At 37.8% G+C, this 72,089-nt stretch overlaps 2 protein-coding genes and 1 pseudogene across 2 annotated transcripts; all 3 read left to right on the plus strand.

The window, feature by feature from the left end:
- The first annotated feature begins 391 nt into the window (after positions 1 to 391).
- Positions 392 to 31,191, plus strand: LOC133086965 (centrosomal protein of 78 kDa-like). Its single transcript, XM_061183729.1, has 7 exons — positions 392 to 850; positions 7,425 to 7,602; positions 14,655 to 14,768; positions 17,734 to 17,869; positions 19,059 to 19,103; positions 20,528 to 20,658; positions 31,104 to 31,191. The coding sequence occupies exons 1-6, from the start codon at positions 392 to 394 to the stop codon at positions 20,592 to 20,594; spliced, it is 999 nt and encodes a 332-aa protein (XP_061039712.1). The 3' UTR covers positions 20,595 to 20,658; positions 31,104 to 31,191.
- On the plus strand, positions 31,044 to 33,789 carry LOC133087858 (centrosomal protein of 78 kDa-like). The gene is made up of 3 exons (XM_061185536.1): positions 31,044 to 31,218; positions 32,042 to 32,213; positions 33,128 to 33,789. Exons 1-3 carry the CDS (start codon positions 31,130 to 31,132, stop codon positions 33,689 to 33,691), a joined length of 825 nt encoding a protein of 274 aa, XP_061041519.1. The 5' UTR covers positions 31,044 to 31,129; the 3' UTR covers positions 33,692 to 33,789.
- A 27,409-nt stretch (positions 33,790 to 61,198) lies between these two features.
- LOC133086966 (C4b-binding protein alpha chain-like) lies at positions 61,199 to 63,775 on the plus strand (annotated as a pseudogene).
- The last annotated feature ends 8,314 nt before the right edge of the window (positions 63,776 to 72,089 follow it).

The following is a 72,089-nucleotide window of genomic DNA, read 5'->3' on the forward strand; positions in this document are numbered from 1 at the left end:
GAGTGATAACATACCGTATTTGTCTTTCTCTGTCTGACTTATTTCACTAAGCATAATAGTGTTGCAGCAAAAATAGAAATGAAGTTTTTTCCTCTCCTGAAAATAAGAAAAGTAAAGGGGACAGTGAACAGGCTAGAGAAGACACATAAGCTGGCCTGAAAGGGTTAATCGATCCTAGTTTTATTTTAACTGTTACTAATCTGTAGTGTCTGTAACTAGATTTATCTTTCACAAAGCTAAATTACATTCTGTTCCTATCACTCTCTAGCTGTCTATGTAAATGACATCCTGCATCTGGTGCTTAAGCTCCCTGCCCTCGCTTGTAGCAAATCACCCTGTGTAGCTGTTTGCATTTCAGGAAGCAGATGGCAGGCAGATAACGCCGAGGCAAATGACCTCAATTACCGGTCCGCCGGACCCAATTACCGGACTGCCTGACGCCAGCGATGCCGGTTTTGAAATAATGCAAGAAGAAGAAGAATGCAGGACTTTTACCACTTTGCTCCTTATTATGACTCCCTGGACTGCGGTGGCCGCCCGAGGGGCGGGGACGCCAGCTGGGGCCTCCAGGTGTGTGTGGGCATCTTGTCTGCAGCCAGCGTCCCCGAGGCCGCGCTCGGCCCATAATCACTCAGTGAAGCTGCGCCGCGACAGCGCGGCCGACTTTTTCTGGCACTGTGAGGACCTGTGCGCATTGCAGGATCCCGTGCCTCTGCCCGCCGTGCGCGCCTCCCTGCGGGAGGGCCTGCTGGACTTCAACGCCGACCGCCTCCGCGGGGTGGACTGGGCGCCGCCCCTGAGCACCCTCTGCCCCCGATCTGTATCCAGAGCTTCTTCCAGCCACGGCTTGGTGAGACGGGTTTGTAGTTCTCGCTTCCAGGGGCTCTCGTGTGGGCGCTGCGAAGCGGGGTTTTAGATGGTACAAGGTGGAGGATGGGCGCTAGAACCGGTGCCCAGTGCCCGGGTGTGCGTGCACTAGACGGGGCGTGCGGCCTAGGACTCCTGCCAGCTCGGTGACCCCGGCCGAGTGCCTTAAGGCTTCTAGGTCTCAGTGTTCTCATCTGTAGCATGGGCTGAACGGGACTCACTCTCTGTGGCGGTTACAAGGTCGCATTCTGTTAATGCTTGTAGACTCTACAATGTAGAACACTTAGCGCAGTTTGGAGCATCGTTAATTGTTCGACAGATGTTACCTGGTCTGTTGAACGACTTTGCCTGGTACACGCCAAAGCGTTTAGGAAATGGATATATCCCAGCTTTATTTCCTTTCCATTAAAACAGGGCTCAGGAAAAAAAAAATCTTTTTTCCAATAGTCGTATCATATAGTGGAAAGAGCACTGGTGTGAAGGCAGCTTAGGGTTTGAATTCCAGGGCTTATGCTCTCTGTGGCCTGGGCAGGTTACTTTTGAAGTACAATCCCCACACTTGTAAAATGACATGAAAAACCACTCTTTCTGTGGGTTCTTAGAATTAATTAAGCAGGTTATGTGTGTGAAGTATCCTGGCACTTGAATGAGTTGTCAGAACCAAGGGCTGCTGGAGACGATGCTTCTGCCCTAGGTAATCTCCCCTTCTACTGGGCGGCAGGTAAACACAAGCACAGTAGTCAGTGCTCTGGAAGAAGTGAGATCTGGTGCTACAGAGCACAGAATCTTATTTTTTTAATTTAATTTTTATTTTATGTTGGAGGATAGTTGATTTACGATATTGTGTTAGTTTCAGGTGTACAGCAAAGTGATTCAAAGTGATTCCGTTATACATATATCCATTCTTTTTCAGATTCTTTTCCCATACAGGTTGTTACAGGTTATGGAGTAGAGTTCCTTGTGCTATGCAGTAGGTCCTTGTTGATTATCTATTTTATATAGAGTCGTGTGTATATGTTAATCCCAAACTCCTAATGTATCCCTCCCCACCACCTTTCCCCTTTGCAGAGCACAGAATCTTGGAAGGGAAAGTTCAGGGTACGCTTCTTGGAGGAGGTGCCATCCTTTCTAAGGATATGTAGAAGCTCCTGGGGTGGCCGGAGGGAGCAGTGTGTGTCAGAGTTTGAGAAATATAAGAAAATATGGCAAAACTAAGGTACAGGAATGGAACTCCGGGTTTGGGAAGGAAATGAGAGTTGATACTGGAAACCTACTGGGGTCCAATAGAAAGGGGCCTTGTTTGTCCTGTCAGAAGTTTAGATGTTTATCCTGAAGGCTGTGGGAAACCCTAAAGAACAGTGAGATGGACTTCTGGTTTAGAGACTCACTCGGACCTCCATGTGGAAAGCACTTGATTGGGTGCAGGGTGAATTGTAATCTAAGGGTCCCACTCAAGTTATAAAATGTTGGACTGGATTTTGCAGATCCGAGAGAGAATGGGTGGGGCCTGGTGACCAGTTAGAAAAGGGAGGGCAGCAAGTGTGGGTGACAGTTTACAGCTGCATGTTTTTGTGAGATACAGAGCACAGTACGAAGGGATTGGCAGGGGGAGAGGATCTTACTTCATCTTCAGTACTTTAGAGGGGCCCAAGGTACAGATCTGGGCTTTTTGGGAGGACAGGTGTTTGAAGGCATGGGAGAGACTTAGGTTACCCACAAGAAGATCCAAAGAATCATAGGTCTGAGGGCTTTTTAAATGGGTACATTGAGGATGTTTATAAGCTGAAAGAAAGTAGCCAGCAGAGAAAGGGTGTGAAGATCTAGGAGAGGAAATGATTGTTCATTTGTTTTCAAAAAGCTGAATACTTATTGTGTGCCTGGCCCTCTTCTAGGATCTGGGGTTCACACCATGTGTCATCTCTTCTGCAAGGACAGTTCAACTCATCCCCTCGTGAAGAGAAGTCAGATTATTCTTTGCATCCCATTCAGGTGTAGGAACTGTTCTGTCCCTCTGAAGGGACTTTACTTAACCAGAGTAATAAGTTAGAAATCAAAAGAAATTATAGCTGGAAGGGACCTTAAAGGCCACTGTACTTAATTTTGCCTAATATTTTATATTGATTGTAAGAAAAATTTATTGCAGAGCCCATTCTCTTCAGAGTTCCTTCACTGAACTTTCTTTATGTCTTTCATCCAGTGGGTCTAGCTTGTAGATTTTGGCCTCCTCCTAAACTTGCTTCTTCATCCACGTTACATTTTGCCTGGACTATGGCAGAAGCTCCTGGGTGGTTTCGTGGCCCCTGGACTCAGTTCCTCTAAGTTCATCTGCCTACTTGGGTTGAGTGATCTTCTATCATGAAAAGATACGCCTAAAATAATGCTGCTAATGGCTTGCCCACACAGAGTTAGTGCATACTAGCCCCCCAGCGTGTGTTCCGTGTAGTCTGAACTGTGCTCGGCCAAGCCTCCTGGGGCTCTTTGGCCCTGAGGAAGGGGAGCTTTTTGTGATCACTCCCTTTATCTAATTGGTCCTTCAGCAGCGGGGCACCTTTTTCTAATCAGCGGAGGCACCCTTACTCAGCCAGTGGTAGCCCCAGGGCTCATCACCTTTGGGATACAAGCCATGCTGTCTCCCAGGCTTGATTCGACCAACATCTCTATTTTCTGTCCCTTCTCACACTTGGACCCCTGGCGTTTAGTTATCCCCACCTGCAGTATTTACAGTGCGCAGCAGGTGTCAGGCTTGAGTGTCTTTGCACCTCCTCCAACTCTGCATAGCCTCATCTTTCTCGATTGTACTTCAGGGTTATTATGAAGCCGTCACTTAGATATAACTTTTTGCCTCCATAGGAACCTCTGTGCATAAAGGTTATGGTTCTTTATCTCATGTGATTGAAATTTTGAGTTTATACATGTCCCTCCTTAATGAGGCTTTAAGGGCAGTGGTCGTTTCTAATCCTTAGCACAGAGCAGATGCTTTTTTTGCTTTTTAGATGCTTTTTAACGGTGATAAAATGTATGGTTTAAATCACTCATTTTACAATAATTTTGCTTCAGGTTCTGACAGAAATAAAGTTTCCAGAAGTTGTGTTCCTGCAATAAGAAATAAAGATGTGACCTTCCAGTTGTGTAAAGCTCTTAAATGCTGTGTAAGTGCGTCGGGTGTGCTAAGGAACCTGGAGCTAAATGGGCTAGTTCTGAGAGAGAGAGACTAAACTACGTTAACAAAAGTAAGCCTTCATTGTGTCCTGCCAACATTTGATAGTTGCTTTTGGGGCAAACTAAACGGTTAAAATTTTAAACTGTTCCTCCCCATTAAAGGGATTGAATAAATCGGCCACTTTGGTGCACCTGTGTCTTGCGAATTGTCCAATTGGAGATGGAGGTTTAGAAAGGAGTTTCAGTCTTTTTTAAGCCTCTTCCCATCAGACTGGTCTCGTGATTTCCTACATACCATGTTACTTGCTGTCTACCTTTTCTTGGTGTTGTTCATGCCTGGATTGTCTCCTGTACCTGCTCAAACCTTGGTCCATTCTCATTTGTACCATGGAAGTTTGTCATGCCGGATAATGTCAGAATTAACTTAAGTTTGTGTTAAGCTGCAAAGCACACATTTTGTATATTTTCTGTTTTTTGTGTTTGTTTATATTTTTATGGTTTCTCTTCAAGAAATATTATGAGAAGGGAAATAGCAAGATGTAAAGAGCAAAAAAGTCATCATTCTCTTTAAATTGTTAGAACATCTATCTGCAATCATAATTATAATGCACTGTGGTATGTGTTAAAATAGGAAATATATGTAATGTCCCGTAGGAGCAGCAAAGTCAGTGGTGTTAGTGGGGGTGTGTCATGGAAGTAATCACAAAGCAGGTGACTGTTGGTTGGGGTCCTGAAACATTAGTGTGTGTTCCCTGTGTCCAGTAGTGGCCTGGAGGGGTCAGGAAGCCTGCCTTTCAATTTGAGGGAAGAGAGGGTTTGAGGTCCTCTCTGTCATATTGCTCTAATATACTGCATAGCACCTCATAACATACTGGGTTTATAGTTGACATTTAAATCGCTGATTGATCATCAAGGTTGGGATGTATCATTGGAAATGAAAATAGGAAGAGTCTTACGCTTTTTAGGTTTTTCTTTTTTTCCTATGTCTCAGAAGGTACGTAGTACTTTACTGAGCGGTTGGGAATGAAGTTTCCAGTATTCAGTGTATTCAGTTTTAGTATCTAAATAGAATTAAACTGTTTCTGTAAAGTGGAATAACACTTTGTTACTGACAAGTTTTAGAATGCATCTGTTCATCAATTACCTGTTTGGGAAGATTGTAGTTAATGATTTTAAGAATGTGGCTATAAACCTCCAATTGACCTAAGAAAAGCAAATAAGTTAAGACTGACAAATGTACAGGCTCTTCATCTTATTGTGTGTGTGGTTTTTTTCTTCCTTTCAGTTATTTGTCCAGGTATAAGGAACTCTATCACTCTTAAGACAGTAGATTTCACAGGCTATAATCTGAAATGGCAGGGAGCAGATCACATGGTCAAGATCTTAAAGGTGATTTTATGTTTAAACTTCCATGAAAACATATGTGATTGAAGCATATTAACATATTGATACAGATGGCAGTTAATTTTTGTCTTTTAATACATGTGAGTGCAGCTTTCGTTTTGTTGAAAGAATATGACCAGTTTTCAGTTTGGGATTCTACCATTTAGTAAAGATAGTCCACTTAATTTTAGAAATAAGAGATTTAATATATAATACATAATAATACTTTTATGTATTTTTAGTTACTGAAAACTTTGATTGTGATACTGTGAAGAAAGTATGCCATTATAGTCTTCAAGACTTAAATGAATCAAGTGTTTATTAGCTGCTGTAGTTTATAAAGTCAAAAAATCACTACATCAGCGATTTGTAAATACAGTTTTTAAAATAATGCCTTAACAACTTTACAGTGGTTATAATGACTGTATTTAGGCCTAAAGTTATTTAATAATTTGACATGAAGCCTTTTTAATAGTTTGATGGTGCAGATCAGGGATAGGTAAACTATGGCTGGTGGGCCAGATCCAGCCCGTCGCCTGGTTTTGTAAAGAAAGTTTTTTGGAACATAGTTGCACCCATTGTTTACATGGTAGTTGTGGCTACTTTCACCCTACACCAGTGGGGCAGAGTAGTTACACCAGAAACTGTAAAGCCCAGAAAGCTGGAAATGTTTAAATTTAGATTTGAAAAACTGAAAAATTCTTTGAGCCTATACAGGGCAAGTCCATTAACCCCTGGGGTAGAAAACAGTCAAGAACTTGGGTGCCGAAGCCAAATGGCCTAGGTTCAAATTCCCTTTCTCCCTTTTCATAGCATTTGACCATGGGCAAATCACTTAACATCTATGCCTCATTATGAGGTTTAAATGAACTCATTTGTATAAATAGTGCCTGGCACATACTAAGCACTGTATAAGTGATTGGTATTATTTGTGCTTGGAGCTTTTATAAGTTATTGTTAATAGAAAAATGACACTAATGATTTTCCTTTTAGAGTATCAAAGGCACTTTGAGTCTTTTATTTTTTCAAGAATGTAATAAGACTTTTTCCATTTAAAGTCAGTGTTCCCTGTTACCCAAATTTATTTTATGAATATAAAGAATTGAATGTCTTTAAGACAAGACTTGTGGTTAAATGTCAAACCATTATTTTCCCAAGGCACATCAAACTGGCTCTGCATAGTCCAGGCCTCTAAAGTTTGTGTGCATACCCTAGGTAACATGTGAGATACATTTTGTAAATATAGTTTTTAAAATAATGCTTGGGACTTCCCTGGCGGTCCAGCAGTTAAGACTCTGCGCTCCCAATGCAGGGGGCCTGGGTTCGATCCCTGCTCAAGGAACTAGATCCCACGTGCCTGCCGTAACTAAGAGCCCACATGCCACAACTAAAAGATCCGGCATGCTGCAACTAAAGACCCGGCACAGCCAAACAAACAAATAAACAAACAAATATTTTTTAAAAATAAATAAAATAATGCCTTAGGAGTTAGGAAAAGAAAATATTAGAACCTATTTAGCTTTGTATCATTTAAAATATATCTGTGTAGTTTATAACGTACATACATTATATGTATAGAACTTCGTGTATATAATTTGTTAAAAAATAAGATGCATATTAAAAAGTTTTCTTATGGGTTGCCCAGTCAGGTGTTTGGAGACCGTTGGAGGACAGAATGATGAAATTTAGAGCCTCAGCAATGATAGAATTTAGAACCAGTTCCCTGACTTAGAAGATAAGGAAAATAATTCATAGACTGTAATTGAGTTGTCCAACTTTACATAACTGTTCAAAAGCAGGTCATCCAGTGGCTGGAATCTAATCACTGACCGACTAGAATTTGGGTCACTGGACTCATAAACCAGAACTGACTGTTTAATTTCTCAGGTTGATTCTCCTGGCATATATGCTTGATATGTGTGTGTGTAAATCTCTGACATAATAAGCCATACTCAGTAGGCACACCCTGTTTCCTTATTCAAGCATCGTAATTTCATCCCATTAAATCTTTGAAGTATCAGACTACCAGAAGGCATGAAGAAACCTGGGCTGAGAGTCTTCATTCCAGGAGACCTGATCTTGACTGTATGGCTGGTTTGAGGTGCATCACTCTGAATTGCAGCACGCTCTTTGGTGACCTGGGTGCAAGTGCTTTGGCAGAATCTCTTAGCGAAGATTTATGGCTTTATACAGGTAAATTCTAAAATTGAAAATATTGAATTTTTAATATGATATATGCTTAGCTTTTGGCATGATACTATTGTGATAGAATTTCTTTTAAAGCCTCATTTTACTGTTGGCTTTTATTTTGCTTTTAAACTTTCTCTAAGAGTTGTGTATATTCTTTACAGAAAATACAGAGTAACAAGAGAACAATTACCTATAATCTTAATACCCAGACATAATCACTGTTAATTTTGGTGCATACACTTTCAGTCTTTTATTTTTCTATAAATATATTTGTACACTTAGGGATTACAAAAATAGAATTGTAGTATACTTGCTATTTCATATTCCTGCTTTTTCACTTAATGATGTATCATGTAGTATTCCATCGTATTGATGTCCCATAGTTTAATCAATTCTTTGCCATTAGATTTACAGTTTGCTTTTCCCTGTCAGAAACAATGTGAATACGTTGTATATACATCTCTGTGTCCATTGGGATTACTTCTGTAGAATAAGGTCCTAGAAGTGGAATGACTAAATGTGACAGATTTTTAAGACTTTTTTTTTTAATACTGCAGGTTCTTATTAGTCATCAATTTTATACACATCAGTGTATACATGTCAATCCCAATCCCCCAATTCAGCACACCACCATCCCCACGCCACCGTGGTTTTCCCCCCTTGGTGTCCATATGTTTGTTCGCTACATCTGTGTCTCAACTTCTGTCCTGCAAACCGGTTCATCTGTACCATTTTTCTAGGTTCCACATACATGCATTAATATACGATATTTGTTTTTCTCTTTCTGACTTACTTCACTCTGTATGACAGTCTGTAGATCCATCCACATCTCAACAAGTGACTCAATTTCATTCCTTTTTATGGCTGAATAATATTCCATTGAACATATGTGCCACAACTTCTTTATCCATTCGTCTCTCGATGGGCATTTAGGTTGCTTCCATGCCCTGGCTATTGTAAATAGCGCTGCAATGAACATTGGGGTGCATGTGTCTTTTTGAATTATGGTTTTCTCTGGGTATATGCCCAGTAGTGGGATTGCTGGATCATATGGTAATTCTATATTTAGTTTTTTAAGGAACCTCCATACTGTTCTCCATAGTGGCTGTATCAATTTACATTCCCACCAACAGTGTAAGAGGGTTCCCTTTCGTCCACACCCTCTCCAGCATTTGTTGTTTGTAGATTTTCTGATGATGCCCATTCTAACTGGTGTGAGGTGATACCTCATTGTAGATTTGATTTGCATTTCTCTAATAATTAGTGATGTTGAGCAGCTTTTCATGTGCTTCTTGGCCATCTGTATGTCTTCTTTGGAGAAATGTCTATTTAGGTCTTCTGCCCATTTTTGGATTGGGTTGTTTGTTTCTTTAATATTGAGCTGCATGAGCTGTTTATCTATTTTGGAGATTAATCCTTTGTCCGTTGATTCGTTTGCAAATATTTTCTCCCATTCTGAGGATTGTCTTTTCATCTTGTTTATGGTTTCCTTTGCTGTGCAAAAGCTTTGAAGTTTCATTAGGTCCCATTTGTTTATTTTTGTTTTTATTTCCATTACTCTAGGAGGTGGATCAAAAAAGATCTTGCTGTGATTTATGTCAAAGAGTGTTCTTCCTATGTTTTCCTCTAAGAGTTTTATAGTGTCTGGTCTTACATTTAGGTCTCGAATCCATTTTGAGTTTATTTTTGTGTATGGTGTTAAGGAGTGTTCTAATTTCATTCTTTTACATGTAGCTGTCCAGTTTTCCCAACACCACTTATTGAAGAGACTGTCTTTTCTCCATTGTCTATCTTGGCCTCCTTTGTCATAGATTAGTTGACCATAGGTGTGTGGGTTTATCTCTGGGCTTTGTATCTTGTTTCATTGATCTATGTTTCTGTTTTTGTGCCAGTACCATATTGTCTTGATTACTGTAGCTTTGTAGTATAGGCTGAAGTCAGGGAGTCTGATTCCTCCAGCTCTGTTTTATTCCCTCAAGACTGCTTTGGCTCTTCGGGGTCTTTTGTGTCTCCATACAAATTTTAAGATGATTTGTTTTAGTTCCGTAAAAAATGCCATTGGTAATTTGATAGGGATTGCATTGAATCTGTAGATTGCTTTGGGTAGTATAGTCATTTTCATGATATTGATTCTTCCAATCCAAGAACATGGTGTATCTCTCCATCTGTTGGTATCATCTTTAATTTGTTTCATCAGTGTCTTATAGTTTTCTGCATACAGGTCTTTTGTCTCCTTAGGTAGGTTTATTCCTAGGTATTTTATTCTTTTGGTTGCAGTGGTAAATGGGAGTGTTTCCGTAATTGCTCTTTCAGATTTTTCATCATTAGTGTATAGGAATGCAAGAGATTTCTGTGCATTAATTTTGTATCCTGCAACTTTACCAAATTCATTGATTAGCTCTAGTAGTTTTCTGGTGGCATCTTTAGGATTCTCTATGTATAGTATCATGTCATCTGCACACAGTGACAGTTTTACTTCTTCTTTTCCAATTTGTATTCCTTTTATTTCTTTTTCTTCTCTGATTGCTGTGGCTAGGACTTCCAAAACTATGTTGAATAATAGTGGTGAGAGTGGACATCCTTGTCTCGTTCCTGATCTTAGAGGAAATGCTTACAGTTTTTCACCATTGAGAATGATGTTTGCTGTGGGTTTGTCGTATATGGCCTTTATTATGTTGAGGTAGGTTCCCTCTATACCCACTTTCTGGAGAGTTTTTATCATAAATGGGTGTTGAATTTTGTCAAAAGCTTTTTCTGCATCTATTGAGATGATCATATGGTTTTTATTCTTCAATTTGTTAATATGGTGTATCACATTGATTGATTTGCGTATATTGAAGAATCCTTGCATCCCTGGGATAAATCCCACTTGATCATGGTGTATGATCCTTTTAATGTGTTGTTGGATTCTGTTTGCTAGTATTTTGTTGAGGATTTTTGCATCTATATTCATCAGTGATATTGGTCTGTAATTTTCTTTTTTTGTAGTATCTTTGTCTGGTTTTGGTATCAGGGTGATGGTGGCCTCATAGAATGAGTTTGGGAGTGTTCCTTCCTCTGCAATTTTTTGGAAGAGTTTGAGAAAGATGGGTGTTAGCCCTTCTCTAAATGTTTGATAGAATTCACCTGTGAAGCCATCTGGTCCTGCACTTTTGTTTGTTGGAAGATTTTTAATCACAGTTTCAATTTCATTCCTTGTGATTGGTCTGTTCATATTTACTGTTTCTTCCTGGTTCAGTCTTGGAAGGTTATACTTTTCTAAGAATTTTCCATTTCTTCCAGGTTGTCCATTTTATTGGCATAAAGTTGCTTGTAGTAGTCTCTTAGGATGCTCTGTATTTCTGTAGCGTCTGTTGTAACCTCTCCTTTTTCATTTCTAATTCTATTGATTTGAGTCTTCTCCCTTTTTCTCTTGTTGAGTCTGGCTAATGGTTTATCAATTTTGTTTATCTTCTCAAAGAACCAGCTTTTAGTTTTATTGATCTTTGCTATTGTTTTCTTTGTTTCTATTTCACTTATTTCTGCTCTGATCTTTATGATTTCTTTCCTTCTGCTAACTTTGGGTTTTGTTTGTTCTTCTTTCTCTAGTTCCTTTAGGTGTAAGGTTAGATTGTTTACTTGAGATTTTTCTTGTTTCTTGAGGTAGGCTTGTATAGCTATAAAATTCCCTCTTAGAACTGCTTTTGTTGCATCCCGTAGGTTTTGGATCGTCGTGTTTTCATTGTCATTTGTCTCTAGGTATTTTTTGATTTCCTCTTTGATTTCTGCAGTGATCTCTTGGTTATTTAGTAATGTATTATTTAGCCTCCATGTGTTTGTGTTTTTTACGGTTTTTTTCCCCTGTAATTGATTTCTAATCTCATAGTGTTGTGGTCAGAAAGGATGCTTGATATGATTTCAATTTTCTTAACTTTACTGAGGCTTGATTTGTGACCCAAGATGTGATCTATCCTGGAGAGTGTTCCGTGCGCACTTGAGAGGAAAGTGTAATCTGCAGCTTTTGGATGGAATCTCCTATAAATATCAGTTAAATCTATCTGGTCTTTTGTGTCATTTAGAGCTTCTGTTTCCTTATTTATTTTCATTTTGGATGATCTGTCCATTGGTGTAAGTGAGGTGTTAAAGTCCCCCACTATTATTGTGTTACTGTCGATTTCCTCTGTTATAGCTGTTAGCAGTTGCCTTATGTATTGAGGTGCTCCTATGTTGGGTGCATATATATTTATAATTGTTATATCTTCTTCTTGGATTGATCCCTTGATCATTAGGTAGTGTCCTTCCTTGTCTCTTGTAACATTCTTTATTTTAAAGTCTATTTTATGTGATATGGGTATAGCTACTCCAGCTTTATTTTGATTTCCATTTGCATGGAATATCTTTTTCCATCCCCTCACTTTCAGTCTGTATGTGTCCCTAGGTCTGAAGTGGGTCTCTTGTAGACAGCATATTTGTGTGTCTTGTTTTTGTATCCATTCAGCAAGCCTGTGTCTTTTGGTTGGAGCATTTAATCCATTCACGTTTAAGGTAATTATCGATATATATGTTCCTATGACCATTTTCTTAATTGTTTTGGGTTTGTTTTTGTAGATCCCTTTCTTCTCTTGTGTTTCCCACTTAGAGAAGTTCCTTTAGCATTTGTTGTAGAGCTGGTTTGGTGGTGCTGAATTCTCTTAGCTTTTGCTTGTCTGTAAAGCTTTTGATTTCTCCATCGAATCTGAATGAGATCCTTGCCGGGTAGAGTAATCTTGGTTGTAGGTTCCTCCCTTTCATCACTTTAAGTATATCATGCCACTCCCTTCTGGCTTGTAGAGTTTCTGCTGAGAAATCAACTGTTAACCTTAAGGGAGTTCCCTTGTATGTTTTTTGTCGTTTTTCCCTCAGTATTGCTTTCAGTAATTTTTCTTTGTCTTTACTTTTTGCCACTTTGATTACTATGTGTCTCAGCGTGTTTCTCCTTGGGTTTATTCTGTATGGGACTCGCTGCGCTTCCTGGACTTGGGTGGCTAGTTCCTTTCCCATGCTAGGGAAGTTTTCGACTATAATCTCTTCAAATATTTTCTCTGGTCCTTTCTCTCTCTCTTCTCCTTCTGGGACCCCTAATGCGAATGTTGTTGCGTTTAATGTTGTCCCAGAGGTCTCTTAGGCTGTCTTCATTTCTTTTCATTCTTTTTTCTTTATTCTGTTCTGCAGCAGTGAATTCCACCATTCTGTCTTCCAGGTCACTTATCCGTTCTTCTGCCTCAGTTATTCTGCTATTGATTCCTTCTAGTTTTGTTTTCATTTCAGTTATTGTATTGTTCATCTCTGTTTGTTTGTTCTTTAATTCTTCTAGGTCTTTGTTAAACATTTCTTGCATCTTCTCGATCTTTGCCTCTGTTGTTTTTCCGAGGTCCTGGATCATCTTCACTATCATTATTCTGAATTCTTTTTCTGGAAGGTTGCCTATCTCTATTTCATTGAGTTGTTTTTCTGGGGTTTTAGCTTGTTCCTTCATATGGTACCTAGCCCTCTGCCTTTTCATCTTTTCTATCTTTCTGTGAATGTGGTTTTTGTCCCACAGGCTGCAGGATTGTAGTTCTTCTTGCTTCTGCCTTTTTAAGACTTTTGATACACATTGCCAAATTACCATCCAGAAATGCTATGCCAATTTGTAGTCCACCCCAACAGTGGATGTGAAGCCTGCCTCACACAAACACTGGCTTGTAGCACTTTTAAAAAAGTGTAAAACTACAAAAGTGAGTACCTCTCCCTTTTTCATGCAAGTGGGATTACTCCAAATTTCATAACTTTTTTCAGTTAATTTAGTGTGAGCATCTTAGCAAGTCAGTAAATTTGCATCTACTGCATGATTTTCTGTGACTGTTCAGTGTTCCATTATATGAATATGTCACAGTACACATAGCTTATCCATTCTTGTATATAAGCTATGTCCAGTTTTTCAGTTCCAAATAGTACTCTGATATGTATCCTTGCCTATATCTCTGACTATTTCTTTTGGTTAAATACTTAGAAAGAGAGTTGTTGGATCAAAAGGGTATACACATTTTAAAGGCTTGGCTTAATCTGATAGGAGAATAACCACGTTTTGTTTTATTTTGTATTCATTTGATTTACTGGTGGGTTTACTGGCTGTTTGTATTAATTTGGCTACTTGGTTAATTATACCCTGTGTCCATTCTTCTGTAGTGAGAGTTTGTAACGGTTGTATCCTATCCTGTCAGATCCATATGTCTGACTTTCGATTTCTGTGTGCCGTGGGGTGTTGAAAGACTCCAGTTATTTTAATGTGATGGTCCACACAACACTTAAAAAAATGACTCATGATAGTTGCCTTTCATGTAATATTTTTTAATACCTGTGCTTTTGTGATGATCCCTTTTGTTTAAATGAGTAGGTTGTTCAGCTCCAGAACTACTAGAATTCATGATCATTTGTTCTAGTTTTTGTCTGACCTTTTACTGAGAGAGTTCTTGACCATCATACTTTCATGATAGGTTTTTAGTATGTATTGTGTATTCACACATTGTTTGAATTTGTTATTATTTGTATCCTCTTAGACTTGTCTTTTTTGTACTAAAACTAACAGTTATTACATTTCTTCTCTTTCATTTTCCCCTTTTAACTAGTTTCAAGTGTGATTTGAAGCTCAAGATCATGATCAAAAGAATGCAGTGCATTTCTGAGCTCCACCAGTTTTTGCTTGTGAGGTTTACATGCCACTGCCGCCCTTCCTAATTATGAACTGAGATTCATTTTGTGATGTTTTTTGCTCATAGGTTATATACAGTTATTCTTCAGTTCTATAATTGTAAAATATGTTGGATGATTTTTTGGTACTAAAGGCAGGGTTATCATTGCACATCCAAAAAGAGGTTTTTAGATTGGATTATGCATTATGTGTGTGCGTATACGTTTCTGTTTTTTTCCATACCCAAAATTACAAACCTGCCATGGCTGGTCTTGTGGAGGACTCTTCCACACGTGAGAAAATGAGTGTTGTCTATATGTGAAATCTGTATAGACTTCGCAAGTGACCTTTTGTCTTTCATCGAAAGCACTTGACCTGCAGCAGTGTGGCCTCAGCAGTGAAGGAGCAAAGGCTTTACTAAAGGCCCTTGAAACCAACAGAACTCTGGTCATTCTGGATGTAAGAAAAAATCCACTTGTTGGTATGTTGTGACATTTTTTTTTTAAATTGATTAACACATAGCAAAACAAAAAGAGTTTGTTCACGTATTGACAGTTTTTAAAACTCAATGTGTTTAACTTTCCTCATCGTATACAGTTGTCCCTTGAACAATGTGGGGGTCAGGGGTGCCGACCCCTTCGCAGTTGAAAATCTGAGTTCTACTGATAACGCTTCTACTGATAACGTTTGTATTGTTTCTAAGAGACCTTAACTTTTAATTTTCTGGAATATATTATCGTTAAGTCACAAATAGTCCTTTTTTTTTTGGTGATAAGAATGAATAGCAGGAGCAGCATTTGTTAGACCAAATCTAATATGAAACTGACTCTTCCTTGTGAGTAAATTTGAATTTTGAAATAGTAAAACAATAAGGTTTAATATAAAGCAAAATAAATTTTTTATGTTTATGATCTGCCAATTTCCCAGAAAAAGTTTTGTGGTGACTTTAGTTATATACCAGATATATTAAAATCACCAATGGACAACACTTATTTTATTCAGGTGCCATCTGAAAGTTTTAAAAATTTGTTGACATAATATCACTGAACTGTCCACTTTAAAATGGTTGAAATGATAAATTTTCTGTTTTGTGTATTTTACCACAATTTTAAAAAAATGTGTTGTTTCAAGATTTTTAGGTTTTATAAAGGTATTGTATTAGCATAACAATGAAAAATTTTAAAGACCATCTCTAATCTCATTATCCTATCTAGCATTGTTTACATTTTTATTTTCTCTTCCTGTTGTCTATAAACATAATTCCACATAACTTCAGTATAATTTGCCATTCTTATCTTTTCATACTAAATTTTATGATTCATAGTTATACTTTTTAACATTGGATTCAGAAGGTTTCATTGAGTTGGTCCATTTTTTAAGTTGGTGAAAAATTGGAAATAACCTAAAATAAACTATTGTAAACATCTTCATAAATACAACTTTTCTTTTTCTTCTTAAAGATGTATGTTTTTGATTCTCCATTAATCAACTTGCTTGGACAATAGTGTATTAAATAGAAGTTGTTAAGAGTGTTTATGAAGTCAAAAAAAAGCTTATGATTTGTCTGCCAATTGTTATTTCAAGACAGTGATATTTTAATAATCAAATAGTACATACAAAGAAGTTAAGATTTGTGGTATCACACTAATTACATATTATCATTAAAAATTTATATGATATGTAAAGCATTCTTAAAATAGCTAAGTTGCCTTTTGCTATAATATTAGAAATGGAAATATATATAAATAAAACATGTATATGTAAAACATATTAGGAATTCTGTAGTATTAGTACTTGATGGTATATAATACGGCATCATGGAATGAGAATAAAACAATTAAAATTTTTTTTTTATTTAGCGTGATTAAACAAAGTGGAAATGTAACTGAAGTATACAAGCTCATTGAGCTATTTTAAGAGTAATTTTATTTCTTGGGCTATTTTTTGTATTTGCCTCAGTTATTTGGAGACATAGAGGTAAGCCAAATCAATAGGTGGGTATATACTTAGATCCAGGTGAGTATAGGGGTAAGATAATGGTGTGAATTGTGTCACATTTATATTGTAATTATGTATGCCTAAAAAAGATGGGAACTTTTATTAGAAATTTTCTTTTATCTCCTAACATGAAAAGTGTAATTAAAAAAATTTTAATACAAATGTATTTGCATTAGTTTCTGAAAGTAAAGGAAGGGTATACACATACAAACCACATGCATACAGACATTTTTTGGGGAGGGTAATTAAGTTAAAAAACAAAATAAAATAGCACAAAATGAACTGAGCTCCTATATATTTTTAAGAGGCATGTTAAATCACACAGGATCATGTGGTGATTATCAATAAGCTACACTCTATGAAATAGTTATCCTATATTACCACATACACTCTATTTTACACTCCATCTTAATGCTGCTAAAATGTAGTAGAAAGCAGCAGCATAGCACAGGGAGATCAGCTCGGTGCTTTGCGATGACCTAGAGGGGTGGGATAGGGAGGGTGGGAGGGAGGCTCAAGAGGGAGGGGATATGGGGACATGTGTATGCATATGGCTGATTTGCTTTGTTGTGCAACAGAAACTAACGCAGAATTGTGAAGCAATTATGCTCCAATAAAGATCTATTAATATAAATAAATAAAATAACATGAAATATAGTAGATTTGAAGGATAAATATAACCATTTTAACCTATGATGTTTGTTTTCAGTAAATTCAAATTAAATATTTAAATGTGAATTTTAATATATGGCTTGTTCTAAATAAAATGTTAACACATAGGTCTAGTTTTTGCAACCAAATATTTCATATAAAGATACTTGCCTCTTTACTACTGAAATATAGGATAAGTCTCCACATTTCACTCTTTTATCCAGTGGGTTTCATTTGTTTTTTTGTGTGTTGTCTATATGAAATCAAAGGAGCAGTGAAGGTTGACAGGCTTATAGGAGAGTAACATTGACTCACGTACCACCCAGCAACTTGCAGTCTTATAACTTTTATTGTTTTTACATAGAAAAATTCATCTTAAATTGAAGTTTTGGTCTAATTCTGAAGATTCTGTTTGGCAGAAGTCATGGGTGTACCTGTGTTTCGCTATCCTTGAGATTCAGAAATGCCAAAGGTGTTCTAAGATACAATAAACTTGAGTGTTTCTGTATGATACATAAAATGTATCATACTTTGGGATTTTTAAAAAATTTATTTTTCCATTTCTGCACATCTCAATACTTTTGTTTTAGTTAAAATAACTTGTTACTGTAGAGAACTTATACTTTTAAAAAATGCTGGTTTATGTAAAACCTTTTTACAAAACGATCCTTTTTTTAATGGCCTTGGCATCATCGTCCAGTGCCTGTTTGATTCCTTTCAAACTGTACACGTTTGAGAGTTGCTCTGTAGACCTTTGGTGCATCTTGATTCCTTCTTTCGTGCTTTGTCAAACATAGGATTGGCCACAAAGAAACCTGTAAGTAATGGAAGGAAACACTCTGCTGGTAAAGAGTGTTATGGTCCTGAACCTCTACCACCTGGTGTGTCTGGTTTCCTGCCGTGGCGTACTGCAGAACGTGCAAAAAGCAACAGGTAATATGTTTGCATTCCCTGTCTTTTTCAGTCGTTCAGAATTCTTTATTTTGGAACTTCTATTACGTGAGCGGTCTCTGGTGCTTTCTGTAGAGGAAAAAATATAACTCACACATGGCTTATGCCTAATGAGCCCTCTACGGAAGAAAACCAAAAAGTAATTGGGAGTTTCATGTTGTTTCTCAAGTGTCACAACAGAGGTAACCCCGTGGGAGTCATGAGGAGACTAAAATTATCTCCAATTGTGCAGGTGAGAAAAGTTTCACTAAGGGCAGGTGTAGTTGAGCCAAGCCTTACAGCACAGAAGTAGGAATTTGGATATGTACGAATGGGAAAAAGATATTTTAGGCATGGGAAGTAGTTTAATGCAGAATGGATGAGAAATCTGCATTAGACCTATTCTAAATCAACTGGCTTATTAACTCAGTAAATCAGATTTAGTGAGTCAAGCTAGCTTTAGCTGATTACTTATCCAAGGGATAGCTGTTCATAGTAATTTTTGTCATAGAACAGTAAATAAAATTGTTGAATTATAGCTTTAGGCTTGCTAAGTGAAATAGATTGCTCTAGATGATTTTCAAGTGACTTACTTGGTAGTATTCATGAAATTGGGGGTTAACAATTGCTTCAGAAAACAAAGAGAATTGATTTTAAATAGTACTTGAAGGAGTTACTGTGTAAAGTATCTGTTCAGTAGCTCATGTTAAATGGATGTTTATAATCCCTATTGGACAACCAACTAATTTTTTGCAAATGGTAATGTGAATTGCTGTTGCATAAACTATAGTGTTGAATCTCCAGTCTTTGCACTTGAGTTTAACAACTCTGTGGTTTCCTATCTTCTTGGTGAGACACTTAATCTCAGGTCCATCCTCGTCACACAGAGTGGTAAATTAGAGAACGATTAATATCACCATTTAAAGAAGTGAGACTGAAATCTCAACCATCCTGAACATAGGAACTGAAGGGGCCTCTCAGCAGTTCAGAGAGTTATCACCAAGCCAGTCGGCTGAATTCTGTTCAGTTTTCTCTGTAGCAGAGCCCTCCAGGTCCTTCTTTTGAGCTTATTTATTTTTATACACAATTCTGTATGGATACTGTACATAATACTAAATAGTTGTATTAACTGGATTTAACTGGTGATGTATTTACATCAAGATCTAACTTCGTTTTGTTGATATCCTTTTAGGGGCTTTCCATTCATCAAACTCGTGATGTATGTAGTCAGGTGCAGGTATGTAGCTATCATATTTATGATATGTAGGGGTCGAATTGGGAAAGGTGGGTGGTCATTCTTTTTGCTTTTTAAACTGACAGAGCCTTACAAGAAGCATTTCCCTCTCTGAAATAAATCCATGTAAAACTTGTCTGGTCGCTCTCCCAATGCAACCGTGTAGTTGTGTGGATTTCGCACACAACTGGCAGCCTTGTGGTTATGTCTGTAAACAAGGAAGCCTGTTCTCCAGTCTGCAAATCAGCTGTTACCCAGTGAAACGAACTTGACTGCCATTTCTGACCCCTCACATGGAGCTGTCATACTCAAGAATGTTCATATGTTTTCAAGAAATGTTGTTTGCAGGCTATATGTACAAATTCCTGATCTGAAAGCCAATATAAAGCAACATCTCCCAAACCTCTGCTCTCTCACCAAGGCCACACACATTCCCTCGCTTATGGCCTCATGGCAAGCTAATACTGTCAGTATCAGATTCTCCTTCCCAGTGGTCTTGGGAGACTGCATAGTTGCTCTGTGAAAGGCACCACTGCTGAGATTGAGAGAAGAGCACCTTGGGTGTCAGTCCTGCCCTTGCATGCCCAGAGGGAGGGGTGTGCGCCTCGTTCTCCTGTTGGGAATTTCCTATGCTGCAGGTTTGCTGCTTGTTGTGAAAATGATGTCCTAGTGACTTGTCTTCTGCGTAGTTATATAATCCCAGCACACTTCTGTATGATCTGTAGACTTTTATGGGGTTGTGGCCAGGTCAGTTTTTAAATGTTTGGAAATGTCCTATGGAACAACATTGCAGTGGCAGTGACGCTTGACAGGAGAATTGTATTACTGTTACCCTAGTTTTGGCTTAAGGGTGATGAGAAGATGAAATTTTTGATGGGTCAGTTTTAGTTGTGTATGTGTATGTGATTTATTTTTTAAAATTCTAACGTCTGTTTTTCACAGCTTAGATATGTTGACTTTCTGATTATTCATCAGTCCCTTTACTGATGTATTTTCCTCCGAAAAACTACATTTTCTTCCAGACTGTTTTCGTCTGATGGTAAAGAATAAATTTTTCATTTGCAGTATAAAGTTGATCTGAGAAAAAATGTTTACCTTGGCTCTTCACTTGGCTTCTGTGAAAGAAACTTAATAAAATAATATGGGCAATTCCCATTACTAATCCTAACCATGTACAACAGAGGTCTGTACAGTAACATAGCAAAAATAAGTTACTGTACTTTTACTTAGTCATTGCCTGTTTTAGACTAAGGAGCAGTGAGAGACATTTATAAATAATGATACCTCAGATCACTTTTGTTAAATGTCCTCTAATATTTGGATATTTGGTATCTGGCTTGTGTTATCTTTTATACAATCTTGTCTTCTTTCTTTGCACTTCAGTTTAACAACTCTGTGGTTTCCTATCTTCTTCTTGTGACACTCAGGTCCATCAGAATTTCCTGTGACTGTGACAGTAGAGAGTCCTTCCTCCTCAGAAATCGAAGAAGTTGAAGATTCCTCAGAAAGTGTTCAGGAAGAGCCAGAGAAAATCCGTTTGAAACAAGAAGCATTGCCGGTACAAAGTTATCACTTTAAAGCTATAGAGAAGATTATTTTTCAAATGGAAGCCTGATTGCAACACTGCACAGCTTGAGTGAGGGTTCTGTTTTCTCCTCCCATCTGTATTGTATCCCCTTGAATGGTTCCTTAAGGTTAGACCAAGGTGAATGGTGGACATTTGAAGTCTAAGAAATAAAAATCAAAACATGTCGTTAGTAATATAGTTTCCTTTCCTTAGAACCTTAGGATATTCGATTTAGGGAGAACCTTAGTGATCATAAGATAAAGAAATTGAGTTCTGAATGAATATAGTCAGCTGATTCAGTGCTCTTGTTTTACAAATGAGAAAATTGACAGTTCTAGTTGAACTCTCTTTTTATAAGAGGAAAATATGGCCTCATTTTAAATAAAAGTAAAGTTGAAAAAAGTTTTGATGTTAATATTCTCCTTTCCTAAAATGAAAAACATCAAGAAGCTACATTATATTCCCTAATAAACCTGACATCTAATGTGATTCCATACTTTTGTTTGTATGGACAGAAAAGAAAAATTGATTTTCATAAGAAACTTTTGCACCTCAAAAATAATATATTTGTTTTATTTCAACTTTAATGCAGAGCTGAACATTTCTAGTAAATAAGGGAATACCATTTGGGGGAACCTTGTCTTTGTGCTACAAAGTCCATGTTTAATTTTTTTTAAAATTATTTAATATGATTCTCTTTTCATATGAAACATGAAACTTGACAGGTTTCAGAACTAATTATCCCATTATTGTAGGACTATGGTAATTACTCTTTGATTTTCAAAAGAGAAAGTTAGATTTTTATGTTTTTAATTAAAATTAATGATAATATAGAGAAATTTTAAGAAAACTTAGAAAATTATGAAATGTTACAGTAGGAGAAATCTATAGTTCATGTAGTTACCCCCTTTCGTTTTATAAATGAGCACCTACAATTTGTAGCACATAAGTGGTTTCTTAGTAAATTGCAGAGTACGACAAGACCCTAGAGCATCTAAGCCGCATTCCTTGTCATTTTAGATGTGTTGTATTCATTTCCTTCATGAGTAGAACAGGAGATTGTATTTCTAAAAGCAGTGATAGACTGGGGAAGACCAAGAACTTTAAACACTGGGACCACAGAATAGCAGATTCAGAATGCACTGAGAACCCTTGCAGCTCTTCTCCGTTTTGACAAGACACTACAAGGATGGTATCAAAGTGTTTAAGTACATAAGCCAACAACAGTAAAGAGATTTCAACATAGTTTTGAAAGACAGAAGACAAGTGGAAGAGTGTGAAACTGAAGCAGTAGAACAGAGGAAAAGCATCACCTAGAATATGCACAGGGACCACCTGCAACTGAGGAGGATTCTGACCCCACCTGCAGAAGTAGCTTCATGCTTTGATGCGCATGTAGGAGAGAGGGTGGAGTTAGTTAAAAGTGTGACTGAAATAGGGGAGCTCATTGAAGGGTTGTGTTTAGAGGAGTGGACTCCCAACCCTGCCCTCACACTCCTGAAATGAGATGATTTCATTTTGAAAACAGTGAAACTGGGGAGAACTAGGGCAGCTAGTGTGAGTTTTTACACCCTAGAAAAGAGTGTTTGGGGGGGATCCTCTTACAGTCACTCCCCACTTCTTCCTGCATAAGAAGCCAGTCAATCGTTGACTTCAGGGAGCTTTCTGCGCTCATTCTTAAATAGAAAATAACTGTCATTTGCCTGATAGTTGAGTAAAGCTTACAACATGAGAGAGGGGGAAAAAGAGTGAAAACATATCCTGGTAGGACCGGGGACAATTTAGGGAACAAAATAATTTAAGAAAAAACCCTAATTAGTATCCTGAGAGAGGTTTAAAAAGAGCTAGCAACTATAAAATAAGACTAGGGTGTTAATTAAAAAGAGAATGGTCAGAAAGCAAGAGAGGTGTCTTGGAAATGAAAATATGGTTGCTGAAATAAAATCAGTAGGAATTTTAAAAATTTCTCAGTATATAAAAAAGAACGACACAATGGAAAATGTGATAGCAATATGTTAGAGATGCTGCATCTGGGAGATCTAACATGTTACTATTAGAAACTCCAGACCCAGACAAAAAATGGAGGGAAGCTGTCAAAGGGCAACAAAATTCCCCGCAGCTGAAAGTAGACATCAGGCCTCAGATTGAAAATAGTTACTCAAGTTTTGAGCAAGATGAACAAGAATAGACTCATACCTAGGCATCCTTCATTGTGAAACTTTAAAATACTGAAAAAATAAATTAAAATAGAATAAAATACTGAGAGGATACGTCCATTCCAGAGAGAAAAATACTGGTCACCTAAAAAAAAAAAAGTTAAAATCTGAATTTATCATAGTTGTCATCAGCACCATGGATGCTGGAAGGCATTAGAAAGATACCTCCAAATTTTTCCAGCACATAATTTTCACCCTAGGATTTTGTATCCAGCCAAACTATCAGTCATAAGTGGAGGCTGAATGAGATATTTTGTACACAAAGAAATTTGAAAAATTTACCTCCTGTGCTACACCTTAAGCTATTTATAGAAATAATCCAGCAAAATGAGGCAATAAACCAAAAAGGAAGGTAATAGGTGATTCAGTGCAGAGAGCAGCTAGTCTAGATTGGAGAGGCTTCTATTGATTGTGTGATTGAGAGCTTAGAAACACCTTGAGGCATATTGTACTTACTAGGTATTAGGCACTGTTGGAAGGGAGGAGGGAGAGGAAGAGGAGAAGGAACTTGAACTCCAGAGGAGAAAAGGCTATACTGACATAAACATGAAGCAAACTAAACTATGGTGGATTTTTAACCTACCATTGGTGAGCAAGAGAAGAATCCACTTAAACTTGACACTATAGATGCTCCCGTTTTCAGTGACACACAGGGGTAATGACCACCTATCTAATTTGTTGTCCAAACCAGAACTTGTCCAAACTCCTTACACTTCAATAGTGTAAGGAGGCGCTCTAATGCTGTAACATCAGGACAACAGGTATAAACTGGAACAGCCCAAGACGGCTTGGCGTATGTGGTCACCCTGCACAAGGGCAGTGACACTGACACAGTATGGAACAAGGAGTAGTCTATACACAGAGACACAGTACATCTGCAGTGGGCAATATTAATTTAATTGTAATAATGGCAATGCTGTCTTGGTTTGCAGCTTTTATTGTCAACTTGCATGTAATAACAAATAGCTAACCTAAACTATACTTAGTATGTATTAGTATTAACTTGGTATGTACTGAAATGTATTGTGTACTAGTATGTACTTAGTATATATTAGGCTCTAAGTGTTTTTGCATATATTAACTCATTTAATCCTCTGAATAGCCTTATGAGGTTGGTCCTAATATCATTCCCACTTTTGAGAAAAGGATGCTAAGACAGGGAAGGAACTTGCTCAGGCTGTACCGAATTTAGGGTTGGATCGAGGCTTTGAGTTTAGGCTCTCTGCCTGTTCTCTTAAACCTTACTCCCTACTGACTCTCAAATAACAGAAGACTTAACTGCACATAGAACAGAATATAAATTTCAACTTTGACAACATAAAAACTAGGTTTGGAAGGTAGACAGGAGGTAGAAAAAAGGGAAGATGGTATGAATGTCCTCATTTTAGAAAATGTGACGTTGAGAGAGTTTATAGTGGATTAACAATGTAGGTTTTTAAGTATATCACTACAAGTCAAAGAGATCATGAGCAGTGGAATAACTAATGATGACATAACTTTACTGAGCAGTGTGGACATAGGAAAGAGTGTAAAGGAACTAAACCCTTACTTAGTAAATCAGAAAGTGAACAGATAATGCCCCAAATTTAGTCAGAAAATAGTCATGTAAGAGTATTACTTGGAAATGGAGAAGAATTCAAAATAACAATAGTTGGACCTCCCTGGTGGCGCAGTGGTTAAGAATCTACCTGCCAAGGCAGGGGACACGGGTTCGAGCCCTGGTCCAGGAAGATCCCACATGCCGCGGAGCAACGAAGCCCGTGCACCACAACTACAGAGCCTGCTCTCTAGAGCCTGCGAGCCACAACTACTGAGCCCACGTGCCACAGCTACTGAAGCCCGCGGGCCTAGATCCTGTGCTCCACGACAAGAGAAGCCACTGCAATGAAGAGTAGCCCACGCTCGCCGCAACTAAAGAAAGCCTGCACGCAGCAACCAAGACCCAACACAGCCAAAAATAAATAAATAATAATTAAAAAAATAAGAATAAAAAATAACAATAGTTGACGTAAACCTCATAAAAAAGGAAATCCAAACAGCCAGTAAACACAGAAAAGTGTACGACTTCATTAAGTAATAAGAGAAAAGTGAGTCAAAACCAATGAAACTACATGCCAATCAGATTGACAAATACATAAATAAAGTCTGGTAGTATCAGGTATTGTAGACCTGGAGTACTATGGGAATCTTCTACCCTGCTTATACTGGAGTATAAATCGACACAACTACTTTGGAAAGCGTTTAGCACTCTCCATCAACTGAAGGTATATAAATAGCCTGTGACCCAGCAGCCCTCACCCCAGCCCTGTGTAAATGCACCAGAATAACCGGTACAGCAGGATTCCTGTCCATGATTTGCATTAGCACAAACTGAAAACAAACCAAATGTCCATTAAGAGTCAAAAATTAAATAAATTATGTGTATTCGTACAGTGGGAAAACTATCAAGCAATAAAATTGAATGAATTAGAGCTACAGGCTGCAATGTGGATGCATTTTTTAAACCAATGTTGAGTGAAAGAAATAAGATAGAAAAGACTTCATATACTATGATCCTCTACATAAAGTTAGATGTTGACAAAACGAAACTCTTTTGTTAGGGATGCATGCAGGTTAAAGGAAATGATTGTCGAGAAATGAGGATGGTGTTTAACCGGGAAGAGGGAAGGAGCTTGTGATGAGCAAACGATATGGGGGGCTTTTGAGATGCTGACAAGTATCAGTACTTTCAGATTCGAGTAGTGGTTATGTAAGTATTCTCTTTTTATTTGTCACATTGACAGTTTTGTCCTGTGCACTTCTCAGTACGCATATCGTATTTTACAATTAAAAACCTGCGTAAAGAATCGGTCGCTTCTTGAGTGCTGGATGTGGGAGTCGGATGAGACTATTTCATTTTAAGCCCTTCACTACTGCTTGCGTTCACATGTTCATTCATTCAGCATTAATTGAACATATGCTGTGTACCAAGCACTCTTCTAATTTTATATGTGTTTTAACTCATGTAATCCTCACAAGAGCTCTGTGATATGGGAGCTTATCTCCATTTTATAGATGAGGAAGTTGAGGCCTAGAGTTATAGAACTTGTCCAAGGTTATATAGCTAATGGGTAGTGCCAGGCCCATTTGCCTCAGAGAATCTGAATTTTTACAATATAATCTAAAAGAGGAATTTAATTACTAATTATAAGCAAAAAAGTTGCACATTAAAGAAGATGACAAGTTTTCATCTATCCAGTTAGAGAAAAACACACAGTCTGTCTTTCACACACGTACATCTTGTATTGACGGGATTTTCCTTATTAAGCAATTATTTATTGACCGTCTACGTTGTGCTAGGCACAGGTGCTGGGGATAAACACTTAATAAAATACACCCCCTATCTTCAAATAACTTGCACTCTAGGTGAGGAAGTAAGCCAACAGTTATAGTAGAGGTTATATACCAAGTGATACATCGCTGATGGCAGTATAAAATCTCAGAAATCTTTTGGAAAGAAGTTTGGAGATAGGTACCTCAGAGCCTTAAAAATGTTCATTTGCTTTGATCTCAAACTCATTTTTATGGATTTATTGTAAGAATGTTATTCTCAATATGGAAAAAAGCCTTCATGCATAAAAACGGTTATTTTGTCTTATAATATTGAAAAGTTGGAAAGAATTTAAATGTGTAAAATGGTTAACCAGTAAACCCACTCAGTGGAATATTTTGTAGCCCACAGAAAAAAATCAAGGTTATGAATCCCCTGATTATATGAGAAATGATTGATTTCAATGTTAAATGGAGAAAAGTTGAACATAAAATTTGATATCCAATATGATGGGAGCTTTGTCCCAGAAAAATCACCCTAGCCAGTGTACAGACGGGAGGAAGGAGAGCAGATGACTGGAAGGAAAATTATTCCAAAGCCTTATCATTAGTCTTACTTAAGTAATAGAATATCAAGCAGTTTTACTTTCTAACTTTTTTGGTTCCATATTTCCATGTAAGGGACATGAATTATTAATACTTTGTAGGAGGAGGGTACACTTTTTCACAAAAATTTCACACTATGTTCTAATTCCCTCCATTAGAGGGAGAAACTATTTCATGTAATTGCACTTTGATGTGCTATTTAGAAGCAGTCAGGAATTTTAGTCTACTTTCCTCTGACTGTGGTGAGGGTTTTTTGTTTGTTTGCTTATTTGCTTAGAATTTCTTTGAAATCAGTTTTAGAAGATTGATTAAACCATTATACTAAAAGTAGAGGAATTTTGCATTTTTTCCCCTTTTTCCCCATTGAAAACTTGACTGGCTTTAGTAAAGAAACATTAAAGAATTTGAAGTTCTTAGACTCTCAATTTTTAAAACATGTTCTGAATATAAAAATATATGTTCATTGAGCAAATCTTTGAAAACAGTGAACAACTTATTGAAGGAAATAAAAGCCACCTCTGCATGTACACACACCTAATATGCTCTTTTGTCTTAAAAAAGTATCAAAAATATTTTGCCATGTCACTAAATACTCTTCTACATCAGAGAATTTGATTAAGCTTATGCATCATCTCCCAGGAGAAAGGCACAGATATATTTTCAATGTAGAACTCCTGAAGCCCATTCATTAACTCTGGTTGAGACCTCCTGTCATTCTTTTCTTAGTGGCTTCACAGCGCATTCCTTCATACAGTGAGCTATTTTTATTGAAACCAGTCCCAATTTGGAGGCTCTTAGCTTTCTTCTAGGGTTTGGTTATAAACAATCTTATGACATCATGTTGGTAGATAAATCTTTGCCCACATCTTTGATTTTCTTAGGGTAAACTCCTGATGTAGGATTGTTGTTAGGTACCAAAAGCTACTCTCCAGAAAGTGATACCAGTTCCTCTCCCAATGATGGCATATAATAGAGTTCCTCATTCTTTAAGTGATTGTTCAAAGCAGTTAAAATGTATAAATATACCTTACTGTTTTCATAAGTATAGGTATTCTGATTGTTTATCGCTGCATAAGAAACCACCCCGAAACAGTGGCCCAAAACAATGACAATCATTTATTTTGTCCACGAACCTGGAGGTTGAGTAGAATATTAATGCTTTTACTACACTCTCACTGACTGAAAACAATACCTATTTGACTAGCTCACAGTTCTGCAGGTCAGAAGTCCAGGCACAGCGTGACTGGGTTTCCTGCTCAGATACACACTGGAACATGTGGGTTCCCTCCTGAGAGTGTTAAAGCACGTGAAATTTAAGTGTAAACATTGAGCCCCAAACGTTGGATGTTCACCATAGTTTGTGTGGGTCACAGAGCTGAAATCAAGATGTCAGTCTGGCTGTGTTAGCATCCAGAGGCTCTGGGAAAGAATGCCTCCAAGCTTCTTCGGCTTGTTGGCATAATTCAGATTCTGCAGTTGCAGGACAGAGGTCCCCATTTCCTTGCTGGCTGTCAGTCGGGGGACGGTCTCAGCTCCTAGAGGCCTCTCACTTGCCTTCCCTGCCGCAGCATTGGACTTCTTCAGAGCCAGCAATGGAGAGTCTCCCTCTTGTCCCTTTTGTACTTCAATTCAGGAAGAGTTCAAGTCCTTTTCATGGGGGTGCCTGAGTAGGTCACATCCACCTAGAATAATCTCCCTATCTTAAAAAATCAACTGATTTTGAATCTTAATTCCGTCTGCAAAATCCCTTCACTACAGCACCCAGATTTAGGGTTTGATTGGGTAAGTGGAAGGTTTGTGTACTTCAGTAAGTAGGAGTCTTAGGGGCTCTGTTAGAATTCAGCCTATTGCAAGCAGTGTCCCCACTTCAAGGACCGAAGTGTCTTAGTCCCTAAAACTCCTAAGAGAGTTTATCAGTGTTCATTTTATTTGATTGACCTTGGTGAATGGGAAGACTACCACCTCCGTGAACAGGAATGGCACCCAGCTTCCTGAGTCCACAGTGTGGCTCTGCTACTTGGTGGTGTCACCTCGGCTGTGCTGCTCTACTTACTCTACTTCTCTGCCTCTGTTTCCTTCATCTGTAAAATAACATGGAGTTAGTGATTGTTCTTTCCTCGTAGGTTTTTTTTTTAATAAATTAATTTTATTTATTTATTTTTGGCTGCACTGGGTGTTTGATACTGCTCACGAGCTTTCTCTAGTTGCGTTGAGCGGGGGCTACTCTTCGTAGTGGTGTGCGTGCTTCTCATTGCGGTGGTTTCTCTTGTTGCGGAGCACGGGCTCTAGGTGCGCAGGCTTCAGTAGTTGTGACACGGGGGCTCTAGAGCGTAGGCTCAGTAGTTGTGGCGCACAGGCTTAGTTGCTCCGCGGCACGTGGGATCTTCCCGGACCAGGGCTCGAACCCGTGTCCCCTGCACTGGCAGGCGGATTCTTAACCACTGCGTCACCAGGGAAGGGAAGCCCCCTCTTAGGGTTTTGATGATTAGATTATTTAATGCCCAGGGAACTTCAGGAACAGTGCTTGACTGTAAATTGCTTTAAAAGTGATTACTTTTTTAAAAAATGCTTTTGAATCTGCAATTATGCAATTCAGGTATGTTAAGCATGTTCATTAATAGGACTTCCTACTATAAAGAGACCCACAAATAAAAATAGAATTTTTCTTTCTTGGTCTTAACTATTTATTTCTGACTTGCTATGTTATACGCATATGCCTTTTATGGTGGGCTGCCACAAATTTATGTTGGAAAAAGTGGAATTTAAATAAATCTTTACTATGCTAATTTGATAGATTTTGATAATTCATTTCACTAGCATGGTATGATATTACCAGTAGCAGACTAAAACCTGAGTTCACTTCTGGCTCTGCCCCTAAATCCTGAAGAGTCCTATAGCTGGAAAGGCTTTTGGATGTTATACTACGAATTAGTTATAATATTTACTTTGTTTGTTTAGGAAAAACTGGAGGAGTGCCTAAAGCAGTTAAAGGAGGAAAGAGTAATAAGACTTAAGGCTGATAAATGAGTCAATGAGGCAAACAATTTCTTATACTTTTGAGAGTGTTTCATTTTATTTTGATTTGATTTTAAGCCATATACACATAGTTTGTAAACTTTAAAACTGTAATATGTTGCAAATTGGTTGTATCATATGGACTTTTGCATTTACTGGTATTTAGTGATCATATGATCTATATTCCAGAAAGCACGTTTTTAAAAATATGAAAATCTCATTTTGTGTGTGTGTGTGTGTGTGTGCTTTCATATGACACTAGCTTATTTTCTGTTCATGATTCTTTGATTCAAGAAAGCACTTTTTGTGCATATACTGTATATACAGTAGCATAAAAGACATGATGAGACTCTCCTGGCAATGAATTAGGAAAGTGAATCATTTAAATAAATTTAAGATATTGGAAAACTTGTACGAATGCAATGCAAGATAAAAATATATACTATAAGAATTACATTAGGTAATGTGCATGAAAGCAGGGCATAATCTAAAAAGTTCTATATAAATATACTTTATCATAGGTTGAGCGTAGGGAGGAATTTTTCAAAGTGCATCCACTGGATTGGTGGACACTCATTCAATAAATGTTGAGCACCTGCTTATATAAGGCAAAAGGGGCATCATGAACGTAACAGCCTTTCTGAGAAATACTAGAGTTGAGCTTATAGGGGGTTTTAAGTGCATAGATGATGAGCGGAAGGGGAAGAGTGCACGGGAGTGAATATTTTCAAGAAGCCAAAGAAAATGTTGGTGATCGTACATTTAATAAATTGGGTTGGGTATGATTTAGGACTTTTAAACGTAAGCATTAGATATTTTGCTCACTAAAGTTAATTCTTAACATTCAGCAGAGTTGTAATATGTTTTGTTCAAATCAGATTCTATAATTCACTTTCTAATTTAAGGGAAACTTAAAGCAGGTATTTTTCTAATGTGGAATGAGGCTCCATTATGAATTTAATCAGTTAGAAATGGGATCTTTTGTGAAAGATCATTAATAAAATGGTAACTTTGGTTTATTTATATACCACCTAAGTGTTATATAGGAAACTTTGTTGGGTGCCTGGGGGTTTTGGTTATTATGTGATATGGTCTATGTCTTTACTGGTGGAGAGTTAGGTTAATTACAGATTAATTATATTTTGCATGTTTTAGTTTTGTTCCTTGAAACTAGACAAGACTACTTTTGATGACAATGAGAAAAAATCATGTCAGACATTTTCAGTCTTCTTTTATAGCTGGAACATGAAAATGCCCAGTTAAGAAATATAAATTTCTCTTTGTCTGAAGGCCTTCATGCCCACTCATTGACAAGCATGATCCTGGATGATGAAGGTGTTTTGGGCAGCACTGAGAATTCTTTTCAGAAGTTCCATGCTTTCTTGGATCTCCTTAAAGATGCTGGGTTAGTTCATTTCTCTTCATGGCGTTCTTCTCTTTGTGACTATAACGGTAGTTTGCTGAGGAACTGGAGCAATTTTCATCACTTACGTGGCCATATTTAGCCAAATTTAGTGTAATTATAGATAATATAGTTGACGTTTTAAAATGAGGAATTAAATTTTTTAAGAAATGCAAATAGGGGAGCCTGCTTTGGTAGAGTGGGGAGCCCATTATAAAAGAGTAACCTGTATACAGAGTAATTAGTAGGTACAGTTTTTTGTAAAGGCTAAATTGAAGGCAGTTTTCATTGAAAATATTCTGGAATGGGTAAGAATTTTCCTATCTTTCATTTATTTTGCTTGTTTGATAAGTTTGAATTAAAGTTATTTTTGTCTTAGACATAAAAATTATTATTAATCTTCAGGGAAGATATAGGTCAGTGGTTCTCAAACGGGAGCAATTTTGCTGAAAGAGGGAAGTAGAGATTGATAGTTGATGGAGTGGTGTTTTGTCAGTGAATGAATTGGTGTTGGGAAGGAAGGAACAAACACATTCTCGGAAACTGGAGGAAAGGTGGTAAAGAAGTGTGGGAATGGAGGTGTGACAGGCAGTGGACGAGGTGTGTGGTACTTGTTGAAGCTGCTAGCGAGACAGTGGGATGTCTCCTAGAGGATGAATCTGGAAAGGGCTGAGAATTTGGGGGAGAGAGAGGCTTGTAGTCTGGAGTAGGATGTTGGCTTTTAAGATTTTAGAAGTATTTCATGATTGTAGGTCTGGGGAAATCTAAACTGCTCTTATGTGATTATAATAACCTTTGTCTTTTCTCCTTTCCTCCTCTGGTCCAGGCTTGGGCAGCTGGCCACAATGGCTGGTATAGATCAGTCAGATTTTCATTTACTAGGTCGTCCCCAGATGAATTCTACTGTTAGTAGTCCACCTAAAGAAGAAAAGAAGGCACTTGAAGAAGAAAAATCAGAATCAAAGCAGAGTGCCCCAGTACAAATGCAAAATCTCCAAGTAAGTGGACAGGACAGCACTTAATGATTCTAAGAGTGATTAGCAAAAAGGAAATGACCAAGTCAGAGAGAAAATAATAATGGTCAGTCTCTAATAGTTCACATGCTCGGGAGCTAGAAGACTCTGGAGTCCTCTCCAAATCTGAGATTAGTAAATGTGGGCCCATTTCATGATACTGTATTGTTGTACATAAGAAAACTGGAAGTTCTTTAGAAAATTTATGAGTTAAAGCAAACTCTCCTTAATGAAGAAAGAAAACATTACAGAAAATATTCCAAATTTTAAATTGAATAAATGTCTATTCTATTCATATTTTATCTAGGTTTCTATTTGTATGCAGTCAGCTTACAATGAAGGAACACTAATGAAGGTACACGTACTGATAGAATTTTTAAAATAAGTAATCTTGACATAGCTAATACGTAAGATGTTATAGTGACTCACCTGGTCATGGGAATGGGAGGGGAAACCTGTCAGCTTTTCCTCTAGCCTTACTTGGAGCCCCCTTCGCCCACCTCAGCCAATCTCAGACTGGTCTTGGGAACTGACAGCTTGAGAACACAGTCTGGTCACAAACTATATACTGTTTACATGTGCCTGGAGGATAGAAAAGAAATTAATTTTCTTACAGAGTAGGGTTTCATTTTTAGTGAGGGAAAGGAAATGGGTAATAACTACCCCAATCACCAAAGTCTGAAAATGTAGCGGACATAGCCTTGGATATAGCTAGGTTAAGTTGAGAATCACTTGGCAAGATATAATTAGAAAAAAACTGGCTCTGAAATCTTCTGAATAATCAATTACTGTGTTAATAATAAGATCACAGAATAACATTGAAGTTTTGAACTCTACTTTTTAATGGTTGGCTTTGTTCGTCACTGAATTTTTGTCTTGTCTTTTGTCTTTCCCTCCAGTTTCAGAAAATTACAGGTGATGCTGGGATTCCTTTGCCTCTCAACTCCTTCCATGTCCCAGTCTCTACTCAGGAGGCCTTAGAAACTTCCAAAGACAACCTGGGGGTCCCAGTCACAGAGCAGCGGCAGGAGTCTTTTGAAGATTTCATTGCTAGAACATGTTCTCCTTCAGCAGACGTCATTTCTGGAACTGGAAGTCAAAGAAAAGAAGAGGAATTATCTAGAAATAGCAGGTCTTCTTCAGAGAAAATGAGCAAAGCAGGTGAATATACCAAAAAATACTCTGCTAAGAAACAACCTGGGAAGGACCTGCATTCCTGCTCTGACTCACCTGTAAAGCAGAAAAGCAAAGGAATTGGACAAAATAATTCTTTGCTTAATGAACCAATTAGAAGTGAGTCTTCAAAAAAACACATTTTTGTTAAGAAAGAGAGTAGAATAGTGACTGTTTCATCAAAGACAACTAAAAGTAAACTCAATCTACTAGAACATTTTGAAAGTGATACTCTTGGATCTGATTGTGAATTTCCAGAAAGCATCCATACTCCATCATGCCTAACATAGGTCTAAATCTTTTAAAATCTTTTAAAATTATGTTTTTGCCTTCAAATTTTAATGTTACTTATGTTTTTATTATAGCATATGGTGTTTTAAAATACTTGACTGGAAGCCATTAGAGAAAGATTTATCTATACTTTTTTATTATAATGAAAGTTGTGGTGTATTTTTCCTTGTGACAGTTTGCACCATTCATCCAGCTAGTGTTTACTGAGGGCTTCATATGTACCATACTTTTCTGGGTGCTCTTGCTTTCAACAGTGAACAAAATAAAGCCTTTACTCTCCTGGACCTAACACTCTGTGGTGGGAGAAAACATAAACAACAAAACAGGGTAAGGGGTAAAAAGAGATGGGAATAATAAATGGAATAGTTTTACCATTTGGTTAAATGTCAAACTATTATGAATCATATGGCCAGAAGCCATTGACATATTTTAATTCACAATAACCAGAGAGCATCAAACATTTACCAAGGCACTTAACCGTGTTTATGGATTACAGCAACACTATGAGGTAGGGAACTATTACCATTCCCATTTTATAGATGAGGAGTCTGAGGAGACATTATGTGAGTTACCCAGAATTACACAGCTATAAGTAAGTGGTAAGCTGGGATGTGACCAGAACCCATGCTCTTTTTTTTTTTTAACTAATTTTTGGCCATGGTATTCTATTTATTTATTTGTTTATTTATTTATTTATTTATTTTTGGCTGTGTTGGCTCTTCGTTTCTGTGCGAGGGCTTTCTCTAGCTGCGGCAAGCGGGGCCTCTCTTCATCGCGGTGCGCGGGCCTCTCACTATCGCGGCCTCTCTTGTTGCAGAGCACAGGCTCCAGACGCGCAGGCTTAGTAATTGTGGCTCACGGGCCTAGCTGCTCCGCGGCATGTGGGATCTTCCCAGACCAGGGCTCGAACCCGTGTCCCCTGCATTGGCAGGCAGATTCTCAACCACTGCGCCACCAGGGAAGCCCCATGCTCTTTTTTTTTAATGTATGGACTTTTTTTTTTTTTTTTTAAATTTTATTTATTTATTTATTTATGGCTGTGTTGGGTCTTCGTTGCTGCGCACGGGCTTTCTCTAGTTGCGGCAAGCGGGGGCCACTCTTCATCGCGGTGCGTGGGCCTCTCACTATCGCGGCCTCTCTTGTTGCGGAGCACAGGCTCCAGACGTGCAGGCTCAGTAATTGTGGCTCACGGGCCCAGTTGCTCTGCGACATGTGGGATCTTCCCAGACCAGGGCTCGAACCCGTGTCCCCTGCATTGGCAGGCAGATTCTCAACCACTGCGCCACCAGGGAAGCCCTAATGTATGGACTTTATTATGTTTCATTTGTTTCTGATTTATGTGATTTTTTTTTAAAAGATTTTTTTTGATGTCGACTATTTTTAAAGTCTTTATTGAATTTGTTACAGTATTGCTTCTGTTTTATGTTTTGGTTTTTTGGCCGCAAGGCATGTGGGATCTTAGCTCCCCGACCAGGGATCGAACCCTCACCCCCTCCATTGGAAGGCGAAGTCTTAACCGCTGGACCACCAGGGAAGTCCACCTTATGTGATTATTTTTATGGCAGTTTTCTTAAATTTTATTTTTTATTGACATGTAGTAGAATTACAGTGTTGTGTTAATTACTGCTGTACAGGAAAGTGACTCAGTTATACATTTATATACATTCTTTTTCATATTCTTTTCCATTATGGTTTATCACAGGATATTGAATATAGTTCCCTGTGCTATACAGTAGGACCTTTTTGGTTTTCTTTAAATACATCCACTTTTTTAAAATAAATGTATTTATTTAATTTTTTATTTTTGGCTGCATTGGGTCTTCGTTGCTACACGTGGGCTTTCTCTAGTTGCGGTGAGCGGGGGCTACTCTTCTTTGCGGTGCGCGGGCTTCTCATTGTGGTGGCTTCTCTTGTTGCGGAGCACGGGCTCTAGGTGCATGGACTTCAGTAGTTGTGGCACACGGGCTTCAGTAGTTGTGACTCACAGGCTCTAGAGCACAGGCTCAGTAGTTGTGGCGCACGGGCTTAGTTGCTCTGCGGCATGTGGGATCTTCCCAGACCAGGGCTCGAACCCATGTCCCCTGCATTGGCCAGCATATTCTTAACCACTGCACCACCAGGGAAGTCCCATGTAGGACCTTTTTGTTTATCCATCCTGTATATACACCAGTTTGCATCTGCTAATCCTAAACTCCCAATCCAACCCTCTCCCACCCCCTCCCCCTTGGCAACCACCAGTCTATTCTCTATGTCCTTGGTTATGTTTCTGTTTCACAGATAGGCAGAACCCAGGCTCTTAATTACTTTGTCATCCTGTTTCCTTGTTAAGAGAAGAAGGGTTTAAGGAAGGCACCGAGAGAGAAGCCAGTGAGCAGTGAGCAGTAGAAGTGCAAAACAGTGGGGCTGTCAGAAAGCACACCTGTCTCCTTCCCCCATCTGAGCAGAATTTTTAAATGGCAGAGTATGTAAGAGTATGTGATGACACATCTCTGGATTAAATTATGTCTCCCTGGTAAAACATGCACAGATAAGTCTTTAGTTCAATCAGACTGAAAGGTGAGATCAGAGAAAAGCTAGAGTGTCAGATTTCTTCTAGAAGTTCCTGCCTGATTGTTACTAAGAGGACTACTAGAGTACTAGTTAGTTCGTTAGTCATGGATTGAGTGTTAGAGGGGCGAAACAATGAGCAAGATGTAGCGTTGGCCCTTTAGCAGTGGAGTGAGAGGGGAAGACACACAGCAGATGTCTCATCCTGCACGTGACATGCTGTGACGGGCATATTCAGGGCATTTCGTCAGTGTTTGTGGAAGAAGAGGGGGAGCTGTGAGGCAAAGAAAAGTCATCAAAAGAGGCAGTCCCTAAGCTAAGTCTTAAAGGACTCGTGAAAAACTGGTGAGTCAGCCGGTGAAGGGCAAGGACACTCAAGGCAGAGAGGACAGCGGAAGTCCAGAGCCATGAGTGTGCGAGGGGTGTGTTACAGAGCCACAGGCACAGGCTCTGGAGCATCAGTGCGGTGTCACCAGGCAGTGGCAAGCGCCCCTAAAGGAGGCAGCGAGGAGGAGGAGAGCGGGTCTTAGCCATCCATGTGCATGGAGCTGTTTTCCTCAGAAAATAGCTAAGAATGGAAAGGACAAGTTCAGGTGGCATTTTAGACCACTGACGTCAGTATGGATGAGGAATTTGAAGAAGCCTGGAGACAATTATGCCCCACTCTTCTGAGGAGCAGTGTTTTTTATTTTCGAGTGGGACTTTCACGCTGCCACCTCCTCTCCTGTCCCTACTGAAAGGTTTGTAGGCTGGCAGAAGGGAGAACCTAGCTTAAGTAAAGGTAATCAGGTTTCTTTACTGTACAGCTTCTCGGGGCTGCTGTAGGCTAATGTTCATTCTGGATCGTCACAGCAGGCGTATGGTACACAGCCATCCTCAAAGCTATTTGACTCTAGAGTCCTTTTTTAATAGAAGTGTCTAGCAACCGGTTCCACCAAACAGCAATTTGGTAACTTCTAGACCAGGTAATAGAAAGGGGTCTGAAATAAGGTATAGATGAAGGGAGGAAATAAGTTCTAATTTTATTTAGGCAAGTACAAGCAAGACTTGATCTTGGGAAGTAAGGAAGAAGTAGGAGGCAGAGGCTGAACCCCCATCTGTGTGACTAAGGTTGGGTGGTGGTATCACTGAGTTTGGAAATAGGGGATAAAGAACTGAATTGGGGAAAAGACTTTAGTTCTGGACATGTTGAATTTTAAAGCACCTGTAGAATTCAGGAGACAAACTGGTAGATAACTGGACATGCACGTGAAGACATGGAAAGATAAAAATTTCAATGTCATCAGCACTTAGCAGTCATTAAAATCATGAAAATGGATGACATTTCAGAGAATTGTGAGTACTTGACAACGTTTAAGTAATAAGCAGAGAAAGAATTCTGGGAAGGAGAGAGGTGATAGAGTTTCAAGAAGGAGGAAGTAGATGACAGTGTCATCCTTCAGAGAATGTAAGTGTCCATTGGATTTGGGCAGTTAGGTCCCCAGTGACCTTAGAGCAGTTCAGTGAAGTGGTGGACAAGAAAGCCAGATGGCAATAAATTGAGGGTGTAGGGCTGCCTGTGGGGGCCAGGCGGGGCTAGTGAAGACAGTGGGAATAGGCTACTCTGAAGGAGTTTGGATGAAAAGAGAAAATAATTAGCAAAAAAGAATTTTTTAGAATGAGAAGGACATATCTTATATGTTGAAATGAAGGAACCGATAAAGGAGATCCTGAAGATGTAGATAATAATTTAGAGAACTGGGGAAACATGGACATATGAATTAGAAAAAAACCTTGCACAGTATATAAAAATCACTTGTATCCTTCGAGTTGGATGGATAATGGTAAGTTTGTGAGGAAATAAAGGTAAGAAGAGATAGAAGTTAAATGAGTTTATACTGATAGGCTCAGTTTTCTTTGACACAGATTTTTCAGAGACACATATATACACATACATAATTACAGTTTTAAAATTCTTTCATAGTTACATGTTTTATTAATCACATCTGAGAAAAGTCCTTGATTTTCATTTTGTACAGCATTATCTTGTAAGGACAAGATACAGTGACAACTTCCAAGCTTTTTGCATATCAGAGCTGAAACTGAAAGTATCTCCATAATTGAATTTTCACTTCTTATTTGTAATCAGTTTATCCTTAGGAGGATACTTCATAGTGTTTGATCACAGATGAGTTTGGGCATTGCTATCACTCAATAATGTTAAGGATCTGTCAGGTTCTCTCCTATACTATATATTAATTTTTTCTCCATTTAGCAAATATTTATTGGCAGCCTGTGGGAATAAGATACACCTAGGTCCTCTTTCCTTGGTATATTCACAAAAGCCTCTGAAACTAAATTTTCACATCAGGCCATACTAAGGCCTGGCATAATAAGTTTTCATCGTTAACAGTTTTTTTGTGTTTGTGGGGTTTTTTTATTTTTATGAAGCAAGGATAAGACACTGTCTTAACTCAGTAGTTGTCCATTGATGAATAAGTCAAAGAAGACATTGATGAAGCATGGTATTTTGAATATCCTTTCCACAGAATAGGTAATGGGCCGTCCTGAAACTCTGGTGAGATGCTTATCATTTTCAGATTTTGGAGTGGCAGAGAAAACCCTATTACACCTTGAATTATCTCTAGAAACATGAATTCAGCCAAATAAAAACAGTGCCTCTGCCTACTGAAGTTGTCAATTTCCATCTTAACAAAAGTGAACATTTCTCCTTTAGATTAAAATCAAGAAAATCCCCTCTGTCCAGGATGCAATAATGGGGTACAAGAAAGAGGAAAACTGAAGGTATTCCCTCTTTACACCTGAACAGTGAATTCATTCTGATATCAAATATTTGTTATGTTTCTGCTTTGACCAGGTGCTTCATTGTGTTTAGAGATCAAGTTACTGTTCATTCTTGGTAAGTAAGAAAAATCCATGTTTTAGGACTCTGAATAGTAACTTTATATATTTTATATATATATTAAAAATAAATATATATATTATATATAATATATATTCCACCTATTCAACAAAATTGTAATTTTCATCATCTCTTACGAATGATGAACTGTATTTACTCTTTGGAAAGGGCTTATAGGGGATTAAAGTCTCCATATACTTTTTATATAAGACCATGGAAACCAAATTCTCAACTGGGAGCAAACTTAGGTTTTGCTATGAAGGTTTATGCTTGCCTGGCCTTAGAGTGGTAGGCCAGGAACTCAAGGTGGAGTTTTTTTCCTCTAAGTTACTTTCATTGATGCCACCCTGAAAAAATTCGGAGGGAGTATTTTTTGAAATAGCTTTATCTCAGTAACCCTTTAAAAATGCTTCAGGGTATGGGGAACATAACTGTCAAAATGTTCAAGCAACTCTTGTTGATTTAAGTGTAATTGATCAGGAGCAATACAGGAAAGAGCTGGGTACAAAAGACAAAAGGCCCGAGGCTATATCATGTATAGTTTTTGGCTTATTGTACAAAACAGAGAAAGTCTCATACACTCACACAGCCAAGGTCCCCTACTGTTCTCTCCTTTTAGCATAAATAAAAGAGAGCTAGTTTCTCAATAGCAGCATTGTATCTTTAAGTGGGTACACAGTGATATTCTAATGGTCTCTGGAGCAGGGAATAATTCCGTGGCAGCTCTGACCTCCAGTCACAGGGTTATCTGTAACTTAGTCTTTCATGGCCAAGGACTAAAATAATTATTTCGATTTCTATTTAGCGTCTCAAAATTGAAAGGATTCCATGGACAACAAAACAGTAAGTGATTTCATGAAGTGTTCTAGTATGGATAAAATAATAAACTATAAAAATACAAATCATTGTAAAGCTTTTTCTTTCCGGAGAACTATATTCAGAAATTAATGCAAGCATCTAAGGTGCGCATGTGTGTTTTTTCACCCATGATCATGTTTGTGTGTGTGTGTGTGTGTGTGTGCATTCCACTGCTACAGGAGACATGCAAAATGATATCAGATTTGCTACTATATGAAGTACTGGTTTCTCCCAAGAACTGTGTGCTCACAGGGTTCGTTCAGGAAGGTGAGTGCCCTACCACCACATCGCAGTCATATCTCATCACCTTTGGCAGGAATAATTTACACTTTAACCTTACATGCAGGCGTATTAAATTAGTATTACTCATCAGAACTTGCTTATTAATAAAACAAACTGAATTAGCCACTGCAGAATCATATTTGGAAATTCAATGACAATTTTACATTTTTAATAAAGGCTCAGAAATATTGCAGAGCAGGTGGTGCAGAAAACTGTGGTCAAATTTGACATTCATTAATAATTGAAGTGTGGAACGTGACAGGTGAAAATGATATTGATTTCTTTCCTCTAATATTTGGAAGAGTTCTAAAAGGTAAATAAAATGAGATAACAAAACATATCAAGTCTCACTGATTTCTTTGATCACCTCCTCCCCACATATCACTCCTTCGCCTACCATGTTTTGAATAATTCAATGCCCATAGTCTTTCCAGTTCAGTGCATTATAAAACACACTCAAGCTGGGTTTCAATCATATTAGACTGAAAGCTGAACTTTTTATGAAGGATTATTTAAAACAAAATGCGTCTTGAGCCCAACAGCCTTTGAAACCAAACAATCCTGGGAGTTCAGTAAGGAAATGTCAACACTGTGGAGAACTTTTGGATTCAGAAAATTCAGTAATCCTATTTGATGTATGTTAACCGTATCAATATTAACAACCTTCTGCTTGATTTCAGCACTGATTTGAGAGCTGAGTTACTACTGGTCTTGTATTTTAACTAGTTGTGAAAGCACTGAGAGAGTTGTTCTTGGGTTGAACTTGACCTGCCTCTGGGAATGCTCTCTGTTCTATCCATCTTGAAAAGCTTTATTCAAGTGCATTTCTCTGCCTTCCTTCTTCTCATCTGCACCCCTTGGGAAAACGAAAGATGCTCAAATATAGATGTTAACACTGCAGATGCTCTGTTTGGCAATGGTGTCTTTCAGCTTCCCCATAAAAAATTATATTGCTGACCACCCATTTGACTGAAAAGTGACTCATTTTACTGACAGATATCTGGATTGAGATGCCAAAAGAAATAGGTCATTTCAAATTTCCTTTTTAATTTGAAGTCATAGCTTTGTGTTGCAACACTGCTTGTTCAAAAGTTAGATCATGAAGGTTCCTTCCTATGACCTCCAAATAATCAAAATGTTCTTCAATCGGCTATATAAAAAGCAAGCAGAATATTCCTAATTATCAATCTTTCTCTTGAGTCATATAGTTCTTGTAATTTCAAGGAAGAGAAACTCAAATGTAAAGTGTTACAATAGCCAAGCATACCAGCACTGTTATCTAACCATTCAGCAATTTTCTCTGCCAAGTCACTCTGAACCTTAGACTATTGAGAATGTCTTTTTAATTAATTTTTAAGGTTCTCCTCTTTTGAGTTAAAAAATGGTCACAATTTTATAAGTAAAATTAAAGAAAAAACACAAAATAGACCATCTGAGATATTTCCATTAGGCATTATATATATATATATAAATATATATATACATAATTTTAATATATATACATGTATAAATGCACTGGGATAAATCTCCATCTTCTGTGTCAGTCAGACATAGGTCCATTTTCTTCGGAATAGGGAACTCTTTTCACAATGGAAGTGAGGAAATTGGCTGGACCATCCTTCTTGAATATAATTCCATGAAGCCGCCATTTAAGGTTGTCTGGATCTTGGTTCCTTCTAGCAATCTACTACTCCAACAGTGTGTAGTTCATCAAATTCAGGTCTTTCTGAAGCCAGGCTAGAAATACAAAGTGAGGTGGACGACTAAGGTAACTGACCAAAAAGGAGGAGGAAGAGAGCAAAACAATTTCCCAATTTCATTTTTTCCCATATTCTCTGTGCTTTGCAAGGGAAAAAAATATTTGGGTCTGAGTTCCTTTCATTCTTAGCCATTGTTGGTTCAAAGTCTGGGGGGAAAAAAAAAAAGGTAAAAATGAAAATATGGAGTCCAGAATTCCGTTAGCTCTCTTGCATGCAATATCACAACTTAAAAGGTCTTCCAAAATGAAGGGATAAACTTTAAAAAATATAGCCCAATCTTTTCAATCTAAACAAGTAAACACTAAAAATATATTTTAGAAATCCAGCAAACACACTAACCACAGTCAAAGCAAAGAAAGGCTTATGGCTTACCAAATGACAGTGGCTGTCTACAAGAGAGATAAAGAGTACTCCAAAATTCTATCTGACCTGGCAGAGCTCAGCACAGCTACTATTCTTCTTTCCTAAAATCAAGGCATAAAGAAATTGAATAAAACTTGCCAAAATGTCACCCGCTGCCTCCAAAAGCTGATTAAAGAAGGGAGTGTCCAGAAATCAGGATGAAGAAAACTACTTAGAGAAGACCCTTCTCCTATCAGTGGACCACCAGGGTTTATCTGGGTAATAAAATGATAATAGGCCTTTTTGTCATCTTCTTTTTATAATTTATACATTTAAATTTCAGTTAACATTTAAAAAATATCCAATCAGAATGACAGGCATTTTCAGAAGTATCAGTTTTTTTAATCCTCACCCTTTTACAAATGTGAAAACTGAGGCTCAGTATAGCTGTCAAGAAATTTTCCTAAATCATTGAAGCTGTAAATTTGGGACCTAAGTCTAAATCAGTTTCTCATTTTATCTTGGCTAACATCTTAAAATTCTGTTCAGGGACATGGGGAGGGGGAAGGGGAAGCTGGGACGAAGTGAGAGAGTGGCATGGACATATATACAGTACCAAATGTAAACTAGATAGCTAGTGGGAAGCAGCCAAATAGCACAGGGAGATCAGCTCGGGGCTTTGTGACCACCTAGAGGGGTGGGATAGGGAGGGTGGGAGGGAGATGCAAAAAGGAGGGGATATGGGGATATATATATACGTATAGCTGATGCACTGTTATACAGCAGAGACTAACACAACATTGTAAAGCAATTATACTCCAATGAAGATGTTAAAAATATATATATGAAAGCTATACTATAAAATAGATACAGTGATAATATATCTGAGAGGTGGAATTATGGCTGCTTTTTAATCTATTTTTGGATTATTTGATTACATGATTTCTCTATAAAGAATATGAATCCCTTGTGTAATAAAAGTTACTCAAAACCAAAACAAAAAAAACCCAATTCTGTTTAGGAAGAGAGGACAGAATGAAGGTTTGAGCATAGAAATCATCTAGAAATCACTGAAGATACTGGGCCTGTAGTGCAGTTTCATTTGTAGTGGGTTTGGCTTACATTCTTATATTTAGCTTTACTTCTATACAACTATCAAAGAAGGAGAAAGAAGTTGGGTAATATTTGCATTTGCAACTGATCAAAGCAGAATTGCTTCTAGCTTTAACAAAAAGATCGTTTTGTGATCTCAGATTAACATCTTTATTCTTAAATGGAGCATAAATAACATTTATTGGCTAAGATTATTTGCAATAAACAAGACTGTTTACTGTTTACCACCTAGCAGATGACTATTTGTAAGTCTCACTGAGTGTGCTAAAAGCTTATACTGAGCTCTCATTTTACCAGAGTGAATTTAAATTAACTTCAGCAGCCAGAATTAATGAAACTGTGTAAATGATGCAAAGATATTCCACAGGGTATTCTGTTTTAGTTAGAGATAGAAAATGTGAGTCACTAGAGGTTTTTAAAAATGTTGCATTCTATTACTTTCTCATATTTTAAATCTAGGAATATAGATGAAAACTAAAAAATGTTAGCCACCTTAGTTCAGTTTTTAATGTATATCAGCTCTGAATTTATATTGAGTGAATAGTAAAGAGTCTGAATGAAGAACATAATCTGGAGGCATTCAGGTACAAGTCATAAATTTTATTAGAAGTTGAGTATCTGTTAATTAGCAGGCAGCTATATAACTTAAGTATAAAGCCACTACAATTCAAACATTGTAGCATTACTACATGAATGAACACATATACAAATTAAACAGAAAAGAATATCCACAAATAGTTCTAAGTATGTCTGGGAAGTTTGATTGTGATAAAGTCAAGTTATAATCTTTAAAATTGATGCCTAGAAAACTACACACCCATTGAAAACTAAAGTCTGTACCTCACAGTACATACCAAACTAAATTACACCAGTTGCACATGTAAGAAGCTTGCAAGTTGCCACTTTACCCTAACAAGATGCGTCTTTTACAAATGTTTTCTCCTGCTCTGTGGCTTGTCTTTTCATTATCTTCTTAGTGATTTTCACAGAGCAGAAATTTTCTATTTTAATGAAGTCTAGCTTATCAATTCTTTCTTTCATGGATTGTGTCTTTGGTGTTATATTTTAAAAGTCATTGCCATACCCAAGGTCATCTAGGTTCTCTCCTATGTTATCTTCTGGGAGTTTTACAGTTTTGTGTTTTTCATTTAGGTCTGTGGTTCATTCTGACTTAATTTTTATGAAGGATATAAAGTCTGTGTCTAGATTTTTTTTTTTAACTATGGACATCCAGTTGTTTCAGCACTATTTGATGAAAAGACTATCTTTGCTCCATTGTATTGCCTTTGTTCTTTTGCCAAAGATCAGTTGATTGTATTTATGTGGGTCTATTTTGGGGCTCTTTATTCTGTTCCATTGATCTATTTGTTCTTTCACCAATACCACCCTGTCTTGATTACTGCACCTTCATAATAAGTCTTCAAGCTGGGTAGTGTCATTCCTTCAACTTTGTCCTTCTTCATTGAGGTCACAGCTATTCTGGGTCTCTTGCCTCTTCATATGGACTTTAGAATCAGGTTGCCAATATCCATAAAATAACTTGCTGGGATTTTGATTGGGATCGCACTGAATTTCTATAGATTAAGTCGGAAAGAACTGACATTTTGATAATACCGAGTCTTCCTATTCATGAACATGCAATATCTCTCCATTTATTTAGTTATTCTTTGACTTCATTCATCACGGTTTTTTAGTTTTCCTCCTATAGAGGTTGTACTTATTTTATTAGATTTATACTGAAGTATTACATTTTTGGCAATGCTAATGTAAATAGTGTGGGGTTTTTTTAAACCTATTCCACTTGCTCATTATTGGTATATAGGAAAGCAATTGCCTTTTGTATATTAACCTTGGATCCTGCAACCTTGCTATAATCACTTATTAGTTACAGGAGTTTTGTGTCAACTCTTTAAGATTTTCTACATAGATGATCATGTCACCTGTGAACAAAGACAGCTTTATGTCTTCCTTCTCAATCTGTACACCGTTTATTTCCTTTTCTTGCCTTATTGCATTAGCAAGGACTTGCAGCACAATACTGAAAAGTTATAATAAAGGAGGACATCCTTGCCTTGTGCTTAATCTTAGTGGGAAAGCATTGAGTTTCTCTCCAGTAAGTACGATGTTAGCTATTGGTTTTTTTGTAGATCATATTTATCAAGTTAAGAAAGTCCCTCTCTATTCCTAGTTTACTGAGAGTTTTTCTCATGAGTGCACGCTGGATTTTGTCAAATGCTTCTTCTGCATGTATTTATATGTTTTTTTTCCCTTTTTTGTCTTGGATGGATTATATTAATTAATTTTCAAATGTTGAACCAGCCTTACATACCTGACACAAATCCCGTTTGGTCATGGTATATAGATGTTTTTATACTTTTTTGGCTTCAATTTGCTAACATTTTGTTAAGAATCTCTGACACAATTTTTATCACATTTCTACTATAAAAGGTTTGGGATTCTAATGAATTTAAGCTATTAATTAGTCTTATCAAATTGTGCTTTTTATTCAAAGATACACCATAGCAGAACCCTGAGGGAATGGATGGTGAATGGTAAGGCCTGAATTTACACTTCTTTTATTCTTTATACCCTGAACCCATCTCTCAACAAGTGTTTACGGCTGATGTTTACTTTTTTGGAAATTAGACATAGCTCACTTCATTCATTCATTCAACAGATTCTACAGCAGAAGGGAGGCTTCTAAGGAGATAGGGTGTAATAGTAGGGCTGCAGGTTGTTACAGGGAATGCAAGCAAGGCCTCATAATGGAGACCGTGATATTTGAGAAAAGACCTAAAAAAGTGAGTGGATGAGTACTGTAGATAGTAAAGAGAACAGCAATTCAGGTAAAGGGAACAGCAAGGGAAAATGTCTGCCTACTATACTTGTTGAACATCAAGGACTAAAGAGTATAAGGTGTTTGGAAAAGAGTGAGCAAGGAGTAGAGGTGGTGGAGATGAGATCAAATATATAATGTGGAGGGTAATCATGTAGCAACTTTCCAGCATTTTAAGAACTTCAGCTTCAACTATGATGAAGGGGAAGACACTGAAGTCACATAATTCTTCTGACTTATATTCTCAAAGGGTTCTCCGGCCACTGTGTTAAGGACACATTTCAGAGGGATAATAATTAAGATGACAGACAATGAAATCTTAATCCTGAGTGGTAACAGTGGAAAAATCAAGAAATTGTCAAATTCTGGTTCTATCTCAAAGATAGGGCTGACACATTTTGCTTCTGTATTGGGTGTGAAAGGAGAGAGAAAGAAAATTCAAAGATGAAACACATTTTGTAACTGAGCACCAGGAAGAATGGAGCTGCCTTTTTCTGTTTTGGAAAGTCTACAGGAAAAGCATGAGTGACTATGTGTGTATTTGATTGCAAGGTATATTAAGTTTGGGATGTCTATTAAATGACAAAACAGAGATATTCTGTTAGTAAGCAGTCTTGTTAGGTGGACCCAGTCCGTAAAGGACAACCATCAACCTACCTAATCTGCTCAATTTGAAGACCCATAAAGGACTTTGGGGCATTAGTGTGAAGAGGGCTTCCTTTTGCGTTTCTGTGTATGTGTGTTATTTGCTTTGACACTGTGGTTAGGCTAAAGTAGCACTATTCTGGGCTTTCATCTTTGGCAACTTTTTTCTCACCAAGAAGCTTTTTTATTGGGTTGACACCAAATGAGTATTTGCCTGATTCTTCATGTCCTGATTCTTTAACTATTTTCGTAGTTTGGACAGCCACAAATTTGGTTAGTATTTGTTAATTTCACCCTTCAACGTGGACACACTTGAAGCGAAGTGAACTCCCACCACATTGATGGTAGACTCCATCTGAGCATGCTCAAAAGAGCACAGAAGGTTGTCCACGGGGAGGGTACTATCAGAGGCTGATTGACAGTATCTGTGTTGTAGACCAACTTAAGGGCAAACACATACGGTTCTTATGCTTTCCTGCTCCTGATAATAGGCAATGGCAGGCTCTGGATCACAATGTTTGAACCCAGCAGGAATAGTTTTGCACTCTATGTAGCATGACTATGATAAGGGGCCTATATCTTATCTAGCATGTATCTTCTTTTTTATGCTACACAAATACAAGGCTGTCACTTTCTGAGACGATAAACTTTCTCTGGCTGGGACAGATTCAAAGCAGATACCAAGTTAGAAACATTTCTGAATTAGGTGATTTGGGTTCCATGACCAGGTTAAAAAAACAAAACAAAACTGTTTTTCTTCTTGGTTTCACATTTAAACAATACGAGTTAGTCTAAACTATATGACCAAAAAATAAAACTACTAAAATAACAGGCCCTAATCATTATTATTTTGATATAATAAATAATAGAGGGATATTGTTTTACTAATAATTACCAGCATTTAGTAACGACAAGCCAAACATTAAGCCTTTAGGAAATTTGTGAACTCCTTCATTTCTTACAATAACTCTGTCAGATTGGTACCAGTATTTATCCCCATTGATGAAGAAACTCAGTTTCAGAGGAAGACACTGAGGCACAGAGAGGTTAAATGTAACTTGTCCATAATTGCCCTAGCTGCTTTGCTAGTCTGCTTCATCAACCACTAGCACCACTATCACATTTCTTTAATTGGACTTTAGATTCAGATAAACAATTTTTCCTGGTTGCAAGGAAATCATTTAACAAGCTCAGATTGCAGTGCTTGAAATGCAAGTCTGAGCCCAAATCTGAGAACCCTAAACCAAGTGATCACTAAAAATACTGAGTATCAATTCTGAGCTTTCTAATATGACTTCGCATTTAAAATAACAGGTCCTATTAGGAATAAATGTACAAATGGCATTCTAGGAGGGAATATATCCAACAGGTGTTTTAAATTCCTTTAGTGGCAGTGAAAAAGTATGAAGGCATTTCCTGCAATACTAAATGAGCTGATTTGCTTTTGGTGGGTAAACACTGAACTTTGTTTACAAAACTTAACCTGAAAGTATTTTCTAAGTAGCCTGCTATTACTCTACTCAAAGTTAGCCTTGTTATCTCCCTCAACAAACAAGAATGCTAAGACACAGTCTCAGTTAGTATAGTATGGATAAATCATTTGCAGTCTTGGGGAAACTTGTACCTTAACGAGTGTCTTCAATTTGGGGAAGACATGAATTCACAATTGCCATTCTCTATTCATATTATTGCCATATAAACTAATTCCAGCAAAGAAAGCTATAGTTAGGTAGATCCTTTCATAAAGTGATGCAGTCACTCAGGAGTACTTTATAACCTAAACTGACTGGACAGTCAGTAACCAATGAATTATCCTAATGCTGATTCATCTGAGAGGTCCTTTATTCCAATGACTTTCACTGCTATCCTTCTCTTTTCCTTTTGGGATTAAGAACTACGCATAAAGTCTTACTTACTCTAAGGTTCACCTTGTACCTCTCCTGTCATACAACTCATCACTTTCCCCATCATATGCCACCAAATGCCAAAAAGAAATCTGAGTACTCTGTGGTTATGGCACAGGTATTTCTAAAGAGATGAACAGCTGTTCAAAAATCACTAATCCGAGAATAAATATATGGGGAAATGAACCGGGGACATGAGTGGAATCAACTGAAACTGTGAGAGGTCAGCAGGGCAGATATGTGTGTCTGTATGTGCCTTAAAGAATAATGTTCTCTATGAGAAAAAAATGCTTTATTGCCCCAAACTTTAATCCAATTAATATCTGGGAATATATTTCAAGACCACTTGTATATATGTGTATGTACATAATGTTAGCATTGTATATTATTTGTGTTATGTTCTCCCTTCTATTCATGGGAATATGTTGCCTTTAACTTTTAACCTTTCTTGTTGATTTTGTACATGGATGAAGGTTCACACAGTAAGATAAGTTCAAGGATTTCTTTCTCCAATACTATTGATATGAATTCCTATTACTTAATTTCTTTTTGATAGATTTTCAGATGACAGTCCAAGATAGTTCTGCCAATGGAAATCACAGGACTACCAAATATGGAAAAGACTTTGGAACACTTACAGTGTGTTTTCATGGTCTGCATCAGAATTCTACAGAAGGCTTTTGGCTGAATTGGCAGTGAAATGAGAATGGAAAGTTAGTGTATCAGTTACTTTTCAGTGTGGTATTTTTTCTTTTCTACTATTCTACTATGTATTAGAAATTATGTAAAAATCAGGAGAAGAGAAATGGTTAAGAAAAAATATAATCTGTCATGTTAAAGACATTCGGCACTTACCTAGACTCACAGGTAACCTGAGAGAACGTGAGAGCTGGCTTGTGAGAGCTAACCTTGTTCCAATTCCCTCACTGTCTTGATGAAAAGCTTTGAGGCTCAAAGAAGGAAGTGACCCTGCCAGAAGCATACCATGAATCAGTGATGAAAGGGAGACTCCTTGGCTTCTGTAGAGCCATGCCTCTGTGCACAAGGTATTAAAGAAGCATTAATTAAATGCCCCTTTACCTAACAACGTGGAGCTTAATCATAGGGTTTGGGCTTCTTGTCTCTTCTTTTCTTTTGCTTTCTCTTTTACATCCTTGGGGGCCTTAGTTTTAAGTTGCTCTCTTGAACTGGATTTACAAGACATTTATTTTCACTAGCCCTTATTTTTTTGCATTGTAGGCTGAATTTTTAAGAAGTTGGGGAAGGATACTGAACTGCCAAAAGTTAACAGATTATTGGCAAAGAAATAAAAATAATTATAATGCCAATTTCCCTGGGTACTCCCTGTGTACTTTAGGGGTAAAAATAGTATTTGTAAAGTGATTTCAAAATGTGCAAATATTACCTGTGGTACATAACCTACTGGTTAAGAGCACTAACTCTGAAATTATTTCGCCTGGATCTTTTTTCCCCAGCTCCACCGCTTATTAGTGGTGGGACTTCAGGAGTGTTACTTCTTTGTCTTTCACTTCGTCTTTGAAAAACAAAGGCTTAATAACCTCACCCATTTTACAGAGCTGTGGCATGGAGTTAATACACGTAGAGTGGTTAGGAATCCATGCCACTCTTAAATCTTTTAAAATCAATCTTACTATTGTTGTTACTACTATTATTATTTTGTTAGCTGTCCTTGAAAAAGTCTGCCAGCAGTACTCACTTGCTTTTCTTTTTGTTGTATATTCTCTACATCCCACTTAAGCGTTCTACCAAACCCTAAAAGGCTCTTTTCAGATATTTTACACCTCTTTACTTGTTTGTCACAGCAAAAGGAAAAGGAGTGTGGCTCCCCTTGATTGAACAAACCAGAACTTTGGTTTTCTCCCATTCATACACATTGGTGAACAGATGTGAAGAAAACGACTCCATGGGGCTTTCAGTCTGGAGCCAAACATCCAGGCTCTGTGTAACTCGACACTATTATGCACACATGTTGGTCCTTTAGGACCCAAAAGAATCTCAACTAAGCCCATCATTATTTCAGGAATATGAAGAATGCTTTTTGTCAAGTAGTTGAACATAACAGAAATACAAGAAAAGGCAGAGGTGTTTCGTATCACAACTTTTTGAGAAATGCTCAGAGCTCTAAGATGTAGCTGACAATTCCCCCATCAGCTAATGCTTTCAAAGTTACCATAAATTTCACCATAAATACATTTTTTCAGCAATGGCAATAACGCGGTGACTATACTGCTCAATTCCTCACAGTGTCAGCATTAAAGACATTAAAAGGGTAAGTTAAAATATCTGTCTGATTGCTTCTGACATAACCCCGAGATCTCTTTTATTTCTGTACTCCATCAATTATAATGTGGAACATTAAGACAAATTATTTCTAAACACTAACAAACAATGTAGCAACAAGTGGCAGACAATCAAGGGGAATTTTGCCATAGCACGGTGCTTATTTTGTTACAAGCAGGAATGCAAACCCAAAGGATGTAATTTAGAGGAAACTCTGTCCTGTCTATTCTCTAGGAACTAGAACAAGGAGACTGAGAGAAGATGATTCTGGGTAAATCAAAGCGTTTTCTCCTAATTACGGCTGAATAATAGGGAGCAAACTCCCATGGAAGGTTGTGATCTGCTTGAAGAAAGCTAGGAGGTTGCCCTGGGTAGGGTCTTTCATATACAGTTATTCAAGCTCAGACTTGATCATCTGTCAGGGATGCTACAGTAGGGAGAGTTTTGCCATAGCTGTGAGACTCAGCAAGATCACTTCCAACTCTAAAACCTACAATTTTAATTTAATCACCAACACCAGCCATCATTAAGAGGGACCTCAAATAATTCCAAATCTGTTCATCTATTCACATATTCTTTACACAGTCAACAGACCTCGAGTGATTACTACATGCCAGACACAGTTCTAAGACACAGAATAAGGGATAAGAAAGGTAACAATCTCTGTCACTGTGGGGCTTGAGTTCTTTGGGAAGAAGTTCATCTAAATACAAAGAGACACCAAAGATAATATTTGTTTTTATTATTATTCTGTGAAAGAAGTAAGGTAATCTGATAAACTGGGACTAAGGCTAGTAGGACAATCAAGGAAAAAATATTTTTAAGAGATGAGTGTCAAAGAATAGAAAGGAATCATTTATGGACAATTTTTCTGAAAATAATATTTCCAAAACATGGGAACAGCAAATACAAAGGCCCTGAGGCAAGATGAAGCTTAACTACAATCGAGGAACAAAAAGAAGCTACAAGGTTATGTCAGGAGATAACCACACAAATTTACACCAGCTGGTCCCTAACTTCAAGTCTACGTGGATATATTCTTGAGGTGAGTTAGACATATATATCATCCAAAAAACAAAAAAAAGTTGACTCCAAAATTACCCTGGAAATTCTGAGTGAGACTCTTTACAAAGGCACAAAAATATTAAAGATCACAGCCATCATTCTCCAAACTCCACTCTGGCCATCACTTGCAGGCATTTAACGGGGGTGTTTAATATCCTCTCTAAAATATTGGGCAGGAAGAACAAACATCCTAGCATGTCTGCACCGTGCACCTAGGGTCTCACAATTGAAAAGTAGCTGGAGCTCACCCTGCTGATGGCTTTGCCGGTTTTTTTTTTTTTACCTTTTATTAAGAGTCCCATCTCTTTTAAGAACTGGGATATATTTTTTGAGAGAAATAAACTATAGGAAAATTCAACTGACAGAGATCATACTGTATTTGACTTTTCTGTTCTTTGCTACATTTATTTGTTGAGACAAACGTCTGTTCTTAGCCTTTTTGTAATGGCTCTGTTAAATAGAACGGACACACAGTACACTGCACATACTTAAAGAACACAATTTAAGTTCTGAAATATGCATATACCCATGGAACTGCCAACACAATCAAGAAAGGGAACATATCCATCACTTGCAAGTGTTTTTATGCCTCATTCATAAAGCCCCTTTTTTTCCCTCACATTCCACCCCTCCACATCCCCAAGTGACCACTGATATGTTTTCTATCGTTAGAGATGTGTTTGCATTTTTCTAGAAATTTATATAAATGGATTCACACAGTGAGGACTCTTTTATCTGGCTTCTTTCACTCAATGTAATTATTTTGAGAGTAATTCATATTTTTGTGGGTATCAGTAGCTTATCACTTTGTTTTGCTGAGTAGTGTTTCACTGTATGAGTATACCACAGTATGTTTATTCATTCGCCTGTTGATGGGTGCTCGAGGTCGTTACAATTCTGTCTATTAAAAATAAAGATGCTATGATGATCCACGTACAAGTCTTTGTATGAACATATGCTTTCATTTTTCTTGCATAAATATCTAGGTGCAGAAAGGCTGGATCATATGGTAGGTGTATGTTCAACTTATAAAGAAACAGCCAAACTGTTGACTGAAGTGACTGTACCATTTTCCTTCCCACTAGCAGTGTAAAAGACTTCCAGTTCCTACACTGCCTCACCAATACTTGGTGTGCTTGGACTTTTCTAATTTTAGCCATTCAATAGGTGTGTAGTGGTATCTCCTGGGGCTTTCATTTTCATTTAGCTAATAATTGATTACATTGAGCAACTTCATGTGCTTATTTGCATCCGTATGCCTCCTTGGAAGGATCTTTTTTTAAATATTGTTACCCATATTGTTAATTTAAAAAAAATTTTCTAATTACTGAGTTTTGAGAGTTCTATACATGTTAGAGACACAAGTCTTTTCAGGTATATAATTTGTAAATATTTTCTTCCAACCTGTGGCTTTTCTTTTATTAATAATGGCTTCCAAAGATGAAACCCAATTTATCACTTTTTTTCTTTTATGGATCTTGTTTTTGGTGTCATCTCTAGGAAATCTTTGCTTAACCCAAGGTCAAAAAGATTTTGTCCAAGTTTTAGAGATTTATGTTTTGATCTACATTTAGTTAATTCTTTATATGGTGTGAAGTAGGGATCAAAGTTCATACTTTTGCATATGGCTATCTAGGCACAATATCCATGTACTACGTGCTTCCAGCACCATTTGTCAAGAAGACTATCCTTTCTCCTCAAAATTGGCTTTGCACCTCTGTTGAAAAATCAATTGTCCTTATATGTGTGGATATGTTTCTGGGATCTACATTCTATTTGACTGACCTATTATATCTGACTCTTGGTTATAATATATTCTTTCACTGATTTCTTTTCACTTGCTCATGTAAATAGTCTCCCAGTAATATAGCCTTACCATTTGACTGGACATACCTAGGTATACCTGAAATGCATTTGATAAATCGATGGAACTTGCACTCAAACTAGGGTTACTTTCCAAAAACACTTAAAATATTGAGGTGTAAAAACGATGTATTCTACAGCCTTCCTGCCTCAACCAAGTGTATGTTAACACATCCCCACGAGCTATTTTGCATGTGTATGGGGCTGTAGAGTCTGGGGAGTATGAGAGCGGTATGTGCTGTCTATCCCAAAAGATCATCATATGAGGCAAAGGAATCATTAAGGAAATAGATAAGAATAGTCAAATGCCAAATGTTAAAATATTTCTCATGCGTTTTAAATATTTACATTGAGATAAATAAGCAAATTATTATAAAATAAAATACAAAACTTTAGAGAATATTTCAAAATGCTCTTTTTTGCCAGATGCAACAAGACACTAGGAATAAATAGAGGAATTTTCTGGAACCAGCTTGTCTTTCCTTTTTTTATCACCATCGAGTGATGGGGTTGTATTTTATTCAGTCTATTGTACATGTGGGTGTGAGTAAGATGGAACTTGTCTCAAAAAGAGAAATGAGCAAAGAATATATGTTGTCAACTTGTCTAAAACATTTTTTCATGTTCTGACTCATTTTTCCTTGTATTGGCATTTCAAGGGATTTCGTTTTTTAATTTGACTATTAAAAAACCTTGATAACTTCAGTGAAATCCCATGAAGATAATATAAACAACTGTAATGGAAAATGAAAAGATGATAATAGCAACCAGCACTGTGATATTTCTTGTCAGTGTTCTTTAATATTTAGAATAGTAACAAATCCCATATTAATTTGAATTTTTGAACTTTGGCCTTTACTTTGGTGGAAGAAGTTCCTTTCACTTTGCTTATTATCTGTTTGCAATGAAAAACAATTAATGACCATACTTTGATATGATCATCTTAGAGTTGTATAGAGGGAGGATAGTTATGCAACTATTTATATATCTATGGGTTCAAGGAAGTTTAAAGGCTTGATATTTGAATCCTGTGGAATGTAGCCTCCTTTCCCACAGGGAAATGAACATATACATGTACTTAATGTAGTTTAAAATAAAGCAACACCTGTTCGTAGAGGCACTTTCTATTCCAGGCATGTTTAGGTATAGGGAAGGGGAACAAGAGCTATAAAACATAATTCTTGTCTATAAGGAGTTTACAGTTTAGAGGGGTTGAGGGCACTCAATGACTCAACGGGGATGAGCCTGATGCAGGTGGCTACAAGGTCACCCTTGGATAAACTCTGCTTTAGGAAAGAGCAGCCTACTCTTATTCTGTTAAACTCTTTAATGCGGTGTCCAATAAACCTGAATATCAAGCTCAAACACCACTTTAGAAATGTTTCCAGGGGTGCTAACAGCCAACAAGTTAATATGATTCCTACACACTTGACACAACTCACCAGAGGTCTTGAATTCGGTGAGCATATTGACCTCCTTTAAGAAAGATCACCATTGAAACTTCGAATGCTAAGTTCTAAGAGAATGAAGTAAGTAATAAGTGATATTCAGGTTCAGAGGTGGAAGGGAGAAGAGGTCTCACCTTGAGTAGAACATTTTGTTGGATTCTCCAAAGTGGCAAACAATAAGGAGAACACTAACCAACTAAGACTCTGAATAAGTTGAGAAATAAGATGAAAGTCTAAGATGGAGGTCAAAATGTCCCCTAGATTGAAGTATACACTTAGGTTAAAAGGGAAACTATTGAAAAAGATGTAGAAAATGCTAAGTATTTCACAAAAAATTTATTAGAACAAAAAATCTATTAGAATAAACCAACTTAGCAAAGTTTATTTGCAGAATATGAAATCAATATACACGCATCACTTGCATTTCTGTACATTAACAATGAACAATCTGAAAAAGAAATTAGGAGAACAATTCCATTTACAATACCATCAAAAAGAATAAAATAGTTAGGAATAAGCTTAACCAAAGATATGAAAGACTTGTACACTGAAAACTACGGCATTATTGAAAGAAATTAAGGAAGACATAAATAAATGGAAAGACATCTCATGTTCATGAACTATTGTTAAAATGTCCATGTTACACAAAGCTATCTACAGATTTAATGCAATGCCTATCAAAATCCCCTATTTTTGTAGAAATAGAAGAAACTACTCCAAAATTGATATGTAACCACAAAGGACCCTCAATAATCAAAGCAAACTTGAAGACCTCACACTTTCTTTTGAAATGAAGTTTTCTTGTTATTGTGGGTTAAAAATCCAAAGTCCTAAGTGTCCATAAATTATCCTCCTAAATTTATATTTTGGTTCATTCTCAGTGACAGGGCTTTCAGTGCCTGAGTGGCATTGCGGGCTCCTTCAATATCTCTAGCTTGGACTCCTGTCACTGACATGGTGTGGGTATCTCAGAGCCTTGGCTGTTTCACCAGTTGATCAAGTCCCACATGAACCATGCTCAGAAGGGCCCCACGCTTGCTTGCTTTCATGCTCTGCTATTGCTGTCTTGAAATTCTTACTGATTTTATCTTTGAACTTACATTTTGTAAGTAAAGTTTATGGGACAATAAAATATACGCATGAGCAGAGGAGACATGTGCAATATGTGTGTCTGCCACCATTCCTGCTGCCCCATTCACATATAGTTTTCACCCTGCTTATGCTGTGCTTTCCATGACACACTTATTTGGTACCCATTTGGAGTCTTACTGAGTTCCACCAGAATTCTGTGCTACTGGTCACATCCAAGACTAAGTGAAGGTGTTAACAGCTCTGGGGGGGCCACGCTTTCCATTTGAATCTGAACTTACTTCTAACACAGAAAGAAAGTAGTTGTTTTTTAAGAAACAAGAACGTCCAAGGAATCTTATCATATCCTTTCTTACTCGTTTTACTTCCCAATATTAGCCAAACACTTCTGCTGAAAAAGATGACATATATGAAAAAGAGAAGAGAGAACAACCCACAGGACCCATTTAGGGTTCACCCTAATCTAGGATGATGTCATCTTATCTCGATTCTATCTGAAAAAAGAATTTACTTGGGCACATTCACAGGTTCCAGGTGAACATGAATTTGGGGAGGACACTATGCACCCCAGTGCAAATACTTTCAACACTTTTTCTTTGCAGTTTGAACAAGAGGCACTATATTTTCATTTTGCACTGGAGCCCACACATTATGTCACTTTTTACTGTTAGAGCCCATGTTGGAAAATGGGGCTTCATGACATAGCCAAGTGAGTCTGTCAACTGAATTCTAGAATTATCCAGACTTACCCACTTTGTTGCAGCAAGTTGGTTCCAGGCAAACCCATGCGAAAGGGGCATGTCCACAGTGGAGCAGAGAACTTCTCTCTCTATATCGCCAGACTCACTCCCAAGATGAAGAAAAGAAGAGCTTAGCAAAGCATGGCCAGTTATTCTTCCTAACTTTGCCAGTCAAGTAGGTCACCTCACCCAGCCAGTGTCAGTGAATATAAGAGCAGGGAGGTTAAAAGTTATACTAATCAAATTCCCTTCACATGCTGGTACCATTAGGAATGAGAAGGGAAATTGTCACTAATGCTCCCCTGTTTTTTTCAATCTCTTAACCCACTCAACTATGCCTTTAAGCCTATAATTAACGGAATATGGCTCTCCCTTCAGGAAAAATAGACCTTTACCAGGACAGTCCTGCTCACACTTTTATGGGGCTACTCATTTGAGTGGCCTCCGGGAACTGCTGGTAGATGACTTAGAGTTTCATCCCAGAAGTCTCTGATATGGGTGAGAAATTGCATTAATTTAAATTAACTCCGAGGCTACTCACATCCAATGATCAGAAACAACTTTTTGTTCTACCAGCCATCCACAGCACAGCTAACCATAAAAATTTGATGAGGTTAAATGACAAACTAAGATTAAATACATAAAAGCATCCAGTAATACAATTCAGAAATCATAGAAATGTTGCAAATTTGAAAGTACACCTTTGCCAGTATCAAATTCTTCACAGAGAAATTAAAAGGGCACACATTAAATGCTCTTATGAATTAAGGTCCCAAAGTATTAAAGCCCAATTTTGAAATCAAGTGTCCTTGTTACTGTGGGTTAAAAATCCGAAGTCCTAAATGTCCATAAACCATCCTCCCAAATGTACATTTGGTTCATTCTCAGTGACAGGGCTTTCATTGCCTGAATGGGACTGAGGACTCCTTCAGTATCTGTAGCTTGGACTTCTGTCACTGACACGGGTGTGGGTCTCTCAGGGCCTTGGCTGTTTTATCAGTTTATCAAGCCTCTCATGAACCATGCTTTTAAAGAGTCTAAAGAGTTACTAAGATACAATTTGATTTTACAGCACTGTCCCCAAAATTTAAAAACAATCTCAAAAGCAAGCCAATCCCCCACTCCTAGAAGAGTGAAACTAGGCACAGTTTTGTTCCCAGAATCCAGTACAGAATTTGACCAAAGAACATAGCAGAAACTCAATGGCATTTGAGAGAAAGATAAAGTCTCTTTCGTTTTAGCCTCACTAGGATGTCCATTAGTCTATGCCATTTATTTGAAATTTCTGACCTGAGAACTTCAAACCAGGAGGAATCTTTGAAGCCTGACGTTGATTTGTCACTATGAATTTGCCATGAGCAGTGCACAGCCCTGAGCATCTGTCACACATGGACTCTTGAGTTATCCTTCCTCCTTGATGACCTTGTGGTTCACACTGCAGTACTGAACTGATTATGGCTTCTGTCGAGTGACATTACACCTCCAGTTCTGATGTGTAGATTTGACAGTCCTATGCCGCCATGGCCATTTTCACTGCCTCCTGCTATGGAACTGCATAGACCAAAGGCAGTTGCCTTTAAGAGAACATTTCTTTCTCCAACATAATTGACAAATCCAGTGTCAGCTTGGGTCCACATGTAAAGGGAGTCACTTGAGCCTACGGTAGACCATATGTGTCAATGCCAACAAGTTCTACAAAACACGTTTTCCTTACAATTGAGTCTTTGTCTCAGTCAAACCTGCTTGGGAAAAACTGTACCTGAAGAGTAAGGCAAGGTGGACGGCTGCCTGAGACTTTCCTGCCCTGTAAACTCCTGCACACTCGCAAGTCAAGTGCCAGGTAAAGGTCTCTGTATACTAAAGACCCTCCAGGTCCCTTATTCATTCCGCTCCAGGTATTGCTCAGTCACCTGCAACTCCCTAACGCCCCTTTTCTTTATGTCAGACCTTTACTTAAGTGGCTCTAAAGAAACAGCCACTCTCCCATGCCATAAGCTGCAGCCATCAGCCAAAATCAAAGTATCTTACGGCTGGTGTAGTGGGTTGGATGGTGGCCCCCCAAAGGATATATCCATGTCCTAATCCTTGACTGTTACCTCGTCTGAAAAAAAAGGTTTTGCAAATTTCATTAAGGATCTTGAGATGGGATTTCCATCCTATATTATCTGGATGGGTCCTAAATAGAATGACAATTGTCCTTATTATACAAGAAGGGCAGAGGGACATTTGAGACAGACAAAAGAGAAGATACAGACACAGAAAGGGGGTGATGTGAAGACAGAGACAAAAACTGAGTGATGTGGCCTCAAGCCAAGGAAGCTGGCAACCACCAGAAGCTGAAAGAGGCAAGGGATAGAATCTCCCCTAGAGCATCTGTAGGGAGAGCAGCCTTGCTGACACCTTGATATCACACTTCTGGCCTCTACAACTGTGAGATAGTAAATTTCTATTGTGTTAAGCCTCCAAGTTTATTAGTCTCCCAGCAAGCATGGGCCACTTATACAGCATGCATTAAACCTTTTCTAGGCTTCAGCAGTCTACTGCACAAAGCTAAATATTTTCAAACAGTCAAAGGTCTCAACATCCCACCATACATTAAAGACCAAGGCACTAGACTACCTTCCTTGGCAGTACCAAAATATTTTCCACATGGACATTTTCCTCTCCAAAATGTCTGCTCCTTTCTTTTTATTTCTCAGTGTTCCCAGGTAATGCACCAAATGTTAGGGTCTTTTAATTACCTTCCAGCAAGTACAATGCCTTAATTCCATTTGGTTTGGAATAAATTAGGAAATAAGATAAAAGAGAAAAGATGGAGGGCTGAATATTCCTGTTACTGTTGATAACCCTGGCTTGAGAATCCAGTTTCAATGAAATGATCACATAACGGAACCCCAGAATTGGGCAGATTTACTAACTAGTAATACACAGAATGAGAGAAACAGAAGACACTCACTCACACTCTCAAGGGAGAGAACAGAATTAGTCAAGGCAAGCATGCTCACTTAATTCTTTTCAAGTTTTCTATATAAGTCACTTGATCACCCTGGGGCAGAGTCAGTAAAGAAGCAGGGCTGAAATGACCCTAAGAGCTCTCTTGACAGGACTGAAACATCAGGAGCAGGAAAGGAACATTCCCTCACTCCCCTCCACCACCACCCCCAGCAGTAAAAAATGATCATCCACATTGACAATGTAAAAGAAATCAGAAACTACGCTAACTCTGATTCACTTTTAGTGTACCAACAGCTAATCAGGAGCCTTGTGCAAAAGCATCTTGATTAGTTGCCAATAAAACTCTTTAGAAGCAGACCCCTCCACATGCCTCAAAGGGAAGATGCAGGCCTGTATGTTTCAGGATTTTCTCACCAAAACCCCACACAATTTCTTTACTATTCCAGCCAAGTATGGCCTAGCCCTACCCTCATACCTGTTTTTCTTGGTTTAGTAATAAAGAAACATAGATGGAAATAAAGAAGAGCTATCAGGTAGAAAGATATAAAATAATGGGGAAAATAATATAAGTAAAGTCAAGTACCACCACCATTTACTAGAAGTGAACTTTCAGCACCAACATTAATATTTTTTCCTGTTATATCTGTAAAGTGATAATAAGTAATATGTACAAAACAATTTTCAATTTAATCAAATCTCATTTTTATAACTAACTACTTCACAACAAGTAACATGCTAAGGCAACATCAATAGATGAAAAACGTAGTCCCTGGCCCCAAGGAATGTTGCCCAGGAGATGATAGAGATATGTAAAAAATACAATTACAATACAGTGTAGCGAGTGCAACAATCAGGCATGCAGAAGTGCAAGGGTAGCAAAAAGGAGCGTGTGATCACAACACTAAAAAGAAGACTGCACAGAAGACATAATATGTAAATTGAGTTTTGAAAAATGAAGTGGGTTTCCCAGGTGCCCCTTAGGGAGAAAGGAATTCTTGGAGGAGGAAAATGAAGACAGTGAATTGTTCATATAAACCAGAAGTGAAGTAGGCAATGGCAAGAGAAATGGTTGGACACAGGCGTCATGAATACTTGTGTGTCTGCATTTTAGCAAGTGTGTGTCTGCGTAGAACTGCACTGACTCATCCCCTCCCTCATTGTGTGACCTTGGTCAAGCTACTTCACCTCTTTGTGTTTCCTCATCTATAAAACGCGGATAATAATAATGCCTACCTCATAAGGTTGTTTAAGAGAATTAAATGAGTTAAAGTATTGCCTGACACACTATAGTAAATGCTTATACACACATTCCATTAAATATATAAATTTATTGAAAAAAATAGTTCTATACAAGGTGAGGAGTCAATTCTCTTTCCCCCAGATACCCATACATATACCCACTTTCCTTAATTTCCAGCCACATGGTGATAGAGGGGCACACTCCTACTGTGTGAATTATTCCAAGTTATCTTATGGTCAATGAAATTGATTGGGAAGGATGAAAGTCTTCCAATAGATCATCTTAATTCAATGCTGTTTTGTTTAATGAGTCAGAAAAACACTCTTCTTCTCTCTCTCTCTTTTACCATCGAAGATTGCAGTTCATCATGTGGAATTAAACATGGACACTTTAGATATACTAGTGAACAAAAATTGTTCAATGCTGTGGTCGAGTATGAATGTCAGAAAGGATATATTCTGGTTGGAGAGGCTAAAATCTCCTGCACTCTTTTACTATGGTCATCACTGGCTCCTCAGTGTAAAGGTAATCCCAGTTCCCTGGGACAGAATAGCACTAAGCTGATAGAACAACTGTGGAGCGGTTCAGAAGTGATTCTGAGAGAAAGCGTCCTCCCAGGCAGAGGCAGAGTTGTCATGAGCATGTGCTTGAGCCTGAGTGAGGTCCACTGGGGTTTAATTCCAAATATCCAAGAAATAGCCCCCTCAGATTCTTATACAGCCTGGAACCTTTCATGAGAGAGTTGACCGATGGGGTTGACCTCTTTATTGGGAGAGCAGCTATCATAGCAGAATAAGGAAAGTGTTCCTAAAGGTTACTTACATCATTTCACTCATAATAACTCCAGGAGCTGAGTTGCTGTCACTGTTTTCATTTTACAAAGGGGAAAACTGAGGCCAGAAGAGGGGTCCTTTAGTGCAGAAATAAAGAGCTCAGAACAACCCCTGGGTTTTCACTCTGGCTCTGCCACTTAAAAGCTGCTGTGCGACTTGGGGCAAAGCATTAAGCTTCTCTGTGTCTCAGTTGCCTCATCTCTAAGATGGAGATAGTGTTTCCCTCACAGAGTTGCTGAAAGCTTACATGAAATAATGTGTGTAATGTGTTCAGCATGTAGGCGACTGCAGCCAGAGCTCAAATAGTTGCCAGCGTTGGTAGAAGTAGTAGTAGTAGTGGATCAATAGTGTAGAAAGAAAAGATAGAATTCAGCAATATTTTTTTATCCCTTTTTAATGATATTATCAGTGTTAAAATGTGTTCTCTCTGAGACACTCAAGATGCTAAGAAAATGTGTCTTGATTACAGCTCTGTGCCTAAAACCAGAAACAATAAATGGAAAGCTGTCTGTGGAGAAGGATCAGCCCTGAAACTGTCACCATCAAGTGTGACCCTGGCTATAAGATGGTTGGTTCCCAGAATATCTCTTGCTCAGAGAAAAAATCTTGGAGTCTGGATGTGCCCAAGTGTGAGAAGGTGAATAATATTCAATGAATTTTATGTCGTATGACACCTCAAAATAAATGATAGGAAAATGGGATGGCTCATAAAATAGGAAAGAAATAATATGTCCTAAAGGACTATCTCAGTTGTGGGGTTAATTTATAAAGTGTTTACTGGCTCTTTCCACCTTATAACAGGTCCTTCCAGGAAGGTGAACATGAGAGTCTTATTCACCAGATATCTAGCCTTTGGTTTTTTCTCCAATAAATGATGTGCTTTTGCTCCATTTCTGGTTGGTCAGCTGAACTAACATACTCGTTGTTCTTTTGGATGTTTTTTTGGGATTCCCTTGCTGCTTACACTCTCTCTATGCTTGACACTGATATTGATTATTACTTAAGTACAGATATGGATTCACGTCTCAGGGAAATATTTTGCTAGGATCCAAAGTATTTTTCTGGAGTTTCCTGCCCATCAATAAGTCCTGGGGTTATCCTTCGTCTTCCAGTCTTCCTTCTGCCACAAGACTTCCTGAAGAAGCACACCCTTTACAAGGATGGGGAAACTTTCTGAAATCACACTTTTGGTTTCCTCTTTCAGGTAGGCACTGAAGATTGTGAGATAGTCTTGAAAGGCCAAAAACTCTTACAGTGTCTTTCAAGTCCCCAGGACTCAAAAGCAGCCCTGGAGTTACATAAATTGTCTTTGGAGATTGGAAAACTGGAGCGACAAAGAAACAAAGAGAAAATTTCTTGAGGCTTTCTCTTGGATACACACTCAAGAAAGAAGTTGCAGTATCAACATACTTCACTATACAGGAGAGTTCTTGCCACACTTGCACAAAATACAGTATCTTTTACCTTACTAACTTTTACAGTTGTGTCTTTCTTATTATCCTTTGAATAGCTGTAGAATCTGTAGTGATGCTCATTCCTGATGCTGATAATTCATATCGTCTCTCTTTTTGCTTCCTGACCAGTCTGGCTTGGATTTATCAATTTTATTGATACATATTTTATGGCTTAGAATGTGACACTTGCTAAATGTTCCATGTGTTCTTGTAAAGATTGTGTGTTTTGCTGCTGAGAGGCACTTCCTATAAATGTCAGTTAGGTAAAGTTGGTTGTTAATGTGGTTCCAGTCTTCTCTTTCCTTGCTGATTTGCTGTCTACTTTTTCTATCAATTATTAGGAGAAGGGGTATCAAAATTCTCATTGTAGGTTTGTCTATTATTCCTTGCAGCTTTTAGTTTTTGCTTCATGTATTTTGAAGTACTGTAATTAGGGGCATAAATGTTTAGAATTTGTATGTATTCTTGATAAATTGATTATTTTATTATTATGCAATAAACTTCTTTATCTTTCATTATGTTCTTTGTTCTCAAATACATTCAAACATAATTTGTCTGATATTAATATAACCACTTAAACTTTATTTTTCTGTAAATTTCTGGAATAAATTCTGAGAGGCAAAAGTGTGTAATTTTCACTAGCTACACTTAAAAAGTAAAAATTTGAAATTAATTTCAGTAATATATTTTATTTAACCCAAGTTTGTGAAATATTCTCATTTTGACATGTAATCGATGTAAAATGTATTTGAAGTGCTCAGTAACCACATGTGGCTAATAACTGTCACATTATACAATGCAATTCCAGATTTTCCACAATGTGGATGTTAACAAATATTAAAATAAAATATGTGTTTGTGTTTTCATAATTCTAGTGATTTTATTTGACCTTTTTAAAGTATACCTTAGAATCTGGAAGCCATAAAGAAGAAAATTGCACGAATGCAATGCCAGGTACAAGAGAGGATGATGTTTACCTGTGAGTAAGTTATGAAAGATTACACGAATGCTAATACTTGAAGTTAAGGAGTAATCGAGATTAAAATAACTCAATGCTCTAATTCCTCCAGCTCTTGAAAATTCACACAGTAATGGTGTGTTACCCAGATTTTAAATATTGAGTTCCTGATTCGGAAACCATTTCTATAATTTTGTACAAAAGTGGCAGACTTTTATCCCAAGCCATACAGAACAGCTGTTTTGTGCTATAGACACCAGTGCAGATTTGGGGAACTAGAGATGTTGCAGGACATGACTCAGGCTTCTGAAGGGTCCTGGTAGGAGTGGGATGAGTATATTGAGTGAGTACACCACCTCTGATCAGACAGCTATTTAGAGGCAGCCTCTTGTGACAGATGGCAAAAAATGGCCACAGGTGTTTTCTGTCCTTGTATCTATATCTTTAATAATCCCTCCCATTGGAGGTAGAGGCTTTCTTCATCCCTTGAGTTTGGGCTGCTTTGTCATTTGCTTTGGCCAATGGGACAAAAAATAGCAAATATGATGTAAGCAGAGGCTTGCAAATCATTTTGTGCATTAGGAACCCCCTGTTGCTGTTCTTGGAACCTTGTGTCCACCACTGGGTGAATAATTCCAGGCTAACTTGCTGGCTGTTGTAAGATATATGCTTCTTCTTTGCCTCAGCTGATAGCAGACATGTGAGGCCATGGCAACAAGTCAGTCTCCAGCCAACTCACCAACTGACCACAGGTACATGGGAGCTAGTCTAACTGAAATCAGCTGAGCTTGAGCCATACCAGAAAAACTGCCCAGAATAATCCTTGCTTATAAATAGTTGTTTTAGGCAACTACATTTTGGGATTGTTTTGCAGAAAAAGCCAATCAAAATACTCTTCTAATGTGCCTGCAGTTTGTTAAGCTAAACCACAGAAAGGATTAAAGTTATCAACTTGGCAGTTATGTCAATTTGTCAACCCCAGGCATCTTGCAGGGCTTATTATATGTGGGACAGATTCAGCTTACAAAGGACTGATCTAGGCTTTGACACACGAAGTAATTCACTTTTTGCTGTTTTGATGAGGTGGCCCTTGGTCTGGCCTTTGTGATAGACTACTCAAGGAAAAATGACAGACCTTGGAGGAAGAGGCCGAAGTACTCACCTGATGCATTCTTTCCAACACATGGGAGTAAACCCCAACTCAGGACTTGAGTGGGGATGGAAAGGAAGGGTGACAGAAGGCTTGTTCTCCTAATGCTGCTACATACCCTCTGATACCAAGAGCTTCTCTCTGTAAGGGTGTGAGAGAAATGCCACAGTGAGAGTGCAGACTTCTCCATGGTCCTAACAAATCAGGCCAAGCAAGGAAGTAGGAAACAAGAAGGGTTTCATAGATACTACATGCAATACCCTGGGAGAGCAGTGGTTCAGGGTGAGGACAATGAGGGAGATAAGGCTATGTCTCAAAATAACAATTATAGAGAGATTAGCTCAAGATGACAGAGTAGAAGGGTATGTGCTCACCTCTTTTTGTGAGAGCACTGGAATCACAACTAACTGCTGAGGAACCATTGACAGAAAAACGCTGGAACCTACCAAAAATGATATCCTGCACCCCAAGACAAAGGAAAGACCACAGTGAGACAGTAGCAAGGTCAGTATCATGATAGAATCAAATCCCATACCCACCAGGTGGGTGACCAACAAACTGGAAAACAATTATACCACAGAAGTTCTCCCACTGGAGTGAAGGTTCTGAGCCCCATGTTGGGCTTCCCAGCCTGGTCTGGCAATGGGAGGAGGAGTCCCCAGAGAGTCTGGCTTTGAAGGCCAGCAGGATTTAACTGCAGGACTTCCACAGGACTGGTGGAAACAAAAACTCCACTCTTTGAGGGTACACACAAATACTTGTGTGCACCAGGACCCAGAGGAAAAAAGCAGTGACCCCATAGGAGAGTGGGCCAGACCTACCTGCTACTATTGGAGGATCTCCTGCAGAGGAAAGGGGCAGCTGTGGCTCACTGTGGGGACAAAGACTCTGGCAGCAGCAGTTCTGGGAAGTAGTCATTGCCATGAACCCTCACAGAGGCTGCCATTAGCCCTGCCAAATGGCCTGTAGACTCCATTGCCAAGTCACCTCAGGCCAAATAATGAACAGGAAGGAACACAGACCCACCCATCAGCAGTCAGGTGGACTGAAGTTTTACTGAGCATGCTTCTGCCCACCAGAGGGACAAGACCCAGCTCTACCCACCACCAGTCCCTCCCATCAGGAAGATTGCACAAACCCTTAGATAACCTCATCCACCAGAGGACAAACAGCAGAAGCAAGAAGAACTACAATCCTTCAGCCTGTGGAATGAAAACCACAATCACAGCAAGTTAGACAAAATGAAATGGCAGAGGATTATGCCCCAGATAAAAGAACAAGATAAAACCCCAGAAAAACTAATTCTTTTTCCAGAAAAAGAATTCAGAATAATGATAGTGAAGATGATCCAGGATCTTGGAGAAAGAATGGAGGCAAGGATCAAGAAGATGCAAGAAATGTTCAATAAAGACCTAGAAGAACTAAAGAACAAACAATCAGTGATGAATAACATAATAACTGAAATGAAAAATACACTAGAAGGAATCAATAGCAGAATAACTGAGGCAGAAGAATGGATAAGTAACCTGGAAGACAGAATGGTGGAAATCACTGCCACGGAACAGAATAAAGATAAAAGAATGAAAAGAAATGAAGACAGTCTAAGAGACCTCTGGGACAACATTAAATGCACCAACATTCCCATTATAGGGGTCCGAGAAGGAGAATAGAGTGTCAAAGTCCTGAGAAAATATTTGAAGAGTTAATAGCTGAAAACTTCCCCAACATGGCAAAGGAAAGAGTCACCCAAGACCAGGAAGCACAGAGAGTCCCAGGCAGGAAAAACCCAAGGAGGAACACACTGAGATACATAGTAATCAAATTGACAAAAATTAAAGGCAAAGAAAAACTATTAAAAGCAACAAAGGAAAAATAACAAATAATATACAAGGGAACTTCCATTAGGTTATCAGCTGATTTCTCAGCATAAACTCTACAGGCCAGAAGGAAGTGGCACGATATATTTAAAGCAATGAAAGGGAAGAATCTATAACCAGGAATATTCTACCCATCAAGGCTCTCATTCAAATTTGACAGAGAAATCAAAAGTTTTACAGACAAGCAAAAGCTAAGAGAATTCAGCACCACCAGACCAGCTTTGCAACAAATGCTAAAGGAACTCCTCTAGGCAGGGAAGAGACCACCAACTTAAAACAATCTTGTACACATAGAGACTGCTATATCAAAACCTCATGGGAACAGCAAACCCAAAAACTACAATAGATACACACACCAAAAAAAAAAGCAACCCAAACACATCTCTAAAGATGGTCATCAAACCACAAGAGAATAAAACAAAAGAGGAAGAGAAGAAAAAAACCCTACAAAAACAAACCCAAAACAATTAAGAAAATGGCAGTAGGAATATACATATTGACTATTATCTTAAATGTAAATGGATGAACTGCTCCAATCAAAAGACATAAACTGGCTGAATGAATACAAAAACAAGACCCATATATATGCTGTCTACAAGAGACCCACTTCAGACTTAGGGACACATACAGACTGAAAGTGAGGGGATGGAAGAAGCTATTTCATGCAAATGGAAATCAAAGGAAAGCTGGCGTAGCAATACTCATATAAGAAAAATATAGGCTTTAAAATAAAGATTGTTGCAAGAGACAAAGAAGGACACTACATAATGATCAAGGGATCAATCCAAGAAGAAGATATAACAATTGTAAATATATATGCACCCAACATAGGAGTACCTCAATATATAAGGCAAATACTAACAGCCATAAAGGGAGAAATTGACAGTAACACAATAAGAGTGGGGGATTTTAACACCCCACTTTCATCAATGGACAGATCATCCAGGTAGAAAATCAATAAGGAAACACAGACCTTAAATGACACATTAGACCAGATAGGCTTAATTGATATTTATAGAGTATTCCATCCAAAAGCAGCAGAATACACATTCTTCTCAAGTGTACAGGGAACATTCTCCAGGATTGACCACATGCTGGGTCACAAAGCAAGCCTCTGTAAATTTAAGAAAATTGAAATCATATCAAGCATCTTTTCTGACCACAACGTTATGAGATTAGAAACCAATACAAGGAAAAAACTGAAAAAAACACAAACACATGGAGGCTAAACAATATGCTACTAAATAACCAATGGATCACTGAAGAAATCAAAAAGGAAATGATAAAATGCCTAGAGACAAATAAAAATGAAAGCACAATGATCCAAAGCCTATGGGATGCAGCAAAAGCAGTGCTAAGAGGGAAGTTTATAGCAATACAATCTTACCTCAGGAAACATGAAAAATCTCAAATAAATAACCTAACCTTACACGTAAAGCAACTAGAGAAAGAAGAACAAACAAAACCGAAAGTTAGTAGAAGGAAAGAAATCATAAAGATCTGAGCAGAAATAAATGAAATAGAGACAAAGAAAACAATAGCAAAGATCAATGAAACTAAAAGCTGGTTCTTTGTGAAGGTAAACAAAACTGATAAACCTTTAGCCAGACACATCAAGAAAGAAAGGAAGAGGACTCAAATCAATAAAATTAGAAATGAAAAAGGAGAACTTACAATGGACACCACAGAAATACAAAACATCATATGAGACTACTACAAACAACTGTATGCCAATAAAATGGACAACCTGGAAGAAATAGACAAATTCTTAGAAAGGTACAATCTCCCAAGACTGAACCAGGAAGAAACAGAAAATATGAACAGACCAATCACAAGCACTGAAATTGAAACTGTGATTTAAAAACTCCCAACAAACAAAAGTCCAGGACCTGATGGCTTCACAGGCAAATTCTATCAAACATTTAGAGAAGAGAAAACACCTATCCTTCTGAAATTGTTCCCAAAAAATTGCAGATGAAGGAAAACCCCCAAACTCATTTCATGAAGACACAATCACCCTGATACCAAAACCCGACAAAGATACCACAAAAAAATGAAAATTACAGGTCAATATCACTGATGAACATAGATGCAAAAATCCTCAACAAAATACTAGCAATGCAAACCCAACAATACATTAAAAGGATCATACACCATGATCAAGTAGGATTTATTCCAAGGATGCAAGGATTTTTCCAATATCCACAAATCAGTCAGTGTGATACACCACATCGACAAAATGAAGAATAAAAACAATGTGATCATCTCAATAGCTGCAGAAAAAGCTTTTGACAAAATTCAGCACACATTTATGCTCAAAACTCTCCAGAAAGTGGGCATAGAGAGAACCTACCTCAGCATAATAAAGGCCATATATGACAAACCCACAGCAAACATCATTATCAATGGTGAAAAGCTGAAAACATTTCCTCTAACATCAGGAACAAGACAAGGATGTCCACTCTCACCACTTTTATTCCACATAGTTTTGAAAGTCCCAGTTATGGCAATCAGAGAAGGAAAAGAAATAAAAGAAATCCAAATTGGAAAAGAAGAAGTTAAACTGTCACTGTTTGCAAATGACATGATACTGTACATAGAAAATCCTAAAGACACTACCAGAAAACTACTAGAGCTCATCCATGAGTTTGGTAAAGTTGCAGGTTACAAAATTAATACACAAAAATCTGTTGCATTTCTATACACTAACAATGAAAGGTCAGAAAGAGAAATTCAAGAAACAACCCCATTTACCACCACATCAAAAAGAATAAAATACCTAGAAATAAACTTATCTAAGGAGACAAAAGACCTGTACTCTGAAAACTATAAGACGCTGCTGAAAGAAACTGAAGATGACACAAACAGATGGAGAGACATACTATGTTCTTGGATTGGAAGAATCAATATTGTCAAAATGACTATACTACCCAAGGCAATCTACAGATTCAATGCAATCCCTATCAAATTACCAATGGCATTTTTCACAGAACTAGAAAGAAAAATCTTAAAATTTGTATGGAGACACGAAAGACCCCGAAAGCAATCTTAAGAAAGAAAAAAGGAGGAATCAGGCTCCCTGACTTCAGACTATACTACAAAGCTATAGTCATCAAAACAGTAGGGTACTGGCACAAAAACAGACATATAGATCAATGGAACAGGATAGAAAACCCAGAAATAAACCCACACACCTATGGTCAATTAATCTACAATAAATGAGGCGAGACTATACAATGGTGCAAAGACAGTCTCCTTAACAAATGATGCTAGGAAAACTGGACAGCTACATGTAAAAAAATGAAATTAGAGCACTCTTTAACACCATATGCAAAAAGAAGATCAAAATGGACTAAAGACCTAAACGTGAGACCGGACACTCTAAAACTCTTAGAGGAAAACATAGGCAGAACACTCTCTGACATAAATCGCAGCAATATTTTCTTCAATCTGTCTTCCAGAATAATGGAAATAAAAACAAAATTAACAAATGGGACCTAATTAAACTCAAAAGCTTTTGCACATCAAAGGAAACCATAAACAAAACGAAAAGACAACCTGCAGATTGGGAGAAAATATTTACAAATGATGTGACCAACAAGGGATTAGTCTCCAAAATTTACAAACAGCTCATGCAACTTAATATCATCAAAACAAACAACCCAATCAAAAAATGGGCAAGCAACTATACTCCAATAAAGATTAATTTAAAAAAAGTGGCAGAAGACCTAAATAGACATTTCACCAAAGAAGACATACAGATGGCTAAGAGGCACATGAAAAGATGTTCAACATCGTTAATTATTAGAGAAATGCAAATCAAAATTACAATGAGATATCACCTCACACCAGTCAGAATGGCTATCATCAAAAAATCCACAGACAATAAATGCTGGAGATGGTGTGGAGAGAAGGGAACCTTCCTACACTGTTGGTGGGAATGTAAATTGGTACAGTCTCTATGGAGAACAGTATGGAGGTTCCTTAAAAAAACTAAAAATAGAGCTACCATATGATCCTGCAATCCCACTCCTGGACATATATCTGGAGAAAAACATCGTCCAAAAAGATAAGTGTACCCCAATGTTCATTACAGCACTGTTTACAATCGCCAAGACATGGAAGCAACCTAAATGTCCATTGACAGAGGAACGGATAAAGAAGTTGTGGCACATATATATATGATGGAATATTACTCAGCCATTAAAAAGAATGAAGTAATGTCATTTGCAGCA

Source organism: Eubalaena glacialis, chromosome 3 (genome assembly GCF_028564815.1).
Source record: "Eubalaena glacialis isolate mEubGla1 chromosome 3, mEubGla1.1.hap2.+ XY, whole genome shotgun sequence".
Classification (NCBI taxonomy): Eukaryota; Metazoa; Chordata; class Mammalia; order Artiodactyla; family Balaenidae; genus Eubalaena; species Eubalaena glacialis.

Excerpts from the sequence above, each read along its gene's own strand:
- LOC133086965 (XM_061183729.1), top strand. The coding sequence starts at position 392 with ATGACCTCAATTACCGGTCCGCCGGACCCAATTACCGGACTGCCTGAC. Across the intron at positions 7,603-14,654 it reads AGATTTATGGCTTTATACAG|CACTTGACCTGCAGCAGTGT; the intron begins GTAAATTCTAAA and ends TTTCATCGAAAG. Across the intron at positions 19,104-20,527 it reads ATGTATGTAGTCAGGTGCAG|GTCCATCAGAATTTCCTGTG; the intron begins GTATGTAGCTAT and ends TGTGACACTCAG.
- LOC133087858 (XM_061185536.1), top strand. The coding sequence starts at position 31,130 with ATGATCCTGGATGATGAAGGTGTTTTGGGCAGCACTGAGAATTCTTTT. Across the intron at positions 31,219-32,041 it reads GATCTCCTTAAAGATGCTGG|GCTTGGGCAGCTGGCCACAA; the intron begins GTTAGTTCATTT and ends CCTCTGGTCCAG. Across the intron at positions 32,214-33,127 it reads TACAAATGCAAAATCTCCAA|TTTCAGAAAATTACAGGTGA; the intron begins GTAAGTGGACAG and ends CTTTCCCTCCAG.